Source organism: Hypanus sabinus, chromosome 9, assembly GCF_030144855.1.
Source record: "Hypanus sabinus isolate sHypSab1 chromosome 9, sHypSab1.hap1, whole genome shotgun sequence".
NCBI classification, from domain to species: Eukaryota; Metazoa; Chordata; class Chondrichthyes; order Myliobatiformes; family Dasyatidae; genus Hypanus; species Hypanus sabinus.
Window position 1 is genome coordinate 72541086 of NC_082714.1, and position 72089 is coordinate 72613174.

The 72089-nt window shown below is 41.9% G+C and overlaps 2 long non-coding RNA genes across 2 annotated transcripts; one reads left to right on the forward strand and one right to left on the reverse strand.

The window, feature by feature from the left end:
* Positions 1 to 8842: 8842 nt before the first annotated feature.
* LOC132398852 (uncharacterized) lies at positions 8843 to 36893 on the reverse strand. Its single transcript, XR_009513828.1, has 3 exons — positions 36824 to 36893; positions 36360 to 36545; positions 8843 to 9956 (listed from the first exon to the last, which is right to left on the reverse strand). It is a non-coding gene; the product is annotated as an uncharacterized LOC132398852 (long non-coding RNA).
* Positions 36894 to 42745: 5852 nt separating this feature from the next.
* On the forward strand, positions 42746 to 52210 carry LOC132399483 (uncharacterized). Its single transcript, XR_009514005.1, has 3 exons — positions 42746 to 42808; positions 48088 to 48306; positions 48396 to 52210. It is a non-coding gene; the product is annotated as an uncharacterized LOC132399483 (long non-coding RNA).
* The last annotated feature ends 19879 nt before the right edge of the window (positions 52211 to 72089 follow it).

Consider the following 72089-nt stretch of genomic DNA (forward strand, 5'->3'; position numbering starts at 1 on the left):
AGAGGTTCTTTGGGAGTGTTTGTTGGGAGAACTTGTCCCCACTTCCCCGCTACCTCCCGTCTATGACAACCTTGAGGAACCATAATTTATTTACTTTTTTATTATTTATATGATTTGTCTTTTGCAAATTGGAGGCTTGTTAGTTCTTATTTATGTATACTGTAGTTTTTCACAAATTCTATTGTATCTCTCTATTTTCCTGCAAAATGACTGCAAGGGGAAAAAAAAGAGAATCTCAAAGTAGATTTTGGTGACATTGATGATAAGTTTACTTTGGCTTTGAGGCAAGAAGAGAGAATGCCCAGGATGGTTGGGGGTCTTTAATTATGTTGTCTGCTTTGCGAGGCAATGAGAAAAATAAAGAGTCAATGGGGAAGCTGGTTTCTGTGATGGGCTGAACTATGTCCACAACTCTTCATTTTCTTATGGTCATGTGCAGAAGTCTGTACATGTTGTAGATTTTCTGAATAATTAACAGCAGAACATCAGATATTCCCATTTAATATAATTTTTTTTCAAATAAGTACCTCTCCACATAATTCACCTCTTATCACTCAGGGTGCTGAGGGACTTGTAGCAATATGCACCTACAGAATTAAAGTTTCATTATCTCACATTGTGGGAACTAAGCCTCACCTCTTTGAAATATTTCTAATTTGTTTACTTCTCATTACTACCATTGAGAAGGAGGTACAGGAGTCTGAAGACTCACACTCAATGATTCAGGAGAAACTTCCTCCCTTCCGTCGTCAGATTTCTGAACAGTCCATGAACACTATCTTGTGAATTCTTCTATCCTATTTATTTTTGTATTTTATAGTAATTGAGGCAAATTAGGATAAATAAATCCCCAGGGCCTGACAAGATCTTCCCCGGGACCCTATGGGAGGCAAGTGCAGAAATTGCAGGGGCCCTAGCAGAGAGATTTAAATCATCCTTAGTGACCAGTGAGATGCTGGAGAACAGCTAATCTTTTTCTTCTGTTTAAGAAGTGTTCTAAAAATAAGCCAGGAAACTATAGACTGGTGAGTCTGACGTCTGTAGTGAGAAGATTACTGGATGGCATTCTAAAGGACCAGATATATGAGTATTTGGATAGATAGGGATTGATTAGGGATCGTCAACATGGCTTTATGTGTGGTGGATTATGTCTAACCAATTTTATAGATTTTCAAGGAAGTTACCACAAAGGTTGATGAAGGCAAGGCATTGGATGGTGTCTACCTAGACTTTAGCAAGGCATTTGACAAGATCCCACATGGGAGCTTGGTCAAGAAGGTTCAGTCACTCAATATTTAAGATGAGATGGTAATTTGCATTATACATTGGCTTTGTGGGAGAAGCCAGAGAGTGGCAGTGGAGGGTTGCCTCTTTGACTAGTGGAGTGCCGCAGGGATCAATGCTGGGTCTGTTCCGTACCCCATAACTGGGTTTACAGACCAGCAGAAATAGAAGAATCCATTGGAGTCTGGTGGTACCGAAAACTAAAGGTGTTTATTAGTAAACTAAGCAATACAATATCAAAAATGCAAATATACATATAAAACAGGTTAGCAACAATAAACATAGAAGTGTAGGAATAATAATCAACAATAATAAACAAGCTCTATCAATGTCTAGGGGTAAATGAATTGTCATAAGAGAATATAGAGTTCAGTTCAGTTCATGTGTGCTGAGGTAGTTGCGGTTGTTGTATTGTAATTTGTTGGAGAGAGAGAGAGAGAGAGAGAGAGAGAGAGAGCGAGCAAGAGATTGAGTAGCTGCAGCCGGCAAATCTTCTGTTGTACCGTTGTGGTCATTCAGTTATGACTCCTCCGTTCTCAGCTAGACCGTTCTTCTGCGGTGGACTCATCACTCTGGCATGAGTGGACACACACACAAGTCCCCACCGGCCCTGCGGTCACACTGTGAGCTTTGTTGACCGATCTCCTGATTCGGTCCTCGAAGCCCCCACCTTCCAATGGGTGCACAACACTCATTCAGTGTCCACTGGTGTGCCTGAGAGTTTATCCCCCACACCTGTCTTTTATCCCCACTGACGGGGTATCAGCCATCCATCAACTCAAATGACCATATCCATCAAACTAGGCCACTCCTGCTGTCTCCTCAGGAATGTTAACGAGCAAAGTAACGTCCTTGTAGCGAAAGGTAAGCAATCAGTGAATCATAATACATAAATCAAATGTGTCTCTCTTTCTCTTATCTGTAGCAGATATCCCTGCTTTTGTGCTTCATCTCTCTCTCTCTCTCATTAGCAGCATAGCAATAGCAATAGTTCATAGTTCTCAAAGGGTGGGGGAGGGGAATGGTTAACTCTGCACCCCATTTCCATCAGGTCTGTTCAGCACTCATAACACCCCCATCCATCAAGGAATTTTCACCAGGGTGAAAATTAACAAGTAAAGCACACTACAAAGTCTAATATAATATAAAAGTAGTCATTAACCACAAGAATAATACATATATACCTTCAAATTAACACCTGGATAAACAATCAGCAATTACATTGTCACTCCCCTTTAGATGTTGTATTTTGATATCGAATTCTTGTAACACCAGACTCCAACTTAATAACTATTTATTTTTATTCTTCATGTTAGCCAAAAATACCAAGTGGTTGTGATCAGTGTACACTACCAAGGGTCTCTGTGCCAAACAAATGTAGAACTCCAAATGCTGTAACGCCAGGATAAACGCCAGTAATTCTTTTTCTGCAGTGGAGTAATTTTTAGCTTAGGTGTATATTACAAAGTGTGAACCAATACATGTGTGATTATAATGTAACACATTACAGAAGTTTGTGCAAATACTAATCTCTATTTTACCTTTAAACTTAACATTCAGTCAATCTTTCATGATGTTGTCTTTATTATTCACGTGCTTTGTTACAAAAAAAAAATCAAATTCCCGCAAAACCAGATCCTGTTATTCAAAGTGGTATTTGGTCAACCCTTGCCTCTTTTCCACTTAATTTTTATGTGGTTAGCTTGCTAACCAGCTTGGAATAGTCTTTCACAGACTCCCTGCACAGGAGCTATCTTATCACTAATGTTTTCCAAACTAAGCCCATTTGCTGAACTTCCAAACCACTCATTAATTTTAAACAGGTCATTAATTTTATCTTCGGGATCTTTAATTCTATTAGTTTCCCGTTTAACATCTGCAGGTGATCTCTCTTGGTCAAAACAACACTTCAAGTACAGTCTCCCCAAATCATATACTTGAATAACATCAATGAGATGTTTATCCTTAAATTTCAAAACAAACTGTAATTGATTCACAGGCACCTTGTTAACAAACCACTGTCCCTTCAGCATGGGTACTACTTCTAAACCCAATCCAGACTTTAAATTTACTTTATTCAAAAGTCTAGGAACAATACTTTTCCCTTTCCCTTCAATAATATTCATCTCACCAGCTTTCATCTCATCATTAACTTTTAGAACACCGTCTAACACAAGTGTCTGAGAATTCTCACTTTCCACTGGTGCCAAGGTTAACCCTTTCTTCACTGAACCAAGTCCATCTGACCAAAAGGATTGCATTCCTTTTTAACCAAATCAGACACCTCAAACCCTTTCTGAGTTTCAACACAAGGTTCAGTACCCTGTGACTCCACAGGTACTTCAACAACCTGAACACAGGCCAACGGGACATCTGCCTCTCCTAGGCTTTTAATACCAGTCCCCCTTTCAAATTCCAAGTTCTCCTTATCCTCCCAGTTACTCTCTGGGCAACTCCCATCTGGAGTAAACTCAACCTTTGCGGGTTAAGACAACCTTGTCTGCTAACCCAGCAGACTCCCTCAAGGTAGCAGCATCCTTTTCATCTAGGACTGCCCTTATATCATCAGGAACACACTTAAATTCTTCAACTACAAACAGCTCAGTCAAGCCAGATAGATCATCTGTGTCCAACCCTGGACCTTCTAACTGCCACATCTGTTTCTCCTCTTGGCTCTGTGCCTCCATAACCTTCCTCACTCCAAAATGTCCACCTAGGGGTATCTTATGGGCAAGGTTCAAAACTCCGTTCCTTGACAAAACTAAATCTACTTTGTCTCCCTTATTTCCCTTAGCTCCACTATTCTCTGCTTTACCATCCTCTCCTTTACTCCCCTTAGCTCCACTATTCTTCTTCTCCTCATCCGGTAACCCCTTCTGAAACAGGGTCGGTAAAAACGTCTCTGCTAAGTCAACACTGGACTCATTTAAACTGGTGCCTGTCTCAGCCGCCTTTCTAGACATGCTGCGAGTTATTGCGCAGGTGAGATAAATCTTGGAATCTATGGGCGGGTCCTCAGCATTTACAGGATTGATTGCCAGCTTCACTGCTGAATACACGTCACCACCTGCAAGATCATCACCGAGTAGGACGTCCACACCATTCATCGGTAGTTCAGACCACAACCCTATCTCGACTGGTCCAGATACCAGGTCACATTTCAGAAACATTCTGTGCAAAGGTACGGCCTCAGTTCCTTTTCTGATACCTTTTAACACATTTACCTCCCCAGTCTCAGTCTTAACACCGAAGTCTAACACCTTCCTTAGAATCAATGACTGACCAGCCCAGGTCTCTCCAGATCCGCACTGGAACTGGGGTTTCTCCTTCTTTCACAGATACCATCCCCTCTGAAATAAACCTCTCACACCTCTCTTGGGCTCTATCTAACCTTGCCTTCCTCATCCGTCTGTTGACCGGCTCAATGCAACCTGTTGGAGTTGTTGTCTTTCCCTTTCCTGTCTCCTTCTTCGGAGCAAAGCACTTAGATGCTATGTGGCCAGCTTTCCCACAATTATAACACGTAAAGCTGGGAACCTTCTTGCCAGTCTGCTTTTCCTCATCCTTGCCTTTTCCGGTAGTCCCTGGTTTATTCTCTGCCTTAGCCAGTGGGCTTTCTCTACCATCCCTACTGCCTCTCTGGTGGCTCTTATTTAGGGGAAATTTTGTCTTGTGGGTTACTGGCATACTCGTCTGCTAACTTGGCAGTCGCAGACAGATTCTCTGTCTCCATCTCATCCAAGTACGTCCTCATACCCTCAGGGACACAACCTTTGAACTACTCAATCAGCATTAGCTGTAGCAGTTTGTCATTATCTCCAATGACCTCTTCTGAGGCGCACCAACGCTCACAATACATTTGCATCTCACAGGCAAACTCTAAATACATGTGGTCCCATGGCTTTCTCAAACTCTGGAACTTCTGCTGGTACGCCTCTGGAACAAACTCGTAACTCCTCAGTATAGCCCTTTTTACTTCATCATAATCTTTAGACTCATCCATAGCCAATGTTGAATACGCTTGCTGAGCCTTCCCCCTAAGTACACTCTGTAACAGAACAGCCCACTTCTCCTTAGGCTGGTTCTGATTCAAAGCAACTTTCTCAAAATGGAGGAAATACCTATCGACATCCATCTCCTCGAATGGGGGCACCAACTTAATCTCCTGACCAATCCTGAGCCCCTTGTTTGGGTCTACTGCCTGACCCCCTTCCTGCAATGCCTTAAACTTTTCCAGATCAAACTGCCTCTCTTCCCGTTCATTGTTGGCCTCCAGCCTCCTTACTCGAAGCTCATGCTCCCTTTTCTCCTTCTCCTCAGCCAACCTTAATTTTTCTAACTGTAACTGAAGCTCACTCTTGGTTGGTTTCCTCTCAGGAAACAGCTCTAATACATCCGATGGGAACACATCTCGGGATACATACTATGCAGATATTGCTCTCTGTATCTCCAACTTTCTCATCGCCGGTTTCACTGCCAAGAGATTCAATTGTCTCTCAACACCTAACAATTCCACCTTTCTGGCATCCTCTAATGCCCCTGTAGTTGGTTCATTTAAAAATTTGTCAATCTCCATCTCAGCTGGTTTCCCATCTGGTTATCCACACAACCAGATCAGATAAGGGACTTCTATCCCGATTCACCAGCCCCCCAATTAGGTAATAAAATCCCGGACGAGCCTCAAATTTGTTACGTACTCCGTAACTGCATTTACAGACCAGCAGAAATAGAAGAATCCATTGGAGTCTGGTGGTACCGAAAACTAAAGGTGTTTATTAGTAAACTAAGCAATACAATATCAAAAATGCAAATATACATATAAAACAGGTTAGCAACAATAAACATAGAAGTGTAGGAATAATAATCAACAATAATAAACAAGCTCTATCAATGTCTAGGGGTAAATGAATTGTCATAAGAGAATATAGAGTTCAGTTCAGTTCATGTGTGCTGAGGTAGTTGCGGTTGTTGTATTGTAATTTGTTAGAGAGAGAGAGAGCGAGCAAGAGATTGAGTAGCTGCAGCCGGCAAATATTCTGATTCCATTGTACCATTGTGGTCATTTGGTTATGACCCCTCCGTTCTCAGTTAGACCGTTCTTCTGTGGTGGACTCATTGCTCTGGCATGAGTGGACACACACACAAGTCCCCACCGGCCCTGCCGTCACTCTGTGAGCTTTGTTGACTGATCTCCTGATTCGGTCCTCGAAGCCCCCACCTTCCTGTGGGTGCACAACACTCATTCAGTGTCCACTGGTGTGCCTGAGGATGTCTCCCCACACCTGTCTTTTATCCCCACTGACGGGGTATCAGCCACCCATCAACTCAAAATGACCATATCCATCAAACTAGGCCACTCCTGCTGTCTCCTCAGGAATGTTAATGAGCAAAGTAACATCCTTGTAGCGAAAGGTAAGCAATCAGTGAAGAAGCCATAATACATAAATCAAATGTGACTCTCTCCCTTATCTGTAGCAGATGTCCCTGCCTTTGTGCTTCATCTCTCTCATTAGCAGCATAGCAATAGTTCATAGTTCTCAAAGGGTGGGGGGAATGGTTAACTCTGCACCCCATTTCCATCAGGTCTGTTCAGCATTCATAACAGGTCCATTTTGGTTTGTTATCTGTATCAATGATCTGGATGATAATATGGTTAACTAGATCAGAAAATTTGTTCATGACACCAAGATTGGGAGTGTAGTGGACAGTGAGGAAAATTATCAGAGCTTACAGTGGGATCTGTACCAAATGAAAAAATGGGCTGAAAAATGGCAGATGAAATTTAATGCTGTTTCTGTGTTGTACCTTTCTATGACTCTACAACTCTAATTTTATGATTGGCTCTGTACTACTGCCACAAAACAACAAATTCCAATAAAACTTACTGTGATTCTGTTTCTAGACAGAGCTCATTCTACACCGCAGAGAGCAAATGTCACAAGGGGACATGGAGACTGGACCCAAATGCAGGACGCAGGCACTAAAGTACTAGGGGCAGGACAGGAATAACTAAAGGATAGAACTAGATGGGGAGACCGTGGCATGCAACAGTGATCCTTGCTTCAGAGAGATCATGGCAAAGGCAGGACCCTGGCTAGGCTAAAGGATGGGTCAATGGGACAAGGAAGGCTGGGAGGATAGCCCCCTGGGCAGGCTGTATTACTTCTGGGCAGGGCCACCTCACAGGCAGGAACATGGGGGGCCTGGGCAAGAGCACCTGGACAGGTTGCAGGGCACCACCCATCAGGAGCAAGGGGTAGGAAAGGGCCAGAGTCCTCAGGGCAGGCCACATAGCTTCTGGGCAGGGCCACCTCACAGGCAGGAACATGGGGGGCCTGGGCAAGAGCACCTGGACAGGTTGCAGGGCACCACCCATCAGAAGAGAGGAGTAGGAAATGGTCAGAATCCCCCTACCAGGCAACAGTAGTCCAGCCTACTTACCCAATAGAGACAAGTGAGTGGAATAGAGCTCAGTCCAGGGTGACTACAAGAACAGACTTACAGAACTAGATGATTAACAGTGGGTACTCCAAGCCAGGGTCAAAACAGGATAGCCAAGCAAACAAGGCAACCCAGCCAGAACAACCCCCAACTAGACTCAGTCCCAGAGCCCCTTATATCCACCTGCAAGCCAATACGTCTCAGGTGCACCTCCTTAAGCCAAGATGATCCTATTTGGGCTTAAGGGTGAAAGGAGGGACAGCTACAAGACCTTGAGTCTGGAGTCCGCGGACCAGATCAAGACCCGGAAAGCGGGCTCTGAACTGGACCATAACAGCAAAAGAGAAAAAGATTCTTTTTCACTTAAAGGACCATCTTGCTCTCTATGAGAGAAGCAGGGGACGAGATTGATTACTGAGTAAATCAATCAAGAATCAATCTGCTGGAAATCAAACCCAAAAGGTGTTGATGTTTCTCTCTCTCTCTTTCTCTCTCTCGCTCTTGCTCTCGCTCTCTCTCTCTCTCTCCCCTTCTTTTCAGAAGAATATGAATCATGTCCAGTCATCATGAACTGTCATCTGAAATTGGAAGTGGCAAATTTACTGTTGCTGAGTTACCAAGTTGAAACTGTACAGCTAAGTTCAGCTTCTCCCCCACCCCCACCAAGCAGAGAGCAGCTTGTCTGATTTTAATGACTTCGCCACCCATTGTGCCAAGTGTTGATAGACAGCTGAAAGGACTACCTAACAATATTGGGTAAATGTTAGGATTCAACATCCTGTGGTTGTGTATTTAATATTTCAGAAAAATTTGAGTGCTATTATAAACATATTTTTGATTAAGCATTCTTTGTTGTTTAGATAATATGTTGTGGTTTATCTGTAGAAGTACATAAATGGCATATTATAACACCACAATAGGATACATGCGAGCCTCACCTAAAGAAAAGTTAGACTCCCAGTTTTTCATGTTTTCATAGAGTTACAAAATGTAACAGTGGTGATGAGGAACATTTAAGTGAACATTAATCTCTTTCATGTTGAAGAAAAGTGAGACATTCGAACTAAAAAAACCACAGTGAGAAATGGTCAAGTTAAAAAATAACTGCAACAAGGAATGGTTGAATTTTTAAAAAGTACAAGAAGTTTATTTTTTTTCTTCCCAGCAGTATGTTTACTTTCCAAAAGGAAAGACAATCAAGTAAAACAAAAAGCAAAAGATGGAGGAATTCATGGATTCATAAACAATGAGTACTGGGTGATAATAATCATATAAAAAGCAGAACTGGTGGCTACTTCGGAAAGTTGATGTGTTTGGTTTCAAGCCAGCTGAAATGATGCTTTGCTGATGTTGTGAAAGAAGTGCAGGAACATTTTGAATCAAAACCAGTGTTGATTGTGGAATGCTTTAGATTTTATAAGTGGAATCAAAAGGAAGGGGAATCCATTTTAGTGTACGTGGTTGAATTGAAAAAGTTTTCTCAGTATTGTCAATTCAGGAATGGGCTGAATGATGTACTATGAGAAAGCATTCAAAATAGCTCCAAACTGAAGCACAACTCACATTTAAAAGAGCAGTTGAAATTGTTATATTAATGGAAACTGTAGCCAGAGACACAACTGAATTGCAGTCAAGAATGAAAGAGTGCGTGAACAAAACTGCAATGTGTAAACTGAAGTGTGCTTGGCTAAACAAGTTGTGTTACTGTTGTTGCTGGGGCCCAATGCAGGTTTGAAGGCAACATTTGTGGAACATTGAAAAAAATAGGATACACACAAAGAGTATGTTGGGCAGACAAAAATAAATGGACTGCACAGAGAAGGAGGAAAGATACAAAGTCAATTTGCAGTTTCAGAAAGAGCTCTCATCTACATGCTGTTGATGAAAAATCTGATATTGATAAGAGTGACACAGGACTAGGACTGTGTAGCCTTGATGTGAAAACTGACAATAGACAAGCAATATGAAGTGAACAATAAATGAATTAAAATTGAATTGGACACTGGCTGGGCTGTTTTAGTCATTCCACAAAATGAATTTAAATGTTATTTCAAAGATACAAAACCATAGCTGGTTGATACCCATCTAAGATTTCATACTTGAGGAAAGGTAATTCCTCTGGGAATGACATTTGTAACTGTGAACATGAGAGCCAACATTGTGAGGATGTGATTGGCTGAGCTAAGTTCAACTTGATTGGAGATCCATCCACCATTTGCCTGCCACATCCCCTGTAACAAAGTCAAATGAAAACAAATTAAGAAAGGTACTAGATGTAGCCACAACTGTGTCCATGCCATAGGGACTATATGCTACTCAAAAGAATTGTGGAAGTGATGTAAGTAGTGGTCTGACCACAACAGATTTTGTAGGCAACAAATCTGAGATAGCTCCTGATATATTAATCAGGCAGATATTTGAGAAATACAGCATCCTCTATATATAGTATATATGTGTTAAGATGCTTTGTATTGAGCTGGAGTTCATAACTAAGCAGAGTGTTGTGACTTTAATATTTCAGTAAGATTACAAATATATTTGAATAATTCTTTGTTGTTTAAGTAATGCATTGTGGATTATATGCAGCAGAGATACTGAGGAGCAGATTGGGAGGCAGTTGTTATCATGGGTGACTTTAACTTCCCTAATATTGATTGGTACCTGATTAGTTCCAAGGGCTTAGATGGGGCAGAGTTTGTTAAGTGTGTCCAGGATGGATTCCTGTCACAGTATCTTGACAGGCCAACTAGGGGGAATGCCATACTAGATCTAGTATTAGGTAACGAACCGGGTCAGGTCACAGATCTGTCAGTGGGTGAGCATCTGGGGAACAGTGATCACCACTCCCTGACCTTTAGCATTATCATGGCAAAAGGTAGAATCAGAGAGGACAGGAACATTTTTAATTGGGGAAGGGCAAATAATGAGGCTATAAGGCTAGAACTTGCGGGTGTGAATTGGGATGTTGTTTTGGCAGGGAAATGTACTATGGACATGTGGTCTATGTTTAAGGATCTCTTGCAGGATGTTAGGGATAAATTTGTCCCGGTGAGGAAGATAAAGAATGGTAGGGTGAAGGAACCATGGGTGACAAGTGAGGTGGAAAATCTAGTCAGCTGGAAGAAGGCAGCATACATGAGGTTTAGGAAGCAAGGATCAGATGAGTCTATTGAGGAATATAGAGTAGCAAGAAAGGAGCTTAAGAAGGGGCTGAGAAGAGCAAGAAGGGGGCATGAGAAGGCCTTGGCAAGTAGGGTAAAGGAAAACCCCAAGGCATTCTTCAATTATGTGAAGAACAAAAGGATAACAGGAGTGAAAGTAGGACCGATTAGAGATAAAAGTGGGAAGATGTGCCTGGAGGCTGTGGAAGTGAGCCAAATTAATTGCCAAGAGAAAATATGGTCTGGAGGAACTGTTAATTCTAAAGCTCTGTTCAAATCTATTCTAGTAGATTGTCAAGAAGTATTTATTATTGTAGCCTTTAGGAGAAGTGTTTTTTTGACAGAGCAGCTTCTGTAGCCCAAGAATATTCTGACACCTCCCCTTATCTTTCCACTATTGCCATATGTTGATATCAAAGTCTTGCAGAGCTACAGAAGTACAGAGAATACTCCCACCCCAATGCACCATGCATTAAAGGTTTGGCAAGTTTTAAATGTGTTGGTGACTACCTTCCAAAATCAAAAATAAAACAGATATATTTTCAAAGTACCAACTGTGCTATGTTTTCACTACAGTAGTTTTTGGTTAATTGGCAATCATCGGAACCAGTACGTTTTGGCCCAGTTAGCCGAAGTTTCATGAAAATAGTCAAGAAGGCATAGAAATACAAATTGAGAATCAAATTATGAGACACAGAACAAATTAGAACACTACCAATAATACTACAATATTATAAAAGTGCATTAGTTCCAACTAGTTATCAACAGAGGAATTCATCTAGTGTACACAATGAACAAATTCAGCACAAGCACAAAGTGCAAATAGTGGGCTGCCTTTATACAATGCTATCGATTTTTGCATTTTCCAAATCTTCATTTTCATTGTAACATTCAAGATGATTGTAGTTGCCTTCAAATTCTTTGTAGTTCCTAACTTGTTGAAGTAGTGAAATCAATTTCTTTTCACTCCTGGCCACTTCTGGTAACTGCAAGTCTCAATGCTTGAAACTGCAGTGATAGAGGCAGTTCTGAATTGTTTTGTGTTATTCCTCATCAACTAGTAGTGACAAAATTCAAACACACACAGAACTGACACTATTTAAATACTGTTTGCTCTAGAGCTTTAAACAGCAGCCAATCGGAGAGAAGCTTAAGAAGACATAAGACACTCAGGTTCACTGATTAAGCAGAAAATGCAGTGACTTGTGGCAGTTTTTGGAGCTTTGAGCAGCGACCAATTGGAGAGACAAGAAGCTTGAAAAGATGTAATTCAGTCAGGATCAGTGATCAAGTAGAAAAGGCAGCAACTCACAGAAGTTTTGGAGACTTGAGCAGCGGCCAATCAGCATTTGTGATTGATTAGCGAGAATAAATTAAAGTATGGCATGGGCAAGCTGAGCAACCATTGTCAGAGTGGATAAATCCCTGTGGTCTGGTCAAGTGTCTGACTTGTTCATAAATAATGGGTTGCACCTGAACCCGAGGGGAACCAATATTCTAGCAGACTAGTGATCCCATTGAAGCCTTTCAAATGTTGAAAGACCTAGACTGAGTAGATGTGTGAAAGGATGTTTCCCATGGTCTAGGACAAGAGGGCACAGGATAGAGAAGCGACTATTTAAAACAGAGTTGCAGAGAAATTTCTTTCGGCAAAGTGTGGTAAACTTGTGGAATTTATTACCATAGACAGCTGTGGAGGCCAGGTGTACTTAATGCAGAGCTTGCTAGGTTCTTGACATGGCATTAAAGGTTATGGGGAGTAGGCCGAGAAATGGGGCTGAGGAGGGGAGAAAGGATCAGCCATGATTGAAAGGTGGAGCAGACCTGATGGGCCAAATGGCCTAACTGTGCTCCTATGTCTTATGGTCTATGATGAGATAATAAATTGGATTAGTCAATGGCTTTGTGGGAAAAGCCAGAGAGTGGTAGTAGATGGCTCCCTCTCTGACTGGAGGCCTGTAACTAGTGAAGTGCTGCAGGGATTGACAATGGGTCCATTGTTGTTTGTCATCTATATCAATGATCTGGATGATAATCTGGTTAATTGGTTCAGCTTTTTGTGGATAACACCAAGTTTCTTGGGTGTAGTGGATCGTGGCTTGCATCAGCTGGAAAAATGGGCTGAGAAATGGCAGATGGTGGAGTCAAACTACCATATTTGGTATATAGTTCTTCAAGATGCTGGCACGACGCAGTTTGCAGTGGCCTCTCCAGAGCTGATATCTGTTATTTGTCAAGTGGGGTGCCGTGCACAATCCTAATTTGATGAAAAACAGACGTGGGAGCACGGAGGAACATCCGGAAATCTCCAGGAAGGCCTTCTTCATTGCTGCTGCTGTTGTGAGGTCCGGGTCTCTGCTGGGCAGAACAGTCCCCCAGTCCTCAGGGTCTCATTGCTGGTGGCCTGTGGCTGGAGTGTCGTAGTGCGCTCAGCAGAGGATGGTGCTGAGAGAGGCTGTGCCGGAGGGGATAGTCGGAAGCTCGGAGGTTCGATGGACTCGGAGTCTGCTGCGGTCAGTGCGCTTTCACTGTGTGCTGCGTCTGTGAGGATGAGTCTGGTGGTGCTACGGAAGTCCATAGCGGGGGTATTCCTTTCTGCCGCCTACGTGGGATGACGAGGACTTGTGGAAACTGTGTGGTGGTTTCTTTCAAAATTATAGTCTTTTAACATCTTTGGACTATTTTTTACTGTGCCCATAGTCTATTTTTTTTATCAATTATGGTATTGTTTGCACTGTTGTAACTGTATGTTGTAACCATGTGGTTTTGTGTAGGTCTTGTAGCTTTAGTTTTTGGTTCATTGGGTAGAGTTGGTCTCCTGACTTGATGTGTCTGGGTAGTCTTGTTTTGTCTGGTAGATTTAGAGCTCCTTTCCGGGGAATGTGCTAAGATGGTAGCATGATAGTAATACATGGCTGCCTCTCTGGACTCTGGATTTGGGGATTGCCAAATGTTATGTGGATTTTCTGGTGTAGTCTGTTTTGTCACGTGCTTTTGTGATATCATTCTGGAGGATCATTGTTTCATTTTTTAACTGCATTGCAGTTGTGGTTTCTAAATGACAATAAACCAAAATTCAATTCAATTCAATGATCAGCTGGGTAAGCCTTACACAGTGGTGCCCTAAGGAGTGTGATAGAACAAAGGGATCTGGGAGTACAGGTCCAAAATTTATTGAAAGTAATGTTACAGGTCGATAGAGCCTTAATGAAAGCTTTTGGCAGATTGGCCTACATATTGATTATAGGAGATGGGATGTGATGTTGAAACTGTATAAGACGTTGTTGGGGCTTACTTTGGAGTATTGTGTGCAGTTTTTGTCACCTATCTACAGGAAAAATGTAAACAAGGTTGAAAGAATACAGAGAAAATTTACAAGGGTGTTGCTAGATCTGGAAGCCCGAGTTATACGGGAAGGTTGAATAGGTTAGGACTTTATTCCTTAGAAGGTAGAAGGTTGAGAGGAGATTTGGTAGAGGTATATAAAATTATGGGAGGCATAGATAGGGTAAATGCAAGCAAGCATTTTCCATTGAGGTTTGGTGGGACTGCAACCAGAGGTCATGGGTTAAGTGTGAAAGGTGAAAAGTTTAAGGGGAACATGAGGAGAAACTTCTTCACCCAGAGGGTTCTGCATGTGTGGAACAAGCTTCCAGCACAAGTGGTGCATGTGAGCTCAATTTCAATGGTTAAGAGAAGTTTGGATGGGTGCATGGATGGTAGGGTATGGAGGGCTATGGTTTTGGTGCAAGTTGATGGGAGTAGGCAGTTTAATTTTTTTCAGCATAGACCAGATGGACCAAAGGGCCTGTTTCTTTGCTGTACCTTTCTATGACTCTAAGAACAATGTAGTGCCGAACAGCTATACATATGCACATCTGATCCTAATTAGAACCTGTTTGGCAACAGTCTCCAATTGAGTCCCAATTGAGTGGCATAATGTCCCAAATAAATGAAGGGAGTCCCAGCAATTTTTCTCAATTATTTTTTTCTCCCTTAAAATTTGTCCCAAATAAGCAGCTGTGCTGATTAACCAATGGCCCAAATAACCAGAATCCACTGTCTTTGCATATCTGCTATCTTATTCCACAATCCTGGCCCTGGCTTATCTAGCAGAGTGCTTCTGATAAGAAAAAAATCATCGTAGACGTCAGGAACAGAAAGTTGAGGGGGCACACACCAACCTTCATTGAGGGATCAGCAGTAAGCAGCTTCAAGCTTCTTGGTGTCAATATCTCTGAAGATCGATCCTGAGCCCAACATATTGATACAATGATGAAGAAGGGGGTTATATTTCATTAACAGTTGGAGAGATTTGGTATGTCACCAAAGGCTTTAGAGCATTTTTACAGGTGCAGCATGGATAACAGTCTACCTGGTTGCATCACCATCTGGTATGGAGGGGCCACTGCACAGGATTAGTCATTCCCTGGCCTTATGTTACTTATTTCTAAAGATGTTATTCCATCTTGCTTACCAATAGAGCCACACCACTACCTATGTCTTCCTGCCTGTCCTTTCAATACAAAGTGCATCCTTTGATGTTAAGCTCCCAACTATAGCCTTCTTTTAGCCACGACTCAGCGATGCCCAGAATGTCATACTAACCAATCTCTGATTGCGCCATGAGTTCATCCACCTTCTGAATCCTACTCGCATTTAAATACAGCACCTTCAGTCCTGCATTCTTCACCCTTTTGAATTTTTTCTCTGTGGTATAATTTAACTCTTATTAAGTCTGCAGTTGCATCCAGTCATTGGCTTGTCCTTCCTTACATTTATGTTACATATTACATCATCTGCTTGTCATCAACAGTAGTAATAAAAATCACTTATACGAAGATAAAAAAACTAGCCACTTGATTTTTTAAAATTAGCTGGGGATGACCTTCAAAAGAAATTCTAACAGATTTGTTAACTCTGTTTCTGCATACTAAATTTTGTTCCTTAGGAAATGCACTCAGTGGTCATTTTATTAGGTACCCTCTGTGCCTAACGCAGTGGCCACTGAATGTATATCCATGGCCTTTTGCTGCTGTACCCTCTCCACTTCAAGTTTCCACATGTTGTGCATTTAGAGATGTTCTTCTGCACATCACTGTTGTAATGCATGAGTTACTATCATCTTCTTGTCAGCTTGACCCAGTATGGCCATACTCCTCCGACCTCTCATTCCCCTTAAATATTTCACCTTTCACGCTTAACCCATAACCCAACCTCAGTGAAAAAAACTTGCTTATATTTACCCTAATCATACTCCTCATAACTTTATATACTTCTATCAATCTCCCCTCAATCTTCTACATTCTAGGGAATAAAGTTCTAGCCTATTTAACCTTTCCTTATAACTCAGGTCCCCAGTCCTGGAAACACCCTTGTAAATTTTCTCTGTACTGCTTCGACCTTATTTACATCTTTCCTGTAGCAAGGTGACCAAAAGTGCATATTTCAAATTAGGACTCACCAATGTCTTATACAATTCAACATAATATTCCAACTCCTGTAGTCAATACTTTGATTTATGAAGGCAGAAGTGCCAAAAGCTTTCTTTACAAACCTAGCTACCAGTGCTACCGCTTTTAATTAATTATGAGCCTGTGTTCCCAGATGCCTTTTATCACCGCCCTACTGTTCTACCTTGGATTTGTCCTACTGAAGTGTCCTACTTGGTGCCGCTTTGTCTCGCTTCTATAGACTCTGTGTCAGTCTCCCAACTAAATACAGTTGCAATAAAATCCATTTAAGGTCTCCCCTGTCTATTTTGTCTCCACACATCAAAATGATCATAATTTCATGTCCTGAGATCATCTGCATTTGCTACAATATTTATTACAGGTGCCCCCCCACCCCTTTACAAAGGTAGAGTGTTCCTATGAAACCTTTCTTAAACCAAAATGGCATAAAGTGAAGAACCATTAATTTATATGGGAAAAATTTTGGTGAAAGCAAAAATCCTCTTTGTAATGCGAAAACAGGTTACTAATGTCCTGACGAAGGGTCTCGGCCCGAAACGTCGACAGTGCTTTTCCCTATAGATGCTGCCTGGCCTGCTGTGTTCCACCAACATTTTGTTTGTGTTGTTTGAATTTCCAGCGTCTGCAGATTTCCTCATGTTTACTAATGTAGGTCTTTTGTAAAAGCGAAGTGGCGAAAAGTGAGCATTTGTACAGCAACGGACACCTGTATACTGGAATGCAGGAAATTCCATTATGACATTAGTCACATCATGCTCAACTTTTTGCTTCTTGACTTTGTCTGAGATCTTAACAACATCTGTCTCCACAACCTCTCTGCTATCTGTTCTGGCACTCTGGTTCCCGTCACCTTGCAACTCTAGTGGAAATCATGCAATACTGGCAAAACTCCCCTCTCAGATATTAGTCCCAGATATTATTAATGAACTCTGATCTCTGACTGGCTGTTGTTCAAACCCTGGAGCTCCCACGAAGTGCAGCTTTTTAATGCACAGTCACCAACCTGAGTAAGTCACTCCTTCTCTCACTACCGATCTCTGATCTGCCACTGTTCTTACACTGCTCATACTAACCATGTTTAAGTGAGTGCTATTATTACTGCCTGTGTGATTTCAAGCATTACAATGTAAAATATTGTAGCTTGCCTGAGATAATGGAACAACTCACAGACAATGTTTTCAACAAGGTCTTCAACAGAACAGAGATGATAACAGCCTAGTTGAGAAATGTGTACCCTCCATGAAGAGAATATTACAGTACTATTAAAACAAAACTACACAGATTTCCACTGGAGCAGGAGCTGTGTTATTAGAAATGAAATTATAGAAACAAGTTTAATTAAATATATTGAGTATAGGAGACCAAAGTTTCATGTTGAGAGTGATCTATCTAGGTTTCAGTTTGCCTGGTATACATAAAATTCATGATAACCCAATATTTCAAAAACATTTGTTTTTTTTTAAAGTTTGCAGTTTGACAAAGATTCTGCAGATACTGGAAATCTAGAGCAATACACAAAATGCCAAAGGAACTCAGCAGGTGTGGCAGCATCTACAAAGATTAAACACAGCAGTATACAACGACCATCATGTGTGTCCTCACGGCTTGGCATTTTCTCTACTCCACCTGGATGATGCAGCCAGAGGATCAAACCTGTTTGCATTAAAGTCTGTGAACTATCGACCACTTAGGCTATATCTGAACCCGGTGATATCAGAACCAGATCGAGTTCGAGTTCAGGTTTATTGCTATTCAACATGTATACAGCTAAACAAACAATGTTCCTCCAGACCAAGGTGCACGACACATTATATACAAGTCACACACACCTACGCATAAAGTAACATTACGCAAATAAATTAACAAATATTAAGGTGCATCTAAGACACAAGTTTAAAAGTAAACAGTATAATGTTGCTGGCATTTAATAAATCAGATTATTAAGTCTGTCTTGTATGACTAAAAATTTGTGTTTTGCAGCAGCAGTACCATTGTTGTTCTTTTCCATGCCTTGTGGTGCATCGGGCTGACACCTCACTGTTTCTTTAATGTAACACCTGTGTAGTGTTGGTCTGATCTCATGTAACTGGTCGCCGTACTCTCTATGAGGAAATCTAACACTTCCAAGGTTGACATAGCCGGAGGTGGTAATGAGGATAAGCTCTCACTACCTATAAAGTGCTTCCACATGGCTTGCGTCTCAAATAGCCTCTGTCAACCAAGTCCAGCTCCTGGCCTTCATGTGGTGGAACTGTTCCTACCAATGGGAGAAGGGGCAAAGGCGGGTCTCTGGCGCCTCAAAACCAGATGCTTCGGGCAGGTGGGGCTCATTAGTCCTGGTCAACTGCCCACCTAGGAGAAGGAAAACTCTGATTTTAAAACCTCCGCTGCCTTGCGGCCACACCTAATCATGGGAAAAGCTATGGGAGTAAACCCTAAGAAGAAATCCGGAGCCGGAGTCCCATAGGTCGTCAATAGGGAGGACTTCATCAATCTGTTGTCAGGCAACTCCTGCAGCCGAAGAGGCCACCATGTGTAATGATCTTCATGCCAGTGGGTCCTGACCTCCGAGGCCGAGAGAGCGGGACTGTCTCCGTGCTAAGGCTCTTTCACTATAATATCTTTCACGCACAGGCCCTTGTGTTGTTCATCTTTGTCTTCTTTCTCTCTTCAAAAGTCCTACGGCGATGGGAGAGCAGCGAACCAACAGGAGGAGGTGACCATTGAGTTTCAGTTTCAAAAAAATGAACAGCAACAGCCTTCTGCTTCTCAGCAAATGTGAAGAGTATGACCTCACTATCACGAACACAGTGTTCAGAATGGCCAACAAATTCAAGACAACATGGATGCACCCTAGATCCAAACAATGGCATCTGATCGATTATGTCATTGTCCGTCAATGTGACATCCGAGATGTAGTCATCACATGAGCCATGCGAGGAGCAGAGTGTTGGATGGGCCACAGAGTCCTCTGCACTACCCTCAAGCTACACATCATTCAATCTCACAAAAAGCATCCAAAAAGGCAGTACAGCCATCCTTTAACACCTCCAAACTTCAGCACCCTCCGTGTCTACGCGAATTTCAAAATACTCTTAAACAGAAACTATCAACAAACCAGCCACTCACGGGTAACCCAATCCAGAAATAGAGCCACTTCAAAGATGCTATAACTGAAACAGCAAAATTAACCCTAGGCCGCAGAAAACGCACCCACCAAGATTGGTTCAATGAGAATAGCACCATCATCGATGACCTACTCACCAAGAACAATGCATTCAGAGCATGGCAGGATGACCCAAACTCCACCTGCAAAAGGGACAGATCCAAGTCCTATCAGGCACTCGCTCAAAGGGAAAACTATATAATGTGCGACATATGGTGGAATAAGAAGGCGGATGAGGTTCAGCATTATGCTGACACAAACAACACCAGCAGTTCTTCAATGCCACCAAGTCTGTCTTTGGTCCCTCAAAGTCAAGCATAGCTCCTCTGCTTTCTGCAGACAGATCCTCGCTTATCAAGGACAAAAGGGGCATCAACACCAGATGGAAGGAACACTTCAGTCAGCTTTTGAACTGCCCCTCCACTGTCAACCAGTCAGTACTCGACCAGATTCCCCAGAGCCCAGTCCATGAACACCTCAACATCCCCCCCTCCCTGACCGAGCCAACAACCGCCCCCCCCCCCCCGACTGAGCCAACAACCCTCCCTCTCTGACCGAGGTCAGCACAGCCATCAAATAGATGAGCTGTGTCAAAGCACCAGGCAAGGATGGCATTCCCGTAGAACTGTACAAAGCCCTCAACCAGGAGTCACTCGAAGCATTCCAGGACATCCTGGTCAGTATCTGGGAAGAGGAAGTAATGCCACCCGACTTTCTGGATGCTGCAATAGTCGCCCTATACAAAAACAAAGGCCTGTGCACAGACTGTGGGAACTACTGGGGCATCTCCCTACTTTCCATCGCCGGCAAAATCCTGGCTTGCATCATCCTCAATAGACTTATTTCAACAGTATCCGAAGGAAACCTCCCAGAATCGCAATGCGGCTTTCGGCCTAAACGCAGTACTGTGGATATGATCTTCACTGTTAGACAAATGCAGGAGAAATGCCTGGAGCAGAACATGAAATTGTACTTTGTCTTCATTGATCTGACTGAACTGTTTGATACTGTCAACAGGGAAGCCTTGTGGATCATCCTCGGGAAACTTGGCTGCCCCCCCAAAGTTCATCAACCTCATACGCCTCTTCCATGACAACATGACTGGAGAGATTCTCTCAGCTGACGAACCTAGTGCACAATTTGACATCTCCAACAGCGTTAAACAGGGCTGTGTTCTTGCACCAGTACTTTTCAACCTTTTCTTCACTCAAGTGCTAATGCATACCGTCAAAGACCTAAACCTGGGCATTTATATCAAATACCGCCTGGACGGGTCACTCTTTGACCTACGTCGCCTTGAAGCACACACAAAGACCCTCTGAAAGCTGTTCATAGAAGCGCTCTTTGCAAATGACTGTGCACTCATGGTGCACCAAGAGGACCACCTACAAACAATGGTCACGCAGATTCTCCGCCACATCTAAATTGTTCGGCTTGACAATCAGCCTCAGTAAAACAGAGGTCCTCCTGCAGCCTACACCTAACAGTGCCCCACCACAGGCATGCATCGCCATCGATGACACACAACTATGGAACATTGACAACTTCAAATACCTGGGGAGTACCATCTCCAGCGACGGTGCCCTTGATAAAGAAATCATGTCAAGGATCCAGAAAGCAAGCCAGGCACTCAGAAGGCTCTGGGTCAAAGTTCTGCAGCACAAAGACATTCACCTCTCCACTAAACTGAAGGTTTACAATGCTGTTGTGGTCTCATCACTTCCATATGGCTGTGAAACATGGACACTGTATCGCAGACATGTCAAACAGTTTGAACAATTCCACAATTGCACTCTGCGATCAGTCATGCAAATCTACTGGCAAGACTATCTCCAACCTGACAGTCCTGGACCAAGCCATTTCAACGGCCATGTGATCCGCATGGATAAGTCCAGAATGCCGCATCAGTTGTTCTACGGAGAACTGGAGCAGGGCAACCGTGCCCAAGGTTGCCCAAGGAAGAGGTGCAAGGACAACCTCAAGTCAAACCTTAAGTGGGCCAAACTCCAGCCCCGCGATCTCAAACACACTACTGTTGATCGGTCCAAGTGGTGCAATCTATGCTCCAAGGCAGCAAACAACTTCCAAGCCAACTGGCGCATGCAGCGCCTCAAAGCGAGTCAAGAAAGAAACAGGAAGGCATCCGCTCCTGCTCCAACAGGCTGTGCTTCTTGCCCCATCTGCGACCGTATCTGCGCTTTGGACTTTAGTCTTAGAAGTCATATACGTGCCCACAGACGTTGACTGCGCAACATATTCGTCTTCCTAGGACTTCGAGAGACTACTACTACACTAGGTGCTAGAGGGAGCAGTGAATAGAAAAACAATCACAAACAAGAGAAAATCTGCAGATGTTGGAAATCCAAACAACACACACAAAATGCTGGAGAAACTCAGCAGGCCAGGTAACATCTATGGAAAGAGTACAGTCGACATTTTTGACTGAAACCCGTCAGCAGGATTGGAGAAAAAAGAATGCATTTCCAAATATTTCTCAGTTACAACTCTACTGAACATATTTTATACAAAAATTATACACACAGAACAGTGAAAGTGTCTTAACTCACCAAATCCCTTGATATGATTTAACTGATCTAATGCCCACTTACGCAGTAGAGATCTTGGACACTACTCTCTGCCGCTACCCTCTTGCTATAGCTGGTGCTTGTTATAGCCATAGCTTCAATAAATCTTTTATCAATATTGTCTCTCCTCCTAAGGATTTCCAATAAGTAGGGTAGAGATACTGACTATTAATTCCACTTTTAACAGTTTTTATCTTCAGTTAGTTTCTAATGGTTTGCTGCATGTCAGTTGCTTCCTGCACCTTGTTCTCGCACAGCTTTTATAAAATTTGGTAAACTTCGTTTTGGTCCCTCAACAGGTGGAGCTTTCTAACATTGCATTTTGGGTTTAATTAACATTGGTTATAGTATCTGTCTGTTTCACGAGGCCGAGTTGCTAGCTCGACACTCAACTCAGCATGCAAGGATTCGAACCTGGGACCACTCACCTCAAAGTCCAGTGCAGATGCCACTACACTACCAGCCAGCTAGCAAAGATATAAAAGTACTGTAAATTGCAAAATAAATAAATAGTGCAAAAAAAAAGACAACATCAACATAGTGTTCATGGATTCATGGTCAGAATCTATTGGCAGAGGGGAACAAGCTGTTTTGTACATCTCTTTGAGCTTCGAAACTCTTTCCTTAAGTATTTGCCCTCTTGTATATTACAGATTACTAGAGGTCTTCAAAAAAAAAGGGCAGATGCCTTGTTAGATCGGGCCCACATGGACCTGACATAGAAGAGGAGTTGATGGGTTGGGCATATTAGGATGTCAGGGTAGGCTTGACGAGACACATTACCTATCTTTGCTCCAATTTTCTTGTATTCTGGTGATTAGTTATCAATTTCAAAATTATTAACTGAAGTTAAATTTCACAGCCGCTGTGATGGGACTTGAACCTGTTATTTCAGGTCTCTGAATAAATAGATGAGCAGCTCACTAGCTGCACATTTGATTCCCTACCACCTGCTCCAAGTCTCTTTCTGGAAGCAATATCCTTCAGTTGACACAATTGCTAATTTTGTTAACCAGCAATTCTCAGAGGTGGATGCATACTCTTGCAGCCAACGTATGCTTCGAACAGTCAGGCTACTAGTTAATATGCTGGGCACATGATACTTCCACCTGTCATGAAGTTTGTTGCATTGTGGCAGCAGTACAGAACAACACACTAAAAAGCAATAAATTACAGCAAGTAAAATAAGTTTCAAAGTTAAAATTAAACAAGCAGTGTAAAAAGAAAGCAAAAACTGTGAGGTAGTGTTCATGGATTGGTTCACTGTCCATTCAGAATTCTGATGGAGGAAGGGAAGAAGCTGTTCCTGAAACATTGAATGGGTGCCTTCAGGCTCCTGCACCTCCTCCCTGATGGTAGCAATGAGAAGAAGTGTCCATTAATGATGGATTCAGCCTTTTTGAGGATGATCTTTTGAAGATGTGGCAAATTTTCAGGAAACATTTGCAAGGAGTTCTGCATAGGTATGTTCCATGGAGTCAGGGAAAGGATGGTAGAGTTAAAGAACCATGGTGTACAAAGACTGTAGAAAATCTAGTTAAAGAAGAAAAGAAAAGCTTACGAACGGTTCATGAAACTAGGTACTGTTAGAGCTCTAGACAATTACAAGGTTGCTAGGAAGGATCTTAAGAATGGAATTAAAAGAGCCAGAAGGGGCCATGAGAAGTCCTTGGTGAGCAGGATTAAGGAAAATCCTAAAGCATTCTACAAGTATGAGAAGAGCAAGAGGATGAGCCTTGTGAAAATAGGACCAATCAGGTGCAATAGTGGAAACGTATGCACGGAGTCGGAGGAGGTAGCAGAGGTGCTTAATGAATACTTTGCTTCAGTATTCACCAGAGAAAAAGACCTTGGCAACTGTGGGGATGATTTACAGTGGACTGAAACACATAAGCATATAGACATTTAGAAAGACGATGTGCTAGACCTTTGATAAGCATTAAGTTAGATAAGCCAGATGAGGTATACCCCAGGCTACTGAGGGAAGCAAGGGAGGAGCCTCTTGAGATGATCCTTGCATCATCAATAAAGACAGGAGAAGTACTGGAAGATTGGAGGGTTGAAAATGTTGTTTCCTTGTTCAAGAAAGGGAGTAGAGATAACCAAGGCAATTATAGACCAGTAAGTCTGACTTCAGTGGTGGGCAAGTTGTTGGAGAAGATCCTGAGAGGCAGGACTTATGAACATTTGGAGATTAGGTATGGTCAGGATGGCTTTGTCAAGGGCAGGTCATGCATTGCGAGCCTGATTGAATTCTTTGAGGAAGTAACAAAACACATTAATGATAGTAGAGCAGTGGATGTAGTGTATATGGATTTCAGTGAGGCATTTGATAAGGTTCCCCATACAAGGCTCCTGCAAAACGTAAGGCTTCATGGGATCCAAGGAGACCTTGCTTTTTGGATCCAGAATTGGCTTGCTCACAGAAGGCAAAGGGTGATTGTAGTTGGCTCGTATTCTGCATGGACATTGGTGACCAGTGCTGTTTCCCAGCGCTGAAATGGCTAACATGAGGGGACATAGTTTTAAGGTGCTTGGAAAAAGGTACAGAGGGGATGTCAGAGGTAATTTTTTCCACAAGAGAGTGGTGGGTGTGTGGAATGCACTGGTGGTAGTGATGCTGGAAACGGATACAATAGGGTCTTTTAAGAGACTTAAATAGATACATGGAGCTTAGAAAAATAGAGGGCTATGCACTAGGGAAATTCGAGGTAGTCTCTTGAGTAGGTTACATGGTTGGCACAACAACATGGGCTGAAGGTCCTGTAATACGCTGTAAATTTCTATATTCTATGTTATGTTCTATGTGCTCGATTCTGGGAAGGCGATTGTCCATAATGGAGCTAGCTGAGACCGCAATCCTTAGCAGCTTTTTCTGATATGTCAGAAAACTTTGCATTTCAGATTTTTGGATTTTCTCTCCATTTAGAAAATAGTCTGCTCATTTATTTCTACTACCAAAGTTCATGACCATGCATTTTCCAACACTGTATTGCATTTGCTACTTTCTTGCCCATTCTCCTAATCTGTCTAAGCCCTTCTGCATCCCACCTGTTTCCCCAACACTACCTGCCCCTCCACCAATCTTAGTATCATCTGTAAACTTGGCAACAAAACCATCTATTCCATCATCTAAATCATTGATATACAGCATAAAAATAAGCGGTCCTAACACTGACCCCAACGGAACACCATTAGTCACTGGCAGCAAGCCAGACAGGGATCCTTTTATTCCCACTGCTTCTCTCTACCAATCAGCCAATGCTCTAACTATGTTAGTAACTTTCCTGTAATAAAATGAGCTCTTAACTTGGTAAACAGCTTCATGTGTGGCACCTTGTGAAAAGCTTTCTGAAAGTGCAAATATACAACATCCACTGCATCGCCTTTGTCTATCTTACTTGTAATCTCTTCAAAGAATTCTATCAGGTTTGTCAGGCAAGACTTTCCCTTAAGGAAACCTTTGTCTTATCTTGTCCTGTGTATTCAAGTACTCTATAATCTCATCCTTAGCAACTGACTCCAACATCTTCTCAACCACTGAGGTCAGGCTAACTGGTCTGTAATTTCTTCTCTGCTGCCTTCCTCCTTTCTTAAAGAGTGGAGTGATATTTGCAGTTTTCCAGTCCTATGCCAAGGTACAGTGATTTTTGAAAGATCATGACTAATGCCTCCATAGTTTCTACTGCAACCTCTTTCAGAACCCTAGGTTTCATCTGGTTTGGGTGAATTATGGGTCTTTCAGATTTTTGAGCACCTTCTCACTTGAAGTAGGAACTGCACTCACTTCTTTTCCCTCACACCCTTCAACATCTGGCACACTGCTAGTGTCTTCCACAGTGAAGACAAAACAAAGTACTCATTTAGGTCATCTGCGATCTCCTTGTCCCCTGTTATTATTTCTCTGGTTTAATTTTCTAGTGGTCCTATACCCACTCTCATCTCTCTTTTATTTTTTACATATTTGAAAATGCTTTTACTATCCACTTTGATATTGTTTGCTAGCTTGCCTTCATATTTAATTTTTTCCCTCCTAACGATTAGGAACATAGAAAACCTACAGCACGATACAGGCCCTTTGGCCCACAAAGCCTTGCCAAACATGTCCTTACCTGAGAAATTACCTAGTCCTCTATTTTTCTGAGCTCCATACACCTGTCCATGAGACTCTCAAAAGACCCTATCATATCCCACCTCCACCACAGTTGCAGGCAGCCCATTCCATGCACTCACCGCTCTCTGTATAAAAAACTTACCCCTGAAATCTCCTTTGTACCTACTTCTAATCACCTTAAAACTGTGCCCTCTCATTTCTACCCTGGGAAAAAGCCTCTGACTATCCACATGATCATCTTATACACCTCTATCAGGTCACCTCTCAATCTCCGTTTCTCCAAGGGAAAAAGGCCGAGTTCACTCAACCTATTCTAATAAGGCATACTCCCCAATCCAGGCAACATCCTTGTAAATCTCCTCTGCACCCTTCCTATAGTTTTCACATCCTTCCTATAGTGAGGTGACCAGAACTGAGCGCAGTAATCCAAGTGGGGTCTGACCAGGGTCCTATATAGCTGCAACATTACCTCTTGGCTCCTAAACTCAATCCCAAGATTGATGAAAGCCAATGCACCATATGCCTTCAACCACAGAGTCAACCTGCGCAGTAGCCTTGAGTGTCCTATGGACTCAGACCCCAAGATCCCTCTAATCCTCCACACTGTCATGAGTCCTACCATTAATACTATATTCTGGCATTATATTTGACCTACCAAAATGAACAATTCACACTTATCTGGGTTAAACTCCATCTGCTACTTCTCAGCCCAGTTTTGCATCCTATCGATGTCCCACTGTAATCTCTGATAGCCCTCCACACTATCCACAACACTCCCAACCTTTGTGTCATCAGTAAATATACTAATCCATCCCTCCATTTCCTCATCCAGGTCATTTATTAAATTCTCTCTGTGGGGTTTTAAAAGCTTCCTAATCCTCCGTCTTTCCACAAATACTTGTTGTGTTGCATGCCCTCTCTTTGCTTTTACATTAGCTTTGTTATCCCGGTTATACTATGTTGCCATTTGAGTATTTCTTTGTTTTTTTGAATACACCTTATCTGCACCTTTCTCATTTTTTCCAGAAACTCATGACATTGTTATAATCCCTGCAAGCATCTCCTTCCAATTTACTTTGACCTGCTCCTCTCTCATACTACTGTGATTTCCTTTACCCTACTGGAATACTGCTGTGTCAGACTTAACTTTTTACCTATCAAATTTCAAGTTGAACTCAATCATATTGTGATCATTGCTTCTTAAGAGTTCTTTTACCTTAAGCTCGCTAATCATCTCCATTTCATTACATAACAGCTAATCCAGTACAGCTGGTTCCCTAGTAGGGTCAATAAGAAACTGATCTAAAAAAAGAACTCATAATCATTCAACAAACTCATTCTTTTGAGATCCATTACCAGTCTGATTTTCCCAAATGACCTGCATGTTGAAATCTCTCATGGCTATCATAATATTGCCCTTTTGACACACCTTTTCTATTTCCTGTTGTAATCTGTGGTCCACATCCCTACTACTGTTGGAAGGCCTGTGTATAACTGCCATCAAGGTCCTTTTACCCTTGCAATTTCTTAACTCAACTCTCAAGGATTCGAAGCCTTCCAATCCTATGTCATATCTTTCTACTGATTTGATGCCATTCTTCACCAGCAGAGCCACGCCACCCACTCTGCAGGACTTGCTGTCGCTCTAATACAACATGTACTCCCAACTACAACCATCCTTCTGCAACATTTGGCTAAAACAAAAGAGCATAATTTTACAAAACACAAAATGCTGGCAGAACTCAGCAGGCCAGACAGCATCTATGGGAGGAGGTAATAACGACGTTTCAGGCTGAAACCCTTTATCAGGAGTGAAGTAACATGGGATGGTCGAGGGGGGGTAAGAAGTGTGGGGAGGGATAAAGTAGAGAGCTGGGAAGTGATAGGCTGGAGGGAAATGGGCTAGGGGGAAGGTGGAGAATTATGGGAAATAAAAGAGAAAGAAAGGTAGGGCTGGGGATAGATATTATAGTGGGGGGGGGGGAAGAGAGAGCGAAAGAGAACCAGATTAAAATAATATGTAGGGATGGGGGTAAGGGTGGGGGGCAGGGATATCAATAGAGGTCTGTGAGTTGGATGTTCATGCCGGCAGGTAGGAGGCTACCTAGGCAGGAGATAAGGTATTGCTGCATCGACCTGCGTGTGGCCTCATCTTGACATTGCTCCTCCTTCCTGCTGGCATCCTCCCGCCAAGGTAGCGTCCTTCCTGCCAGCATGAACATCCTCCTCTACTGTCAAGATGAGGCCACATGCAGGTCAATGGAGCAATACCTTATCTCCCACCTAGGTAGCCTCCTTCCTGCCGGCATGAACATCCAACTCACTGACCTCCATTGATACCCCTGCCCCCCACCCTATTATTTTAGGCTGGTTCTCTTCTCTCTCTTTTCCCCCCCTCACTATAATCTCTCCCCCCCCAGCCCTACCTTTCTTTCCCTTTTATTTCCCATAATTCTCCACCTTCCCCCTAGCACATTTCCCTCCAGCCTATCACTTCCCAGCTCTCTACTTTATCCCTCCCCCCACTTCTTATCCCCCTCAACTATCCCATGTTATTTCACTCCTGATGAAGGGTTTCGGCCTGAAACATTGTTATTACCTCCTCCCATAGATGCTGTCTGGCCTGCTGAGTTCTGCCAGCATTTCGTGTTTTCTATTTATTTCCAGCATCTGCAGATTCACTCGTGTTGAGCATAATTTTATGTTGATTGGAGGAAAGTGTGGGGGGATGTCAGAGAGAGGTTTTTTGACACAGAATGTAATGGGTGCATGGAATGCATTGCCAGGGCTGATGGTAGAGGCAAATACATTAAAGACACTTAAGAGACTCTTAGGTAGATACAGTGATGAAAGGTGAACACAAAATCATGGGCGGAAGGGTAATGTTCTATGTTCTATATTCTAAACTCCAATGTTCAAAGTAAATTTATTTGTGGAATACATACCATATTGAGATTCATTTTCTGGTGGGTTTTCATAGTAAGCACAAGACAACACAACACAACAGAATCAATGAAAAGCTACACAACAAAATGGTCAAACACCCAACATGCAAAAGTCAACCAACTGCAAAAAATAGGTGCCACGGAGTATTGCTTTTAGCTGAATGCTACTGCACCTAGGAGCATCAGAGTTCAGAGTTCAATTCCAACATCATCTTCCAGGAGTCTGGATGTCCTCCCCATGGAATGTGGGGGTTTTCTCCAGGTACACCAGTGTCCTCCCACAGATGTGCAGGTTAGTAGGTTAATTGATCATTGAAATTGTATAGAGAAAATATTTTAGGCTATAACAAACAAAACGGCCCATCACATGTATATCAGTCTATAGTGTGCAGGCATTTTTTGGAGTTCTGTTGCTGTGTAATCATTCCAGTTTGCTTCACTTTGTTTACTCATGGTACTGAAATGGTTCAGCGCTGAAGAATTAGTCCAAGCCCCCAAAAACAGTCCATTCAACATCGAAGGAAGGCATCAAACTATCTCCTCCTGCCCTTTCTCCAATGTTGTGTGCTAGCTGGCTATCTGAAAGTTAACTGAACATTCTACATCTTCTTTCACCATTTCACCATCTTCTGCCACCTTGTTTGTTGTCTGTTTTCTCTTCTCCTTCTTCTTCAAAACTCCTTTGATCCTGTGCTACCCTGTTGTCCGCTTTCTTTTCTCTGGGGCATCTTATTGGCCAGAGTATTAACAAGACAAATCCTATTGATTAATTCAACAAGCCTAATTTATTAATCAAATTTTATTTTACACAGCAAAAATAAAATATTCAGTTGTATAATGTATTTTTTATTAGTTTTTTTATGCATTTTTTGCATCACTAAAGACAGAAAAAAAAACCCAAATCAAAATGAAGAAAATTAATACTGTGCAAAAATAAACATACAATAATACTATAATACAAAAAAGATAATTGAGAAAGCACCCAAATTGAAGACATGTAAAGTTAGTATCCTCCCCAAGCCCCACAACAAAAAAAAACTCCAGACCAACCACAACACAATATAGAGAATATAAATCAGGACATTCAAACCCCCAAAACTGTAAATACACTTAAAAACAGAAGATAATAATGCCTACTATGAAAAAAAAAGAGCTGAAAGCAAGGGACCGAAAAAAAAACCTTAGTTAAGAGGAAGGTTATGAAAGTACTCAATAAAAGGTCCCCAGACCTTATGGAACTTTATATCCGAATTAAGAACTGAATAATGAATTTTTTCAAGGTCTAAGCAGGACATAATATCATTAAGCCATTGAGCATGCATGGGTGGGGCAACATCTCTCCATCTAAGGAGGATTAAAAGTCTAGCCAGGACGAAAGCAAAAGATAGTATTTGACACTTAGTCGAACTCAAACGAAAATCTGTCTCACCCAAAAAACCAAACAAAGCAATTGAAGGGTTACGTTCTAAGTGGTGGTTCAGAATATAAGATAAAGTTATGAAGACATCTTTCCAAAATTTCTCCAAGCTAGGACAGAACCAGTACATATGAATAAGAGAGGCCTCACCCCTTTTGCATTTATCACAAAGAGGATTAATATTAGGGTAAAATCGAGATAGTTTAGATTTAGACATATGGGCTCTATGAACAATCTTAAACTATAAAAGGCAATGATGAGCACAAAGAGAGGTTGAATTAACCGATTTGAGAATCGATTCCCAAGTCTCATCAGATAAAGAGATATTTAAATCATGCTCCCAAGCCATTCTAATTTTATCCACAGGGGCATGCCGTAAGAATGCTAATTTATCATGAATAAATGAATTTAAACCTTTACCCAGTGGATTAATAGAAAGAAATAAATCCATAACATTTTTCTCAGGCATTTCAGGGAAGTTAGGAATTAAAGGATTAATAAAGTGTCTAATTTGGAGATATCTAAAAAAATGAGCATTAGGAAGATTGAACAGCAGAGAGCTGTTGAAAAGATGCGAAGCACTTATCAATAAAGATCTTCAAAATGTCTGTATAATGTATTTAGAAGAACTTATTTTTATATATAGATTTGCAGAAAATAAAATCCCCAACAGAATAGCTGTATTAATAAAATAAAACATGGTCTTCAACCAAGGTATTACATGTACTAACAGCTTAAAATCCAGTTTAATGTGGTTGGGGAATCAATAAAGCAGGTTCTTTTCTATATTTCAAAATAAAATTTATTCATAATGAAAAAATATTTACAAGAATAAGCCACCATTCCTTTCATTCTTGCATTCACAGTCAATGTGTCAAGTAGCATTTTATTACATTCTTTAAAACTAATAGGAGTGTTACCACTCATGTAACATCCTGGGGTGGTACACTGCTACAATAATCGAGGGGCTGCCTCACACAACCCAACTACTCCTCTCCAGTAGCGGAAGATCCTTAGACTGTGGCAAGCAGATTTCTGCAAGGGCTTAGCTCCTCACAATCTAGTTGATATGATGAGACCTTTTTATGAGTTTAAACTGACCGTCCTAATGCACATTAGCCTGCTATTGCTTTACAGTAGAAAAGGTCCATTACTTTAGCAATGTATAAAGTATGGGGTGAGGCCAATGCTGGTGTAATTGACCTCTTTATACCTGAGTCCTGAGAAGATGGGAGCATCAGATTTGGCTTTATATCAGAAACCTTGCATGGAGATGTATTATAGATGCTTTGTTAAATCTGAGTCTAAATTCCAGGACTCCCTACTCAAGAGCACTGGGCAATGCCAGCCATGTCTGATGAAATTAAGCAGAAAAACTTGCTTTTGCCTTGCAATCTTTTCTGGTACATAGACAGAATATGGAAAAAAATACAGCACAAGAACAGGCCTTTTGGCTCACCTTCTGTGCTGAACTAATGAAACTGGTAATTAAATGCCTAACTAAACATCACTCTGCCTATATTATGTCCATATCCTTCCATTCTATGCATATTCATATCAAAATCAAAGTAAATTTATGACCAAAGTGTATATATGTTACCATATACTGCCATGAGATTAATGTTCTTGCAGGCATTTATAGGAAAATAAAGAAAATACAACAGAATTTATGGAAAACTAAACATAAACAAAGACTAATGTGCAAAAGAAGACAAATTTTGCAAATAGAATATAAGTTGCAAGGTCCTTGAAGTGAGTTCGAGTAGTGGTGAGTGTATTTATCTACACTGGTTCAGAAGCCTGATGGTTGTAGGATCATAACTGTTCCCAAACATGATGGTTTCTATACCTCCTGCCCAATGGTAGTAGTGGAAGAGAGCAAGCACAGCTTGGTTGGTGGGAGGCCTGTCTAAGAGTATGGTGAATTGTATCTGTCTTGACCACCACCCCTGACAGTGTGTTCTAGACACCCACTACTCTGGAAAAAATTAACCTGAAAATCTTACCATTCGTTAGAACTTGCTCCCTCACTTTAGATGCATATATTCAAGTATTATATATGTTACCCTTTGGAAATAAGATTCCAACTGTCTACTCTATCTATACTCCTCATATCCTATAAACCTATTGGATTGGCCTGTAACAGGGAAACTGTTGAATCAACAACAAAAATATGACAAAACTGCGCTGAAATTCCAGCATGATGTTTGTTGCAGGCACTACCTCATGGCAGGAAGGTACCTTTTGAACCTAATAAAGTGGACACTGACTGTTTATGGTCTTCTGCTGTTGTAGCCCATTCACTTCAGGGTTCATTACATTGTGCATTCAGAGATGCTCATCTGCACACCACAGTTAGATAGGCTCTCAGAGGTTTCAAATACTTTTCTGTCAGTTTGAGCCAGTCTGGCCATTCTCCTCTGACCTCTCTCATTAACAAGGCATTTTTGCTCACAAAACTGCTGCTCACCAGTTTTTTTTGTTTATCATACCATTCTCTGTAAACTCTAAAGGCTTTTGTGCATAAAAATCCCAGGAGATCAGCAGTTTCTGAGATGTTCAAAGCACCCTGTCTGGTCAAAGTCATTTTGATCACATTCTCCATTCTGATGTTTGGTCAGAGAAAGAACTGTTTCGCTTGACCATGTCTATGTGCTTTTGTGTATTCAATTGCTGCCACATGGTTGGCTGATTAGATCTTTGCATTAACAAGCAGGTGCGCTGGTGTACCTAATAAAGTGGCCACTGAGAGTATATTTAAAGCATGATGATCAATCATAACAGAAACCTGCTGTCCTGGTACTCCGGTTGTGTACAGCTCTTAATGGCTTGAAAGAAAGCTTTTTAGTAATTAAAGTGGACATTGATTGGCAGAAAGGTACAGTCATTCATGGGCCAATTAGTGAGCCCTGAAAGTCAAGCTTTGTATTGACTGTTTTAATTGATTTTTTAAATGCTAGAGACAGAGTGTTTCTTATTCTGTATTACTTAACACCTAAAGTGTTCATAGAACAGATGTGACCTAAAAATCCTTGATAAATAAGGTCAGCAGTCCAAATCCAGATGGAGATTTGCTTTATTACCCTCAGCGAATACTGCAGTGTTGTTCAAAGCCCAAATATGTCAAGGTAATGGTAGCATAGTTGTTGATGAATTGGAAAGTCTTGACATCATAATTGTGCTTATTTTAAGTAAATCTGCAGGTTTACTTGCAGATTTGTACACTAATCTGTTAAATGTTGCTTGATATCATGTACACTAAGTCCTCATTACCCATGATGGAGCTTGAAGAAAGCAAACGACCTTGGACACAATACATTCCCAAATAGATGTCAATATTCCCTATAATGCTCTAATGATAAATGGATACGGACATATAAAATCCTTAAAAGGATTTATATCAACTATCAACTTCGATTGAATGTATGGAAACATCATGTATGGAAAATGAAAGGTGCAGGTGACAAAGATTGTCTGCTGTTTGAGCAGCATTCTGCAGTGAGCCACTTGACACAAGTTGGCTGGGAACTAATGACAGACACATTGATTCCTCAGTGTGTATATATATATATATATATATATATATATATACACACACACACATATATATATATCCTTGCTCAGAAATATCTGAGATGGGACAAGAAATGCAACAGTCTACAAAAGGTGGTTGATACAGCCTGGTTCATCATAGGCAAAGCCCTCTCCATCATCGAGCACATTTACAAGGAGTGCTGCCACAAGAAAGCAGCATCCATCATTACCAAGACCATAGTCTCTTCATCAGGCATTAGCTGGCACGTCACTAGATTCAGGAAAAACCATACAACCATCAGACTCCTCAACCAGCATCGATAACTTCACTCAGCTCAACTCTGAACTGACTCCACAACCTATGGACTCTAAGGGACTCCACAACTCACAGTCTCAGTATAATTTATTTATTTATTTACATGATTTGTCTTCTTTTACACATTGGTCACTTTTCAGTCTTTGTTTATAAAAACATAGAAAACCTACAGCACAATACAGGCCCTTCGGCCCACAAAGCTGTGCTGAACGCATCCTGACCTGAGAATTGCCTAGGTTTACCCAAAGCTCTCTATTTTTCTAAGCTCCATGCACCGAGCCAGGTGTCTCTTAAAAGACACTATTGCTTCCGCCTCCACCATTGTCGCTGGCAGCCCATTCCACACACTCTCTGCATAAAAAATATACCCCTGACATCTCCTCTGTACCTGCTCCCAAGCACCTTAAAACTGTGCCCTCTTGTGCTCACCATTTCAGCCCTGGGAAAAAGCCTCTGACTATCCACATGATCAATGTCTCTCATCATCTTATACGCCTTTATCAGGTCACCTCTCATCCTTCGACACTCCAAGAAAAAAAGGCCGAGTTCACTCAACCTATTGTCATAAGACATGTTCCCTAACCCAGGCAAAGTCCTTGTAAATCTCCTCTGCACCCTTCCTATGGCTTCCACATCCTTCCTGTAGTGAGGTGACCAGAACTGAGCACAGTACTCTAAGTGGGGTCTGATCAGGGTCCTATACAGCAGCAATGTTACTCTTTGGCTCCTAAACTCAATCCCATGATTGATGAAGGCCAATGCACCATATGCTTTCTTAACCACAGAGTCAACCTGCGTAGCAGCTTTGATCGTCCTATGGACTTGGACCCCAAGATCCCTCTGATCCTCCACACTGCCAAAAGTCTTACCATTTATATTATATTCTGCCTTCATATTTGACCTACCAAAATGAAACACCTCACACTTATCTACCAATTCTCGCCCTCTTTGGCATCCCATCATTGTCCTGCTGTAAACTTTGACAGCCCTCCACATTACCCACAACATCTCCAACCTTTGTGTCATCAGTAAATTTACTAATCCATCCATCCATGTCATTTATAAAAATCATGAAGAGCAGGTGTCCCATAACAGATTCCTGAGGCACACCAGTGGTGACTGACCTCCACGAGAATATGACCTGTCTACAACCACTCTTTGCTTTCTGTGGGCAAGCTAGTTCTGGATCCACAAAGCAAAGTCCCCTTGGATCCCATGCCTCCTTACTTTCTCAATAAGCCTTGCATGGGGCACCTTGTCAAATGCCTTGCTGAAATCCATATACACTACATCTACTGCTCTACCTTCATCAATGTACACACACAAAATGCTGGTGGAACATAGCAGGCCAGGCAGCATTTTATGTGTTGTTGTTTGAATTTCCAGCATCTGCAGATTTCCTCGTGTTTGCCTCATCAATGTGTTCAGTCCCATCCTCAAAAAATTCAATCAGGCTTATAAGGCATGACCTGCCTTTCACAAAGCCATGCTGACTATTCCTAATCATGTTATGCCTCTCCAAATGTTCTTAAATCCTGCCTCACAGGATCTTCTCCATCAACTTAACAGCCATTGAAGTAAGACTCACTGGTCTATAATTTCCTGAGCTATCTCTACTCACTATCTTGAATAATGGAACAACATCCACAACCCTTCAATCCTCCAGAACTCCCCCTTCCTCATTGATGATGCAAAGATAATCGGCAGAGGCTCAGCAATCTCCCCTCTGCATCCCACAGTAGCCTGGGATACATCTCGTCTGGTCCTGGTGACCTATGGAACCTGATGTTTTTCAAAACCTCCAGCACATCCTCTTTCTTAATATCTACATGCTCAAGCTTTACAGTCCACTGTAAGTTGTCCCTACAATCACCAAGATTCTTTTCAGTAGTGAATACTGAAGCAAAGTACTCATTAAGTACCTCTGTTATCTCCTCTGGTTCCATATACACATTTCCACTGTCACACTTGATTGGTCCTTGTAACGTTCTCCTTCGGGTGTAACGAATGCCGAATTTAACGTCCGGATAAACCACAGCCAATGCAAACCAGATCGCAGTAAGATTAACCATTTACTGTTCACTCTTCACATTAACATATGGTGAAAACTGTTGATAAAACAATACAAGATTGATACAGTATTTGTTCCTTCCTTAATATCACATTTCAAGTGTAAATACTTGCAAAGGTGACTATAACTACATTACACTAAGGTGCAGTATACAGGGAGAGTTTACCTGCTCCATTGACTACTTTAAATACACTTCCATGCAAACTATCCGCGACTCTTTAACTAACGAAAGCATAAACATTATCTACCGTCGTTACTTCTAACGGGATCGGCATTAACATCTTAGTTCAATATATCGATTATCTATTAACTTACAGCGTTGCTCTCACTGTGATTTCTCATGCCTGCAAACAACTTCTGCTCCAGTGAGCCTCGTGGAAAGCCCCCACCCTCGCGCTAATTTCAAACCGGTGTTTTCCCACAAGACGCGGCGAAACCGGATGTGACGTCATCGCATGCCGATATATTTTACATGCAATGAATATACTTTAAACACTTCTAATTCTAACTAGAAAATACTATTGAATGAATTACTAAGCGAAAATATTATAAACTAAATAACTGTCGTAAAGACAGCACACTCCCCGCTTGACCTTCGTAAGGTCACAATGAGCAGAGTACAAAACTTAGTCTCTTAATCAGTCATTGGGTAGAAGTAGAATAACTTCTGTAACTGGCCTTTGGTAAATTTTCACATCGCCTTGGTCGGTAGTCTTCAATTCGATCTTCCTGACATGTCCACCCTCGCTAGGGAATGTAGCAGTGATTCTGGCCATTGGCCAGCTGTTGCGGGTGGTTTGCTTGTCCCTGAGCGGGACTAAGTCTTCAACTTGAAGATTCCTTCGGGGTTCTGTCCACTTTTGTCTCTGTTGCAACAAAGGTAGATATTTTTGTCTCCAGCGAGGCCAGAACTGATTTGCCAGAGCCTGGACTTGTCTCCATTGCTTTGTGTACAAATCCTTGTCTGAGAAGTCTCCTGGTGGAGGAGGTGTTCCTACCTTCTGCGTAAGGAGCGTTGATGGCGAAAGTATAAAGGGGTTTTCTGGGTCAGAAGACACAGGTAGGAATGATTGTGCGTTTATAATGGCTGTGACCTCTGCCATTAGGGTGCACAGTACCTCGTGGGCCAATCGGGTGCGTTGCTGCATCTCAGGTTTCCTTTTCTGGGTTTTCCGTAAGGATGTGAACCGTTTGACTGCCTGCTCTTTGTTATCTGGTGAGCGCTGGCGTGGTTCTCTGATAGGCAATGGGGCAACCCCATTATTTACTTCATCTCTGAAGACCTTGGTGTCTTTGGGTTTTAAAGAAATGGTATCTTGAGCTGATTGTGCAAGTTTGTTTCCGTCCTCGGTTTGAACGAAAACTGACTGACCTAGCGTCTCGTCGGTTACTTTACGCTTGGTAATGTCTTGTTGTGCTTCTTTAGGGTACACCTCAGTGAGGCAGATCTCGGAACAAGAACGGCTTGACTGAGTTTGACCGCAAACTTCTGTACAGTTCGAGCTGACAATTGTTGTCCTGGAGTGAACCTCTCCCTCCCCGCCGTCCTGTTGTGGGGGTGAAGGAGCGTTGTCGATTCTTTCATTCTTGACTTCATCACGGAGCAGTGAGGGTAAATTTCCTTCCTCGTATGGATGTGATGCAATCGTGACTCTCTGAGGTTCCTCGTAGCTGGGGAAGTTATCGAATACGTATGGAGAGGGGAGACGACCCTGCCTGTCTATTTGAGATTGTACATAGTCGCTTGTGCGTTCCAGTCTGGTCCTTTCTAAAGTAGATCTTGCTTCGGTCAGATCACGCGACCCTTCAGCTTCTTTTATGTACTTTGCTTCCGCCATGGCAGCTTCTTCTTCTCTTTCTAGCTGCAGCATTTGCAACTCTGTCGATATTTTTGTCATTTCCAACTGGGTTTCGGCTTCTCTGGCGGCCTCTTCTCTTTGTCTGGCAGCCTCTTCGGCTTCTCTGGCGGCCCTTTCTTTCTGGATTTCGACTTCTCTGGCGGCCCTTTCTTTCTGGATTTCGGCTTCTCTGGCAGCCTCTTCTCTTTGTCTGGCGGCCCTTTCGGCTTCTCTGGCGGCCCTTTCTTTCTGGATTTCGACTTCTCTGGCGGCCTGTTCTCTTTGGATTTCGGCTTCTCTGGCAGCCTCTTCTCTTTGTCTGGCGGCCCTTTCGGCTTCTCTGGCGGCCCTTTCTTTCTGGATTTCGACTTCTCTGGTGGCCTGTTTCATTTTCAAAACTGCTTCTTGTTTGGCGTAATGCAGTCACACCTTGGCGGCTTCTGCCTTGGCTCTTGCCTGTGTGGACTTACTTGATGTCGGTTTACTGCCCTTGTCGCTGGGCGCCATCGACTTGATCCCGGATCGAGCTGACATTGCAGCACTTGGAACACCTGATAACGCCCGGGTGGGCTTACTTGATGTCGGTTTACCGCCCTTGTCGCTGGGCGGCGTCGACTTAATGCTGGATTGAGCTTACATTGAAGCACTTGAAACACCTGATAATGCCGCTTTTTCACTGTAACGTTCTCCTTCGGGTGTAACGAACGCCGAATTTAACGTCCGGATAAACCACAGCCAATGCAAACCAGATCGCAGTAAGATTAACCATTTACTGTTCACTCTTCACATTAACATATGGTGAAAACTGTTGATAAAACAATACAAGATTGATACAGTATTTGTTCCTTCCTTAATATCACATTTCAAGTGTAAATACTTGCAAAGGTGACTATAACTACATTACACTAAGGTGCAGTATACAGGGAGAGTTTACCTGCTCCATTGACTACTTTAAATACACTTCCATGCAAACTATCCGCGACTCTTTAACTAACGAAAGCATAAACATTATCTACCGTCGTTACTTCTAACGGGATCGGCATTAACATCTTAGTTCAATATATCGATTATCTATTAACTTACAGCGTTGCTCTCACTGTGATTTCTCATGCCTGCAAACAACTTCTGCTCTGGTGAGCCTCGTGGAAAGCCCCCACCCTCGCGCTAATTTCAAACCGGTGTTTTCCCACAAGACGCGGCGAAACCGGATGTGACGTCATCGCATGCCGATATATTTTACATGCAATGAATATACTTTAAACACTTCTAATTCTAACTAGAAAATACTATTGAATGAATTACTAAGCGAAAATATTATAAACTAAATAACTGTCGTAAAGACAGCACAGTCCTATTCTCTCACGTCTTATCCTCTTGCTCTTCACACACTTGTAGAATGCCTTAGGATTTTCCTTAATCCTGCTAGCCAAGGCCTTCTCATGGCCCTTCCGGTACTCCTAATTTCATTCTGAAGCTCTTTCCTGTTAGCCTTATAATCTTCTAGATCTCTATCATTACCTAGTTTTTTTAACCTTTCATAAGCTTTTCTTTTCTTCTTGACTAGATTTACAACAGCCTTTGTACACCACGGTTCCTGTATGCTACCATCCTTTCCCTGCCTCATTGGAACATACCTGTTTATGTTTAGCTTTTTCATAAATTCTATTGTATTTCTTTATTTCCCTGTAAATGCCAGGAAGAAAGTAAACAGTGTTTATATATACATACTTTGATAATAAATTTACTTTGAAACTTTGCAACTTTGAGGAACTAACCTTTGATCCATGGATAGCAAATCAGTGGAGAATGAGGACTTCGTATGTCATGTCTGATTTGTTCTGCCAGGGGTGCTGAACTGCTGTACTTTGTAGTATGATTTTATGAAAAAGGACAGAGCATATATTTTGTTCTTGTTTTACTGTGTAGCAAATGGTACTTCAGCCGTACAGGAAACTACAGATATCTGCATCTCACTCAGTCAGATGGGAGGGTAAAACAGTTTCTCCTTAGTCAAGTTATGAAGATGTATCAGGCAGAGAATACATGTTTAGTCATTAACTAGCTTGCAAGGCCAAATACTGAGAGGACACCTTCCAAATCTGAACCGGTCATGATCTGATCTTTGTCGACTCAAGCAATCATATCCAGTAAAGTATTGCACTGGGATTTAGGCATTTGAAATGAAACATTGCAACAAACATAATTTAACTGATCTACTGGGATCATTCATTCAAAGTGTATGTGAAGTTTAAATTTACAGGTTTGTGGGGAAAATTTCTCAAAAATAAATTGCACAGATGTCAAGAGCTACACAACATTTTTGAACAGGTCATAGCACAAATATAAAAAGCTGCTTATAGCAGATCATTATGCTCACATCACTGATATGATAGGCTAATTCTAGTGGGGTAAAGAGTGGAAACCGGCATTTTGGCCCAACACATCCATACTGACTGTGTTGTTCATCGAGCTAGTCCCATTTGCCCACATTTGGCAGACAGATGGTCAAGGTAAGTACCTGGATCTCTATTCATGTACTTGTCTTGATGTCTTTTAAATATTAGAAACGTGCCTGCCTCACCAATATTTCTAGCACCTCATTCCAAGTGTGCTCCACATTTGTGTGAGGGAGTTGCCCTGATGTGCTTTTTAAGTTTCTTAGCGTTGTTCTTAAATCTATGCCCTCGTGCTTTTAACAACCCCTCCCCGGGAAAAAGACCAGGGTTCTTTCATATTGTCTATGCTCATCATGGTCTTATACCTATTAGGTCATCCCTCCACTGAATCAAGCTTCTGCAGTCTCTCATATTTACCAAACTGTACAATGTTTGAGGAATCACCTTTGTACACCATACAGTGCCTTCCTTCATGTAATGTTCCTTGCCTATTCCAATGGTACACTCCCTGTCTGAATGCCAGTTGATCCTCAGAGAGGGTCAGATGACAGATGGCTGTGGAGTTAACTGAGTAATTTTGGATGATGTCCCAAGGCTGCATGCATGTCCCAGGATGGCAGTGGTCTGAAGTTTTGTGAGACACTGGTGGGAATGTTAAAGCTGAGAACATGAGAGCTGTCACCCTTCGAGTGGCTTGACAGCTTCACTCTCTGTGGGCTGTCCACCATAGCTGTAATTTGCAGGAAGGGGAGATGATTCCTGCATTCATGGTTACAGCCCAACAGCACCAGCAATAGATCCAGAGATCCAGAGACAAGGAGTCCACAATCAGAGTGACCATTGTTACGGCAGCATTTGCTGTATGAAGCACATGAGAGGAAGGTCTGACTGCAAGTGGGGTGAAGTACTGATGAGGATCAGAGTTACATGTGCGGAATGAATAGGATGGGGGTGTTTTGTAATGCAACACACTGTTGGGCTTACATTATGTGTGTGTGCGTGTGCGTGCGTGTGCATATGTGTGTGTGTGTATAAATATTCACACACTCCAAACTGATAAATGTGTGAGCATGATAGTAGTTGACATTCACTGACCTTGACCACATGCAATATCAGACTGTAACTTTTGCCTCGTGCATGCCACTGAGATCATAGTGACAATCCCCAAAGTACCAGATGCATCCTTAAAAGTTACACACAAACGGCAGTGAGACAAACTGTGCATCACATTTGCCAATGTGTGTTTATCTAATGGGGCAATGGACCAAAATCCAAACTATGACCATGGAGAAATTATAACCCTTTGTGTACATTCAGGTATAACATGCTGCCTAACAGACTAACTCTGAAGTATTATACAGAATATAGAAGTATTATTTCATTGAATAAACTAAGTAGGTACATGTTGATGTTATAATTGGGTACATCTTGGCTTATTTTTTCTGTCTGGGTGGGTATAGAGGGTTCCCTTCCCATTTTAAGAGGTAAAGAGATGGTTGGATATTCAAACACATTTCAAAATATCCAGGTTTCATTACCAGCATAGCAGGGTTATTGAGCCAACACCATCTTCAACTCTTTTATGCTCCATATTAAGAGTTACTGCTTCATTTTAGAGTAAATTCAAACCTGGCACCAAAAGCATTTTGCACTGGTGCACAGTGAAAACCATTTAATAACTTTGCCAATACACACTCAGTGCCAACTATATTAGAGATTTCCTGTATCTAATGAAGTGGCCACTGAGTGTATGTTTATGGTCTTCTGCCATCCACTTCAAGGTTTGGTACGTTGTGCATTCAGAGATGCTCTTCTGCACACCACTGTTGTAACAGGTAGTTATTTAAGATGCTGTCACTTTCCTGTCATCTTGAACCAGTCTGACCAATCCTCTCTGACCTCACTCATTAGTAAAACATTAACTGCTGCTCACTGAACGCTCCCTGTTTATTGCATTATTTTCTGTAAACTCTAGAGACTCTTGTGCCTTTCATCAGCAGTAAGGTGCAGTAAGTGTCAGAGCCCTACCGAAGGTTGGGAGACAGGGGGAGAAGGAGCAGCTTCAGGTAAGGCTGGTCTTTTTCAACATCAGAGCCCTAAACTCAATAGGAGATTAAAAGATTAAAATAGTGTCAAGTGAAGTGGCATTGTTGGAGTATGCCAGTGAAAGACTGAGAAGGCTTTGGCTTAACAGGCTTCAGTGAGAACAGGCAGAGACACAGGTAAAAAGAGGTAGGCCTGTTTTTTAGTGCAGAATAGTCTGGATAGAATGCACCTCCTGTCAGATGCAGGAATTCAGGATACCTGATGACTTCATCTGAGGGAAGTGCACCCAACTTCAGCTCCTGACTGACTGGGTCAGGGAGTTGGAATTGGAGTTGGAGTACTCAGGATCATCCAGGAGACTGAAGACTTTATAGATGAGACTTCTGAAAAGATGATCTCACTTAGGTTACAGGCTTCAGACAGTAGGTGGGTGACCACCAGGAGAGGTATGGGGATTAACAAGTCAGTGTAGGGTTCCCCTGTCACCATTTCTCTCAGCAACAATTATACCTCTTTGGATACTGCTGGGGTGATGACCCAACAGAGCACAGTACGGCAGCTAGGCCAGTGGCATTGAGGCTGGCTCTGAGTATCAGCAGGGAAGGGTAAAGTTAGGCAGTGCAGTAGTGCAGCTGCAGCTCAATGACCTTCAGCTTGTTAGGGAAAGTGAGACAGTGATAGACAGGGGCTACAGGGAGGTAGTCCCACATTTTGAGTACTGTTGGGGGGGATGACCTACCTGGGGAAGCAACAGTGGCTGTGCCTCTGGCACTGAATCTGGCTCTGTGGCTCAGAAGGGAGGTAACTCAAGAGGATGGCAGCAGTTACAGGGGACAGACAGGCAATTCTGTGGATGGAAAGAGGAAATACAGATGGTAGTCTGCCTCCCAGGTGTCAGGGACCGAGATGTTTCTGGACATGTCCACAATATCCTGAAAAGGAAGGGTGAGTAGCCAGAATTGTGGTACTTATTGGTAACAATGACATAGGAAGAAAAGGGAGGAGGTCCTGAAAACAGAATACAGGGAGTTAGGAAGGAAGCTGAGAATCAGGATCTCAAGGGTAGTAAGCTCAGGATTGCTGCCTGTGCCACACAACAGTGAGGATAGGAATAGAATGAGGAGGCAGATAAATGCATGGATAAAGAATTGGAGCAGGGGGCAGAGATACAGATTTCCAGATAATTGGGACCTCTTCTGGAACAGGTAGGATCTGTACAAAAGGAACGGGTTGCACTTGAATTCAAGGGAGACCAATATTCTTGCAGGCAGATTTACTGGAGCTGTTGGGAGAGGTTTAAACTAATATGACAGGGGGATAGGAACCAGTATGATAGAGCTGAGGATGAGCCAGCAGGTTTACAAGTAGATGATGGGTGTGACATGAATGTAAAGAAGAACAAGCCAATGACTGGGTACAAATGCATGAGGATTTTCAGACAGCAGTATCTGTCCTTCCAAATGAGTGTTTCACCATGTTTTTCACTCATGTTTGTCGCCCCTCTCTATTCTTTCATCTCTCTTCTTCTTCCTCCAGCTCTCTCCAGAAAATGGCTGCCCCCATTTGGCATCTTATTGGCCAAATGTTAACAATACAAATCCTATTGGCTAATTCAACAAGCCTAACTTATCAATCAACTGAATTAATTAAATGTAATTAAAGGAACACCTTGCATTTTGAGAAAATATGCAGAAAATAAAATATCTGCCAGTACAACTATACCAATAAAATAAAGGATGATCTTAAGCCAGGGTATATTACTTCCATAAAATGCTGGTTAGGCTACATTTAGAGTATTGCCCCACTATAGGAAGGATGATGAGGCTTTGGAGAGGGTGCAGAAGAGGTTTACTCGGATGCTGCCTGGTTTGGAGGGCATGTGTTATCATGAGAGGCTAGACAAACTTGTTTTCTTTTTCTTTGGAGCAATGGAGGCTGAGAGGAGGTCTGGCAGAAGTTTATAAGATTATGAGAAGCATTGATAGAGTGGTTCAGGGAGCATACTTTTTCCTAGCGTTGAAATGTCTATTACCAGAGAACATGCATTGGAGGTGAGAAGAGGTAAGTTCAAAGGAGATGTGAGGGCTATGTTTTTTACTCAGAGTGTCATGGATGCCTGGAATGTGCTGCCTAGTATGGTGGTAGTGGCAAATACATTAGAGGCTTTAAGAGACGTTTGGCTAGGCACATGAACATGAGGAAGAGGGAGGGTTATGGACACTGTGTAGTTCGGAGGGATTAGTTTGGGGGGGTTAGATTTACATTTTAGCTGGTTCAGCACAACATTCCTGTGCTGTACTATTTTGTGTCTATGTCTAAAATTCCAGGAGATCAGCAGGTTCTGAGATACACAACTCACCAACAATCATTCCATGGTCAAAGTCACTTAGATCATATTTCTTCTCCATTCTAATGTTTGGTTTGAACAACGACTGAACCTCTTGACCATGTCTGCATTTTTTATGTATTGGGTTACTGCCACATGATTGGCTGATTAGATATTTGCATTAATGAGCAGGTGTGGCCACTGAGTGTAATTTCGCCTTGCTGTTTATAGTCATTCAGGTGATTGCAAACCCCTTCTAAGAAGGATTGCAGGAACTCAGATTTAAGCCAGAATTCAGCCCCATGCATTCTCTAAGTTTCAGATATCTTTAGTTATTCAAGTATGTTAAATAAATTTCAACCATCATGCTGATGAAATAATTAGAGACAAAGTGTATCAGCTGTGACTGTAATGCGCCCAAATTTTGATTACAGTTCTGAGTTTATGAGTGACATTGTAAAATCATCAGCGTTTTTACTGACACCATGGGATTTGGATGTTGTTTAACACCTGTCAGCTCCTTTCTTCCTCCGATCCTGAATGCTAATTTTAGCCTAGTTTCAGTTAATGTGGCTGCAATCAGTCCAGTCACATTTTCCTGGCAGTTAGGCATCTGTCAACTTCCAAAAGTAATCTCTCCCAAATAACAGTGTTGTAAAAATTGAAATTGGAAACTGAAATGATTAGTGCTATTTTTTCACTGAGGAATTTATGCAGAGAATGAGGAATAGAAACAAAGCAAAGTTTAGAAGAATAAGGGGGGATCTCATTGAACCCTATTGAATATTGAAAAAATTGGGCGGAGAGGACATGGAGAGGATGTTCCCGACAGTGGGTGAGTTTAGAACCAGAGGGCACAGCCTCAGAATAGAAGAACATCCCTTTAGAACAGAGATAAGGAGGATTTCTTTAGCCAGAGGATGGTGAACCTGAGGAATTTATTGCCATGGACATTTATGAAGGTAAAGGTATTGGGTACAGTTAAAGTGAAGGTTGTTATGTTCTTGTTTGGTCAGGGTATCAGAGGTTACAGGGAGAAGCAGGAAAATTGGGCTGTGTGGAATAATAAATCAGCTATAATGGACTGGCAGAGTAGACTCGATGGTCTAATTCTGCTTCTATGTCTTATGGCCTCATGCCCTTATAGTGATCAAAACCAAAAAACATTTGTTTCCAAATAATTTTCCTAATCAATATTGATTACTAGATCTACTTCCTGTGTTGTGACACAGAACACCCAAAATGTACATTCTTGAAAATAAACCATAATACATACTTTATTATGACCACTGTGCATACACTAAGTAAACAATGGGTGCAGTATATATTTAATTGAGCTCAGTGTATAGTGCTTATGGCTAATTTGATTATCTTGTATTTCCTAGACAAAATGGACTCTTTTGGGGAGTAGCATCTCCTTTCAAATCTTGGTAAATGACTAATATTCCCACCACTCTATCAGTCAGGACTTGTCTTTTAGTCTGAAGAACTCAATATTGTATTCTCCAACTTCACGTAGCTCACTCTTTCTTGCTGTCTCTATCAGTATTGATCATTTCTGTCTGTTGCCATCTCAGTTCAGTTTGCTTCATTTTTGTGTAGCTCAGCCAACCTGGCACGTCTCAGTGCCTTACCAATAGCAGCATGCAATCAGTCATAATTGTAACTGAACAGCCACATCAGGTCATCTAATTTCACACCATTAGAAGAATTCCCTTTGTTCTGTCTGATTCTCCCCTCCTTCTGTGCTACCTGATTTTCTCTCTTCTCTAGTTCTGATAAAGAGTCTCAGACCAGAAACGTTATTCCTGCTTCTCCCTCCACAATTATTGCCTCAGCCGATGAGTGCTTTCAGTTTTTATTTTCCTCAAATAATGATGAAAGAGATAGACAGCCTAGTGACTTGCTGTCATGACAACAACCATTCCTTCAATCTCAACAAAACAGAGCTGATTGTTGACTTTGAAGGGGGTTGGGGCACATGCTCCTGTTTACACCAATGGTGCTGAGGTCAAGAGATCTGAGTTCCTATCAGTGAACATCACTAGTAGTCTGTCCTGGTCCTACTGCAAAGAAACTGTGGCCACTGAAGTCTCCAGTGCCTCTACTTCTTTAGAAAGCCAAAGAAATTTTGCATGTCCACTTTGACTCTCAACAATTTTTATTGATACACAATGAAAGCATCTGATCTGGATGTACCGTAGCTCAGCATGGCAACTGCTCTGTCTGTGACTGCAAGATGCTGCAGAGAGCTGTAGATACAGCTGTGTACATCCCAGAAACCAGCCTCCCCTACCCTTCTCACTGACCTGTAAATTAATCAGTGTATTCAAAGACCCCACCTGTCCTGGACATTCTCCTTTCTTCACACTCCCATTGGGCAGCAGATACATAAATCTGGAAGCACGTACTACCAGGCTCAAAAATATCTTCTACCCCACTGTTATAAGACTACTGAATGGTCCCTTAGTATGATAATCTAGTATGATCACTTCATAATCTAACTCATTATTGTACTGTGCATTCAGAGATGCTCTTCTGCACACCACTGTTGTAACACCTGGCTGCTTGAATTTGTTGCCTTCCTGCCAGTTTGAACCAACCTGGCCATTCTCCTCTGACCTCTCTTATATTTGCCAACAAAAGTGCTATTCTTTGGATGCTTTTTCATGCTTTTTGTGCTATTCTTTGTCAATCTACTAGTGTTTCTTGATTGTATTTCATATTTCCAGCATCTGCTTTTTCCTGCTCAAATTTTAATGATGTGCTGTCATTTCCCTTTCAAAACCTCATTATAAAAGTTATGTAACAAATTCCACAAACCCTCTCCCCCAATCCTGCAGAAATTAACCTTAAGTAATACTTCACGTAAACCAGCATTTAATGCCTTTCTGCACGTCCGTGGGTAATTGAAATGTGCTATGACAAGGTTCAGATAACTGTAGATTATAAATGAGTTTCACTGTGTTACAGAAGGCTGCTCCTCATCACACTGAGTGACAGTATGCAACTAATAGGATATTGAATGCCTGTGGTGTAGGTGGAGAATGCTGTGAAGCATGATGGACCAAGCCCGAAAACCTAACCCAGCTTTTCTATCAAAATCAATACAACAGGAGTGAATATTTCTTTAACCGTCACTGGCCATTCTTCAGTTTGATTTCACAGTGGTTAAAGGTGCATGGTCACAATGTAAGAGAAAAGTTCAAAATTCAAAGCAAATTTATTAACTAAGTACTAAAATGTCACTGTATACTACTCTGAGATTCATTTTCTTGCAGACATTCACATTGGAACAAAGAACTACAACAGAATCAATCTGCAAAAGAAGACTTTGATGGTTGTGGGGTAACAACAGTTCCTGAACCTGGTGGCGTGGGATCTAAGGCTCCTATACCTCCTTCCATGATGAGAGCATGGCCTGGATGCTTGGAGTCCTTGATGGCTGGTGCTCCTTTCTTGTGGTAGTGCTCCTTGTAAATGTGCTCAGTGGCGGGGAGTGCTCTTCTTGTGAGGGTTTGTAAATGTTACAACACATAAATCTAATCATAAAATGATCAGTGAATGATGATTTTGATGATAAAACATCGAGTTTGGGGAACAGAAAATGTTCAAAAATGTTCAAAAGGGCAGGCAGTATTCAGGAATTCTTTCTTCACAGATACCACCTGACCACCTGGGGATTCCTTCTTCTTCAGCCCTTTCTCACTTGTCCCCACACAGTCCATTTTACATCAGATGGTCACAGTGACCACGTCCTTGTGACCACAGGAATCTCTCCACTTGATTTTGTTAGATCAAGTGATCCTTCCATTAGTACACATGCTTGTGGATTTTAGGGAATTATGTGCATACAATAAATACATACATTAAAATGAGAACCAGTCTTCAGGAGGTGAAAGCTGTTTCCAAACTAACTTCAACTGATACATTAAACTAATCATTGACAATGGGGCACTCTGATTCTGTCCCTGTGAAGCTACACAGGGGAGCAACCAATCGGCAAGCGGCAGTGCATAAAAAGAGATACCTTTCAGTCAAGTCTGTGTTCACGATTTAAAAACAGAGCTTGGAGCCAATTTTCTCTGAGGTGGACAGTTCACGGCAGGGCTGTGCAAAAAGAGCTACTTTTAATCAAGGGTTCAATCAAGATTTCAAAGGCAGAGTTCTCCAAGTTGAAGAGTGAGAGGGATTCATTAGAAAGGGCCAGTAAGAATAACTCAAGAGCAAGCAAAGCAGCCAGTCTATTGAGTGTGCCACTGTTTAGAGTGGCTTTGGTCTATCTAGTTTGAGTGAACTACATTGTCTTGTAGTATACTCTCTCTCTCTCTCTCTCTCTCTCCCTCCCTCCCTCCCTCCCTCCCTCTCTCTCTCCTTATTTGTTCATTTCTCAAATGTTGGGACATAGAAGATTAGTGAGAATGGCTCCAGGGCCAGTATTTTGTACTCTCTGTGTGATGTGGAAAATCTAGGGGACCTCCAGTCTCCCACATAGACACAGCTGCACCAGGTGCACTGAGTTGCAGCTTCTGAGAGAACGTATTAAGAAATTGGAGCTGCAACTCGATGTCCTTCAACTCATATGGGAGAATGAAGAGTGATAGACAGGACCTCCAGGTTAGTAATCTCTGGATTGATGCCTGTGCCATATGCATCAATCATGTGGTTGAGGAACTGGTGCAGGAGGCAGCGGTTCAGATTTATGGATCTTTGGGATCTCTTTTGAGGAAGGTATGATCCATATAAAGGGATTGGGTTACATCCTGGAGGGAAAGAAAAAATGGAGGGTTATGGGGTAGTGTGGGTTTAGTACTTTTTTTTTAGGATTATATGGGTTGGCACAACATGGAGGGCTGAAGTGCCATAGTGTTCTATGGTTCTATGGTTCCATCCTTGTGGACAGATTGGATAGAGTTGTTCACGTGGGTTTAAACTAATTTGGCATGAAGATGGGACTGCCAAAGAAGAAGTAATTGGTTTACAAATATATGCAACCTGTAGTGAGCTCCTATCAAGGAGAGGCTGTTAAGAGGGCAAAATTGCAGTCAATAGGATGAGTTGCAACATAAAATGTGGACAAAATTGAAAAGGGTGAATACAGGACTGAAGGTGTTATATTTTAATGCATGCTGTATACAGAATAAGGGAGATGAACTTGTAGCCCAATTACGGATTGGCATGTATGAAGTTATAGGCATCACTGAATCATGGCTGAAAGAAGATTATAGCCTGGAGCTTAACGTCCAAGGATATACATTCTACCGAAAGGACAGGAGGGAAGGCAGAGGGGGGTGTTCATTGCTCTGTTGGTAAAAAATGAAATCAAATCATTAGAAAGAGGTGACATGGGGTTGGAAAGTGTTGAATCACTGTGAATAGAGCTAATGAACTGCAAAGGTAAAAAGACCCTGATGAGAGTTATATACCGACCCCCAAACAAAAGTAAGAATGTGGTCTACAAATTACACTGGGAGATAGAAAATGCATGCCAAAAGGGCAATGTTACAATATTCATGGGGGATTTCAATATGCAGGTAGATTGAGAAAGTTAGGTTGGTGCTGGATTCCAAGAGGGGATTTTCTAAAATGTCTATGAGATGGCTTTTTAGAGCAGCTCAGAGTTGAGCCTTTGAGGAGATCGGCTACTCTGGAATGGGCATTGTGCAATGAACCAGAATTGATTAGAGAGCTTAAAGTAAAAGAACCCCTTAGGGGGAAGTGATCATAATATGATTGAAATCACCCTGAATTTTGAGTAGGCAAAGCTGAAGTCAGATGTATCAGTTATGTCAGATATTACAGAGGCATGAGAGCAAAGTTGACCAGAATTGATTGGAAAAGAACACAGGCAGGGATGATGACAGAGCAGCAATGCTGGAAGTTCTGGAAGCAATTCAGAAGGCACAGGATACATATATCCAAAGAATGTTCCAAATGATGACATAAACATGGCAAACAAGAGAAGTCAAAGCCAACATAAAAGTCAAAGGAGGGCATCTAATAGAGCAAACATTAGTAGGAAGTAGAGGATTGGGAATCTTTCAAGTACCAACAGAAGGCAACTAAAACATCATTATGAAAGTAAAGATGGAATATAATAGTAAGCTAGCCAATACTATTAAAGAGGATACCAAAAGCTCCTTCAGATACATAGAGCATAAAAGAGAGGTGAGAGTGGATATCAGAATGCTAGAAACAATGCTGGAGAGGTAGTAATGGGGGACAACAAAATGGCAGACGAATTGAATAAATATTTTGCATCTGTCGTCACTGTGGAAGAAACTTGTGAAGAAATTTCCACCACAATTTCTTCATGGTGGAAATTCCAGGTGCCAGAGGTCATGAAGTGTATGAAGTTACCATAGCTAGACTGAAGGCTCTGGGAGACTGAAAGATCTGAAGGTAGATAAGTCACTTGGACCATATGGTGTGCACCCCAGAGTTCTGAAAGAAGGGTAGCTGAAGATATTGTGGAAGCTTTAGTAAAGAATGGTTCTGGAAGACTGCAAAATTATAAATGTCACTCCACTCATTGAGAAGGGAGAGAGGCAGAAGAAAAGAAACTATATTGACACACAGTTAATCTGACAGTAGCGGTTGGGAAGATACTGGAATTGATTATTAAGGGTAAGGTCTCAGGCTACTTGGAGGCACATGATAAAATAGACAGAAGTCAGCATGGTTTTCTTAAGGGAAAGTCTTGTCTGACAAATATTTTGGAATTCTTTGAAGAAATAATAAGCAGGACAGACAAAGGAGAATTAGTTGATGTTGTGTACTTAGATTTTCGGGCCTTTGACAAGGTGCCACACATGAGACTGCTTAACGAGCTTCGAGCCCATGGTATTCCAAGAAAGGTCATAGCATGGATAAAGCAGTAGCTGATCAGCAGGAGGCAAAGTGTTGGAATAAAGGGAGACTTTTCTGGTTGGCTGCCGAGGCCAAGTGGTGTTCCACAGGGGTCTTTTTTTGGGACACTTCCTTTTACATTATATGTAAATGAATTGGATGATGGAATCCAAATATGAGGAAATCTGCAGATGCTGGAAATTCAAGCAACTCACTCAAAATGCTGGTGGAACACAGCAGGCCAGGCAGAATCACTAGGGAGAAGCACTGTCGATGTTTCGGGCCGAGACCCTTTGTCAGGACTAACTGAAAGGAGAGATAGTAAGAGATTTGAAAGTAGGAGGGGGAGGGGAAATGCAAAATGATGGGAGAAGATCGGAGAAGGTGGGGTGAAGGTGAGAGCCAGAAAGGTGATTGGCAAAAGGGATACAGAGCTGGAGAAGGGAAGGATCCTAGGGAGGCCTAGGGAGAAAGAAAGAGGGAAGGGAGCACCAGAAGAAGATGGGGAACAGACAGAGTGATGGGCAGAAAGAGAGAAAAAAACTAAATATATCAGGGATGGGGTAAGAAGTTACTCAGAGAGTGGTAGCTGTGTGGAATGAGCTTCCAGTAGAAGTGGTAGAGGCAGGTTCGGTATTGTCATTTAAAGTAAAATTGGATAGCTATATGGGCAGGAAAGGAATGGAGAGTTATGGGCTGAGTGTGGGCCAGTGGGACAAGGTGAAAGTAAGCGTTCGGCATGGATTAGAAGGGCCGAGATGGCCTGTTTCCGTGCTGTAATTGTTAGATGGTTATATGGTTATAAGAAGGGGAGGAGGGGCATTAACAGAAGTTAGAGAAGTCAATGTTCATGCCATCATGTTTCAGGCTAACAAGCTGGTGTATAAAGTGTTGTTCCTCCAACCTGAGTGTGGCTTCATCTTGACAGTAGAGGAGGCCATGGATAGACATATCAGAATGGGAATGGGACATGGAATTAAAATGTGTGGCCGCTGGGAGATCCTGTTTTCTCTGGCGGACAGAGCGTAGGTGTTCAGTGAAATGATCTCCCAGTCTGCGTCGGATCTCACCAATATATAAAAGGCCACACCAGGAGCACCAGACGTATACCACACCAGCCGACTCACAGGTGAAGTGTCATCTCACCTGGAAGGACTGTCTGGGGCCCTGAATGGTGGTGACGGAGGAAGCGTAAGGGCAGGTGTAGCACTTGTTCCGCTTACAAGGATACTTTTCCTGGCACTTATCCTTGTAAGCGGAACACCTACGCTCTGTCTGCCAGAGAAAGCAGGATCTCCCAGTGGCCACACATTTTAATTCCACGTCCCATTCCCATTCTGATATGTCTATCCATATGCCTCCTCTACTGTCAAGAAGAAGCTACACTCAGGTTGGAGGAACAACACCTTATATACTGGCTGGGTAGCCTCCAACCTGATGGCATGAACATTGACTTCTTCAAATTCCGTTAATGCTCCTCCTCCCCTTCTTACCCCATCCCTGATATATTTAGTTTTTTTCCCCCCTCCTTTTTTTTCTCTCTTTCTGCCCATCACTCTCCCTGTTCTCCATCTCCCACAGGTGTTCTCCTCCCTCTTTCTTTCTCCCTAGGCCTCCCGTCCCATGATCCTTTCCCTTCTCCAGTTCTGTATCCCTTTTGCCAATCACCTTTCAGGCTCTCAACTTCACCCCACCCCCTTCGGTCTTCTCCTATCATTTCGCATTTTCCCCTCCCCCTCCTACTTTTAAATCTCTTACTATCTTTCCTTTCAGTTAGTCCTGATGAAGGGTCTCGGCCCGAAACGTCGACAGTGCTTCTCCCTATAGATGCTGCCTGGCCTGCTGCGTTCCACCAGCATTTTGTGTGTGTTGGATGATGGAATTGATGGCTTTGTTGTAAAATTTGCAGATGACATGAAGATAGGTGGAGAGGCAGGTAGTTTGAGGAAGCAGAGAGGCTACAGATGGACAGACAGATTAGGAGAAAGGGAAAATAAATGACAGATGGTATACAGTCTTGGGAAGATTATGGTCATGCACTTTGGAAGAAGTATTGAAAATGTTGACTGTTTTCTAAATGGAGAGAAAATACAACAAAAAACTGTAGCACGAAGGGTAAAATAATTCCCTAAAGGTTAAGTTGCAGGTTAAGTGTGTGGTGAGGAAGACAAATGCAATATTAGCATTTATTTTAAGAGGACTAGAATATAAAAGCAAGAATATCAAAACACTAGTGAGGCCTTACTTGGAGTACTGTGAGTGGTTTTGGGTGCCTTAGAAAGATTTTGCTGAAACTGGAGAAAGTTCAAAAGGGGTTCACAAAAATGATTCATTGGCTTGTCATATGAGAGATTTTGATGGCTCTGGGCTTGTACTCACTCAAACAGAAGAATGAAGGGTGGCTACATTGATGAAAGGCCTTGATAGAGTGGATGTTGAGAGGGTGTTTCTGATGGTAGGAGGGTCTGAGACCAGAGGACACAGCCTCAGAATAGAGCGGCATCCTTTTAGAATGGAAATGAGGAGGAATTTCTTCAGCCAAAGAGTGATGAATCTGTGGAATTCTTTGTGACGGGCAGCTGTGGAGGCCAAATCTGTATGTATATTTAAAGCAGAGATCGATAGATCCTTGATTGGTCAGAGCATAAAGAGATATGGGGAGAAGGCAGGAGATTGGGTCTGAGAGGGAAGTTAGATGAAATGGCAGAGCAAACTTCATGGGCCAGATAGCCTAATTCTGTTCATATATCTTATGGTCTAAAACGGGAGATGAATTTTATTTTAATTGGTGGGCATACAGGACACATTGCCTCAAGAAGGAAACATTGATCTTCAATTATCCCTGCCATCTGGGCCTTCCAATAGGCAGGATGTATAGAAGCTGAAGTCCCACACCACCAGATTCACAAACAGCTTCTTCACTTCAGGCATTCAGTTTTGAACCCACTCGCACAACCCTAATCACTTCAGTTTACAAACACCCTGGCTACTGTGATCACTTTGCACTAACATGGGTTTGGTTCTTTTTGTTCTAATTGTGTTCTTTCTTGTAAAAGAATGTGGTTAATTTTTGTTTAATTTGTTTTTCTTGTGAATGCCACTTATCTGATACTCTGTGCCCAAGATGCTGCAGCAAGTAAGTTGTTATTGTGTCTGTACATACCACATGGCAATAAATTCAAATTTGACTGTGTTCAGAGTACAATTCCTGAAGGAGCTACAGATCGCTATGCATGAAAATATTTCTGCTGTCCAAAATGACTGACCATCATGGTAATTCATGAATCAATTGGAGGCTGGAGTCTGGAGATGGCTCTCTCTGGAGACAGAGGATTGAGTATGTGGATGTGTGGCTGGGTGAATTGGACAGTGGAATGGACTTGCTGTCAATTTGTGTCTTGGGTTTTGTTTTGATGTGTAATGTGTTTTTCTGCCAAGCATTGTGGGCACTGAGTATGTGGCAACATTTGCGGGCTGCTGACAGCACATCCTTATGTTGTGTTAGTTGTTCAGGCCAAGAATGCATTTCACTGTACACTCAGTGCCACTTTAGTAAAGCATCTTCTGTACCTAATAAAGTGGCCACTGAGTGTAGTTTTGTGGTCTTTTGCTGTTGTAGCCCTTCCAATTCAAGTTTTGACATCTTCTGCATTCAGAGATGCTCTTATGCACACCATTATTGTTACATGTGATTATTTGATTTACTGCCATCTTCCTGTCAGCTTGAATACTCTGGCCATTCTTCTCTGACCTCTCTCATTAACAAGGCATTTACATCCATAGAACTGATGCTCGTACCATTCTCTGAAGTCTAGAGATTGTTGTGCATGAAAATCTCAGGAGATCAGCAGTTTCTGAATACTCTACAATCAAAATCATTTATATCACATTTCTTCCCCATTCTGATGTTTAGCCTGACCAACAACTGAGCCTCTTGATGCTTGTATGCATTGAGTTTCTACCACATAATCTGCTGATCAGACATTGTCCCACTTCCGTCTGGAAGAAGGTTCAGGAGCATGAAGATATGTATGGCCAGATTTGGGAACAGCTTCTTTCCAACTGTGTTAAGACTGCTGAACAGATCCTGACCTGGATCTGTGCCGTACCTTCCAAATATCTGGACCTGATTTGCACTACCGTACTTTCCCTTTTCTATTTTCTAATTATGATTTATAATTTAAATCTTTATTATACTTACTTCAATTTGTACTTCAGGGAGCGCGAAGCACAGAATCAAATATCACTGTGATGATTGTACGCTCTAGTATCAATTGTTTGGTGACAATAAAGTATTTGTAATGTATTTGTATTTGCATTAATGAGCAGGTGTATGGTTGTTAGAGTGCCATTGAGTGTAAGTTTCAATGTATATGTGATAAATATATCTGAATCTGAATCCTCTGCCTACTGAAACTGCTATGATGTAAGTGAAGTAAAGATTTAACACATTAGTTTTATTTGTCACATGTTCATAGAAACACACAGTGAAATCTGAGGATTGTGCTGGGGACAGCCCACAGGTATCAGCATGACTCTGGCACCAACATAGTATGCCCTTGCTGGTAGGAATCAGGATCATCGTGACAAAACCCATGCTGTCACAGGGAGAATGTACAAACTCCTTACAGACAGTGGTGGGAACTGAACCCTGATTTCTGGTGTTGTAATAACCTTATACTAACCTTGCCCCCAACCCCCCCTCCCCAACCAGGAGGACATCAGACAACTACATTTATACTGTAGAAAAACATTTGGCAAAGAAAAGGAAGTAAATCAACCAACCACGGCGACAGAAATATTGAGGCTTTATTTGCTAAATACATGTTGCTATTGAGTTTATTAATATTACAAATTACAAACTCTGCTAATGTTGTCCCATGTTTGAGCGACATACATTCCAGTGCAGACATTTTGAATAGCTTTCGAAATGACAAAGCTATTCACTTCCTTCAGCCTGAGTCGTCACCAGGTGGTGCACTAGGCTTGGCATTTGAAATTGAACACGCATCAAAAAACGTCTTCAATAAATCATCCTTTTTAGCATAAATTGACAGGATTGCAGATTATTGACAAACTGTTACAACTGTCCTTTTGGTTAACCGTGCAAAGAAATTAAATGTTTGAGACGACCTCTCTGATAAAGGAAAGGCTTTATTAGACAAAACAATTGTATAGAAGCTGCCAATCTTCCTGGATCTGTGTGTTTGTGATAATTTTAATATTTGTTTCTTGGCTATAAAAAGATTCAGTTGCCTATCTGACAGTCCTTCTAATTAGGAACTGTGACTGACAACTTTTAAATTTCTTTCTTGTGTTCCTGATTACTTTAGAAGTGCGATTCCCATCAGCTAAATATTCCAATTATACATGAAACCCAGATGTAGATTGTTATGTTGAAGTGCTGGAAGATGTCACACATCATAAAATACACAATTTATAATGAATGTATTTGTACCATTATCAGAATCAGATTTATTACTTCTGACATATGACACAAAAATTGTTGATTTGTAGCAGCTGTACTGTACTGTGCAAAGAAAAAATCTATAAATTACAAAAGTAAATCGGTAGTGCAAAATAAAGAAATAATGAGGCAGTGTTCATGGGTTTGTGGACAGTTCTGAAATCTGTTGGCGATGGGGAAGAAGCTGTTCCTCACAGAGTGTGGTTCTTCAGGCTCCTACATCTCCTCCCTGATGTTAGTATGTCCGATATGGTGAGAATCCTTAGTGATGGATGCTGCCTTCTTGAGGAGCTGCCTCTTGAGAATGTCCTTGAGAGTGGGGAGATTTAGACATGTAGAAAAACCTACAGCACAATACATGATTGAGCCAGATGAGTCTACAACCCTCTGAAGCTTCTTGCAATTCATCGTTTTGGAGCCTTTCTATCAGAATGTCACACAGCCAGTCAGAATTCTCTCCACGATTCATATAGAGTCTGACGATTTACTGAATCTCCTCAAACTCCAGCTGGTCTACCTTATCTTACTCCTGTGTGTCTCCTCATTGCCAACTGAGATTCTGCCAATGACAGTGGTGACATGGATGTACTTATGGTGATCAGTTGTGAATTTCCCCTTTGAAGCTATATTCAGGACAATATTGCATTTAAGTAAGTTTAACTTCATTCAGCCATGAAGTTGCATCTAACTTTGTTTTCACATGAGGCTTTGGTGTAGAAATTAAGTATGTAAAAACATTTTCAGGAAGCAAAATGCTTGAATTCTTCTTCTTCAGAATCAAAGGCGACTGCTTCCTCTCCAGTTTTCTAACCTAATCTGGGAATGGTGAACTGTTACACAGAGAGTAGAGGAGTTGGCTGATCAGCAGATAGTGGGCTGTTGAGCAGACAGTGTGTTCTCTTTACCTTCCATGCATGACCTTCAGGTTCCCACCAACATCCTGAAGAGGTCCAGAGGCTTCCATCAGTTAATGATGTTGTTGCACATCTTCAAAGGAGGTTCAAGCACATCCTTGAACCTTTTTCACTGTCTACTTGGTAATCTCCTTCCAGTCTAGGTGTTCGCTATGTGACTGGTATGGCTTACTGTGAGCCATGGAAGCTCCATACTGGCAATCATTTGTATAGCTCCACAGACCATTAGATGGTAGGGACATAGAAACACAAAGCAGTACAGCACAGTACATGATGCTATTGCAACCTTCGGCCCATGATGCTGTACCGACCTTCAGCCCATGATGCTGTACTGACCTTTTAACCTTTTAACCCTTCTATCTCACATAGTCCTCCTTTATTCCTTCATCCATACATCTACCCAAGAGTCTCATAAGTATCCCGTATATATCTGGCCATGATTTTCACACACTCATCACTCTAAGTATAGAAAGCCTACCTCTGGCATCCCCATGCTTCTCTCCAAATATCTTAAAATTATGCCCCCTTGTATTGGCCATCTCTGCCCTGGGATAGGGACAGAATTTGGCCATTTGGTCCACCAAGTCTGCTCAGCTATTCAATCATGGCTATTTTTTATGTCCTTTAGAGCACAGAATCTGGTCCAAGCTGACCAAAATGACCAATGCAACACTAATCCCATTTGCAGGTGTTTGGACTATAAAGTCATAAACCTTTCCCAATCCAAATACCTTTTAGAAGTGCTATCAGCCACACCTCTATACAAGTTTGTCAAAGTTATAGATAACATGCTGAATCTTCACAAGTTTCATGCTTTCGTGCTGCCATGCTTCCTTCGTAGTTACACCTACATTCTGTACACAGGATAGATCCTCTGAAATGATAACACCAAGGAATATAAAGTTGCTGACCCTCTCTATTTCTGATCCCCTAACAGGGACTGGTCAATTGGACCTCTGCTTTCCTCCTCCTGGAGTCAATAAATCAGCTCCTTGGTCTAGCTGACATTGATTGACCATTCAGCCAGAATTTTAATCTCCCTCCTATTTCTGATTTGACACCATCTTTGATTCAGCCAACAACAGTGGTGTCATCAATAAACTTAAATATGGCACTGGAGTTGTGCTTAGCCTCACAGTCATAAGTGTAAAGTGAGCAGAGCAGGGGCTAAGGGTGCAGCCCTGTGATGCTGATGGAGCTTGTGGAAGAGATTTTGTTGCTAACCCAAAACACCTGGAGTCTGCAGGGATCTGAGGAAATCAAGAATCAAATTGCACGAGGATGGATTGAGGCCAAGATCCTGAAGCTTATCGATTAGTTTTGAGGGGAGGTTAGTATTGAATATCAAATTGTAACCAATAAAGAGCATCCTGATGTGGGCATCTTTGCTGACCATATGTTCCAGAGTTGAGTAAAGAGCTGAACAAATAGCATCTGCTGTGGACCTGTCAGGCAAATAACAGCAGACCCAAGTCATTTGTCAAGCAGGAATTGAAATGTTTCATTATCAATCTCTCAAAGTAATTATCACAGTGGATGAATTTGAATTGACTTTATTTCTTACATCCTTCACACACATGAGTAAAAATCTTTACGTTACATATTCATCTAAATGTGCAATGTGCTAATATATTATAAGAATTTATAAGAAATAGAACAGTCAATGTAATAAAGAGTACTGGACGATAGTCATTGAGGCAAGTCACCACACTCTTCTTAGGCCTGTTTGAAGCTTGTTTGAAGCAGGTGAGTATCACAGACTGCTGAAGCAAGAGGTTAAAGGTCTCAGTGAACACCCACACCACTTGACCAGCACAGGTCTTCAGTACTTGATCAGGTACCTGGTTGGGCCAAATGGTTTTTGTGGGTTCAACTTCCTGAAGAATGCTCTCACGCCAGCATCAGAGACTGAAATCACAGGGTCACCATGAGCTGTGGGAGTTTGTGAAGGTTCCTCCATGTTTTAACAGACAAAGTGAACATTGAAGGCATTGAGGTCATGTGGGGGCAAAAACTTGTTTTCACCTATGTCATCTGGTTTTACGTGGTAAGAGGTATTAGCATTCAAGCCCTGCAACAACTGTCCTTCAGTGATTCAAGTTTGGTCTGGCTTTGCCACTTTGTACCTGAACCACACCTGGTTGCCACACCTGAATGTCTCTAATCTGGCCGTCAGTAGATTACGGATCTCATGGTACATTCAGGTCTTCTAGTTAGGGAAGACTCTGAATGATTTTGTGGGGGCACACTCACTAGTTTACAACCTGTTTCATAAAGACTGTGACAACCGCAGAATATTTATTCAGATCCCCTGATGAGCCCTTGAACATGGCCTAGTTCAGCAGCTTGAAGCAATCTCATAGCTGCTCCTTGGCTTCTCATAACCAGCTCTTTGTTGTCATAATCTCTGGAGCCTTACTTTTAGCCTTTGTCTGTATGCAGGTAGGAGAAGGACAGCCAAGTGTGTAGATTTCTGAAAATGCAGTCTAGGCATGAAATGATAGGCATTCCTTATCATAGTATAACAGTGGTCGAATGTGTTGGTGCCCTTGGTTGCTGTAGGATATATGCTGATAAGATTTCTTCAAACAAGCCTGATTGAATCCCTGACTATGAAATGCATTGGGGTGGGCTGTTTTATGTTTGGTGATGGCAGCATTCAATATCTTGAGTGTCTAATTAATGCTGACTTTGGGCAGTATGTGAACTGCAGTCAGGATCATGGAGGGAGAACTCTCCTGGTAAGTAGAATGGTTAGCACTTAATCATCAGACATTCCAGGTCAGGGGAACAACAGTGTGACAAGGCCACTACATCCGAGTACCACAAAGAATAAAGCATGAATCACAGACCATTCACCATTTGCCTTCTCTAAATCAGCATTTGTTGGGTCTATCCTGTGTATTGAGAAGTCTTCAGGTCTTACCAACTCTTCCAATGTAACTGGAGTGAGCCATGTCTCCATGAAACATAGAATTCAACATTTCCTCATTTCCATCTGATGTAGCAGTCAGAGGAAAATGAGGACATTAGGTTCTCAATCTTGTTATCTAGTGACTGTGCTTTACTGACAGGACACTGGCTAAAGCGAGTTTCATTCCTTTGTGCTTCAGTCTGGCTTGGAGTTCCTCCCCACCTCCCTCTATTTTATCTTATACACCTCTAAAAGATCACCTCTCAGTCTCCTACACTCCAAGGAATAAAATCCTTATCAGTCCATCCTTTCCTTGTAACTCAGTCTCTCAGCATCCTTATAAATCTTTTCTGAACTCTTCCAGTTTACTATCATCTTTCTTCTAGCAGGCTGACCAAAACTGAATAGTGCTGTGACTTAATTAAACCTGAGCCACACAGAAGCTGCAACTGGGAAATATAAAAGTCTTTATTCACATAGTGAACTTTAAGAGAGAGAGCTCAAGAAAATCCAAGAAAATTTCACTCGTCCAACCGAATACTCGATACACTCAGTGACACCACATTTACCTTCCTCACCACAGACTCAAACTATAATTTAACCTTTTAGGAATCCTCCAGAAGGACTCCCAAATCACTTTGCACCTGCAATTTTTTGAATTTTTTCTCAATTACAAAATAGTCTACCCTTATATTTCTTCTACCCAAGTGCATGACTGTATTCCATCTTTTCACTTCTTTGCTCATTCTCCTAATTTGTCTAAGTCCTCCTGGAGCCTCTCTACTTCTTCAAAACTACCTGCCCCTCCACCTATTTTATATCATTCCCAAATTTTACAAACAAAAGGCATAACTAGAAGCAACACACACAAAATGCTGGTGGAACGCAGCAGGACAGGCAGCATCTATAGGGAGAAGCGCTGTAGATGTTTCGGGCCGAGACCCTGAAATGCATTCCACCAGCATTTTGTGTGTGTTGCTTGAATTTCCAGCATCTGCAGATTTCCTCGTGTTTGCGGCATAACTAGAATCTCTCCTGTAATACCATGGGTTCATAGCTCGTTAAGCAGCCTCATGTTTGACGCCTTGTCAAAGGCCTTCTGAAAATCCAAGTACACAACATCAACAGATTCCCTTTTGACTATCCTGCTTGTTATTTCTGCAAAGAATTTCAACAGATTTGTCGGGCAAGACTTTCCCTTGTTGAAACCATGCTGACTATGGCCTATTTTATCATGTGCCTCCAAGTACCCCAAAACTCCTTAACAATCAATTTCAGTGTCTTCCTGACCACTGATGTCAGACTAACTGACCTATAACTTCCTCTCTCCCTTCTTAAAGAGTGGAGAGACATTTGCAATTTTCCAGTCTTCCGGAACCATTCCAGAATTTAGTGATTCTTGAAAGATCATTAGTAATGCGCCCACAAACTCTTCAGCCATCTCTTGCAGAAGCTTGGGGTGTACATCATCTGGTCCAGGTGACTTATCTACCTTCTGAACTTCCAGTTTACCAAGAACTTTTGCCATGGCAACAGCAACTTCACACACTTCTGACCCCTGACACTCTGGAACTTCCACCATACTTTGAGTGTCTTCCACACTGCAGACTGTTGCAAAATTCTTATTCAGTTCATCCGACATTTTATTGCCCCCCCCCCCCATTATGACCTCTCTAGCTTCATTTTCCACTGGCCTAATATTCACTCTTGCCTCTCTTTTACACTTTATGTATCTGAAGAAACTTTTGCAACCTTCTTTAATATTATTAGCCAGCTTTCTTTGGTATTCCATCTTTTCCTTCTTAATGACTTTTTTGGTTGCCTTCTGTTTGTTTTTAAAAGCTTGCTAATCTTCTAACTGCCCTCTAATCTTTGCTGTATTGTTTACCCTTTCATTGGCTTTTATGTTGTGTTTGTCCTATGCCACTGTAGAGTCATCTTGTCTTCAGTATACTTCTTCCTATTTGGGATGTATATATCCTGAGCCTTCCGAATTGCTTCCAGAAAATCCAACCATTGCTGCTTTGCCATCATCCTTGCCAGTGTTCTTTTCCAATCAATTCTGGCCAACTCCTCTCTCTTGCCTCTGTAATTTCCTTTACTTCACTGTAATACTGATACATCTGACTTTAGCTTCTTCTTCTTCTCAAATATCGTGGTGAATTTGATCATATTACAATAACTTGCCCTGCAGAACTCTTTTCAGCTAAATTTCTCTAATCAATTCCTGTTCATTGCAAGACTCCCAATTCATAATAGCTGGTCCCATAGTGGGCTGAACAATGAAAAAGCTGTCTTGCAGGCATTCTTGAAATGACTCCTGTTGGGATCCAGCACCAACCTGATTTTCCCGGTCTACCTGCATATTGAAATCTGTCATGACTATTGTACATTGCCCTTTTAGCATGCATTTTCATTTCATTTCATATTAAAATATTTTTTATTATTAATTATTATTGAAGATCAGCAAAAAAGATATGTTAAATCAATATGTCATTATGTACAATAAAGAATTAAATTAGCAAATAACTGATTAACAAATCTAAGCAATACATCAATGATAATAAGAAAAAAAAGTGTTAAGGATATTTTTTTGAAAGAAAAAGAAGGAAAAAAAAAGAACCCCTACTAACTAACTAAAAAAACCCCTACTGACTGAAAAAAAACCCATTGGGAGCACATCCCCGGAGCTATACATCGAAAAACTTAGTTAAACAAAAGGGATATTTTGAAATACATACAAAAATTTGGGTAAAATTGTCATTTTAACTGCATGAATTCGGCTGGCTAACAAAAGTGTAAGTGGATTCCATCTACAAAATAATTGCTGCATAAAACCCACTAAAAGAACCAAATTAGCTTTATAAAGGTCTTTATGATTTTTAGTGATAATAATACCTAAATATTTAAATGAGTCTGTAACTCTAAAAGGAATGTCATCATATATAGAAGCAGAATCATTTAGGGGAAATAATTCACTTTTATGAAGGTTTAGTTTGTATCTGGAAAACTTTCCAAAATCGTTTAATAGTTTCAATAAACTAGGAATGGATTCTTCAGGATTCGAAATATAAACTAAGAGATCGTCAGCATAAAGGGAGATGTTATGAACAATCCCATTTATGAAAATTCCATGAATATCTTTAGCTTCACGAAATGCAATAGCCAAGGGTTCCAGCACCAAATTAAATAACAAAGGACTTAACGGACATCCTTGTCTCGTACCCCATGAAAGCTGAAAAAAAGATCTGCAATTATTAGTAATAACAGTAGCAATAGGGCTTTTATATATCATTCTAATCCACTTATTAAAATTAACACCAAAGCCAAATTCCTCTAAAACATTAAATAAGTATTTCCATTCAACTCTGTCAAATGACTTTTCAGCATCAAGAGAGACAACACATTGGGGAGTCTTAGAAAAGGATGAATATATAACATTTAACAGTCTCAGCATGCATTTTCTATCTCCCATTGTAATTTGCAGACCACATACTGTTTGGGAATCTGAATATAACTACAGTCAGTGCAATCTTACCCTTGCAGTTCCTTAGCTCTACCCTCAATGATTCAACACCTTCCAATCCTATGTCACCTCTTTCTGAAGATTTGATTTCATTTTTTGCCAACAGACCCATGCTGCCTACCTGCCTGTACATAAGACCCTAAGACATAGAAGTCGAATTAGGCAGTTCACCACATAGAGTCAGCTGGCCGTCCCAGATGAGCCCGGATACTACTCAACCTCATACACCTGCCTTCTCGCCATATTCTTTGATGCCCTTACCAATCAGGAAATGATCTACCTCCTCTTTAAACATACTCACAGACTTGGTCTCTACTGAAGTCTGTGGCAGAGCATTCCACAGATTCACTACGCTCTGGCTAAAAAAATTCCTCTTTGCCTCTGTCCTAAAGGGTCACCCCTCAATTATGAGGCTGTGCCCTCTAGCTCTGGATACCCCCATCATAGGAAACATCCTCTCCACATCCAACCTATCTAGTCCTTTCAACGTTCGGTAGGTTTCCATGAGAACACCCACGTTCTTCTAAATTCTAGTAAGGACAGGCCCAAACCTGCCAAATGCTCCTCCCCTTCGTTCCCAGAATCATCCTCGTGAACCTCCTCTGGATTCTCTCCAATGACAACACATCCTTTCTGAGATATGGGGCCCAAGACTGTTGACAATACTTCAAATGCGGCCTGTCTAATGTCTTAGTTCCTTCTTGCCTCTGTCCTAAACGGTCACCCCTCAATTATGCAGCATTATCTCCTCGCTTTTATGTTCTTGTACTCACATACAACCCACCAGCCTCCATGTTCAGCAAATAATTTTCTGGAACTTCTGCTATCTCCACACAAGCAGATCTTTCCCTCCCTCTCCCCACTTTCTGCTCTCCACAGAGATTGCTCCATATGCGACTTCCTCATCAATTCATCCCTCCCCACTGATCTCCCTGACTCCCTTGTCCCTTTGTCCCTCCCCACTGTCTCCCTCCTGGCACTTCTCCTTGCAAACAAGTACTACACCTGCCCCTACACCTCCTCTCTCACTACCATTCAGGGCCCTGACACTTCACCTGTGAGTCTGTTGGGGTCATTTACGAGGGGTGATTGATAAGTTCATGGCCTAAGGTAAGAGGAATCAATTTTAGAAAACCTAGCGCATTTATTTTTCAACATAGTCCCCTCCTATATTTACACACTTAATCCAGTGGTCGTGGAGCATACGGATCTTGGACCTCCAGAAAGTGTCCGCAGATGGATGATTGATAAGTTCATGGCCTAAGGTAGAAGGCGATGAGTTATACAGCTCTCATTACATGCACATAACCCATGTAATAACCCATCTCCTTCTACCTTAGGTCACAAGCTTATCAATCACCCCTGATGAGTTATTAACTGATGAGCATGTAATGTGAGATGTATAACACATCCCTTCTACCTTAGACCATGAACTTATCAATAATCCCTGCTGTGGACACTTTCTGGAGGTCCAAGATCCGTATGCTCCATGACCATGGGACTAAGTGTGTAAATGTAGGAGAGGACTATGTTGAAAAATAAATGTGCTAGGTTTTCTAAAATTGACTCCATCTACCTTAGGCCACAAACTTATCAATCAACCCTCATTTTGTGTCTGGTGCTCCCAGTGTGGCCTCCTGTATGTAAGACCATAAGTCTATAAGATATAGGAGCAGAAGCAGGCCATTCAGCCCATTGAGTCTGCTCCACCATTCAATTTGGGCTTATCCAATTCTTCCAGTCATCCCCACTCCCCTGCCTTCACCCCATACCCTTTAATGCCCTTGTTAATCAAGAACCTATCTATCTCTGCCTGAAATGCACCCAATGACTTGGCTCATGGCAACAAATTCCACAGATTTACCATCCTCTGACTAAAGTAATTTCTCAGCATCTCTGTTCTAAATGGACGTCCTTCAATCCTGAATTCATGCCCTCTTGTCCTGGACTCCCCTACCATGAGAAATAACTATGCCGTATCTAATCTGTTCAGGCCTTTTAACGTTCAGAATGTTTCTGTGAGATCCCCCCTCATTCCAGGGAATACAGCCCAAGAGCTGCCAGACTTCCTCATATAGTAACCCTTTCATTTCTGGAATCATTCTTGTGAATCTTCTCTGAACCCTCTCCATATAGGCAGGACCCAACATAGATTGGAAGACCACTTCACCAAGCACCAGAAGAAGTGGGATCTCCTGGTGTTCACCCATTTTGATTTGTCAATCCATGGCCTCCTTTACTATTGTGATGAGGCATACTCAGGTTGCATGAATGATACCTAATATTCTGTCTGGGTAGCCTCCAAGCTGATGGTATGAACATCAATTTCTCAAACTTCTGGTATTGCTCTGCCCCCTTCTCCATTTTCCTTCCTTTATTCCCTCTCTGACCTTATCTCCTTGCCTGTCCATTGCCTCCATCTGGTGCTCCTGCTCTTTTCTTTTTCCCATGGCCGTCTGTCCTCTCTTATTAGATTCCTCCTTCTCCAGCCCAGTATATCTTTCACCAATCAACTTCCTAGCACTTTACTTCACCCCTCTCCCTCACGGTTTTGCCTATCACCTGGTGTTTCTTTCCCCCTCACCCCCCCCAAATTTTAAAACTACCCCTCATCTTTTTTTTTCCAGTCCTGCCAAAAAGTTTCAGCCCAAAATGTCGACTGTATTTTTTTCCATAGATATGCCTGGCCTGCTGAATTCCTCCAGCATCGTGTGTGTGTTGCATCCTATTCTAACCCTCATTGGCACGTGTCACTGGCAGCAATCCAGAGGTTACTACTCTGGAGGTCCTGCTATTCAGCTATTTACCGATCCATAAAATCTTCTTTCAATATGCACCATGTTTTCAAGTTGCTTGCACTCGTCTTTGAGAATATGTTATGAGACATACCTGATCCTGGCAGAAGGAGGCATCATACCATCCGGGTGTCTCTATCATGGAAACTCATCTCTGTCCTCTGTATATGTAAACTCCTATCAACAGCAGGTTTACAAGTAGATGATGGGTGTAACATGAATGTAGGAAGGACAAGCTAATGATTGGGTACAACTGCAGACAGAGCAAAGTCAAGTCAAGTCAAATCAAGTCACTTTTTATTGTCATTTCGACCATAACTGCTGGTACAGTACACAGTAAAAACGAGACAATGTTTTTCAGGACCATGGTGCTACATGAAACAGTACAAAAAACTACACTGAACTATTTAATTGTACCACAGAGGCAAAATTCAAAAGGGTGAAGAATGTGGGACAGAAAGTGCCGTACTTAAATGTGTGTAGTATTTGGAATAAGGTGGACAAACTTGTGGCACAATCAGAAATTGGCCGGTATGACGTTGTGGTCATCACTGAGTCGTGGCTGAAAGACGGCCATAGCTGGGAGCTTAACATTAAAGGATATACTTTGTATTTGAAAGGACAGGCAGGAAGGCATAGGTGATGATGTGGCTCTGTTGGTAGCAGATGGAATTACATCTTTAGAAACAGGTAACATAGGGTCAGAGAAAGTTGAATCATTGTGGGTGGAATTAAGAAACTGCAAGGGTGAAAAAACCATAATGGGAATCATATATAGGCTGTCAAATAGCTGCCAAGATGTGGGGTTAAGATTGCAAAGGGAGCTGAAAAAGGCATGTAATAAAAGTAATGACACAATTATAATGGGGAACATGAATATGCAAGAATATTGGGAAAACCAGGTTAGTGTCAGATTGAAAGAGAGGGAATTCGTTGAATGCCTACGAGATGGCTTTTTAGAGCAGTTTGTGCTTGAGCCTATGAGGGGAAAGGCTATCTTAGATAGGGTGTTGTGTAATAAAGGGTCTCTAAGGAGGCAGTGATCATGATATGATTGAATTCATACTGTAATTTGAGAAGGAGAAGCACAAGTCATATGTATCAGTATTGCAGTGGAATAAAGGGAATTACAGAGCCACGAGAGAGGAGCTTGCCCAGTTGGATTGGAGGAGGATACAGGCAGTTATGATGGCAGAACAGATATGGCTGAGGTTTCTGGGAATAATTCACAAGGCACAGGGTAGGTATGTCCCATAGAAGAAGAAGTTGTCAAATGGCAGTGGTAGGCAACCGTGGCAGACAAGGGATGTTAAGGACAGCATAAAACCCTAGGAAAGGGCATATAAGGCAGCCTCATCATATACAAATGCACCATGTCTGTATGCAGTGTCCATATTGATGATGGCCAGCATGAGTAAAGACTTCTTCACCAACTTGTTGACCTGTGACTCCACTTTTAATGAACCATGCACTGTAGTCCACGGTCCTTCTGTTCTCCACACTCCTCAGGACCCACTTGTTCATTGTAATCGCCAGAGTCCTACCATTCCAATAGAGGACTCCTAGCCCATCTGACTACCAACCTCCCTCAGTGTAGGTGGGGGGGGGGTGATAAACAGGTGGGGTATGAAGAAAATGGAAATCAATATGAGAAGCTGGAAGGTGATAGATGGAAGTGAAAAAGGGCTGAAGCAGATGGAATCAGATAAGAGTTTTGAAAACAAATGGGAAATCATTTGCCAGATATTCTTCTTACCTCTTCAATTCAATGCAAGATAAAATGATTACTATAAAAATTGTTCAGGCTGCTCAGTAATAAACTGCTGGAATTGAGAGGCATTGAACTAATTCTCCTGTTCATTCAGAACCAGAAACAGAATCATCAGTCGTCCGACCTTAGCCAGAGAAAGCAATTGAAATATTGTTGAAGAAGAGTCAAAAGGGGGCCACTGGTTTCTTTGAAAGGCTTATTTAATGAAACTTTCTCAACTATGCCTATTTTTCTGAATGTAAGAAGTCCAACTGCAATTTCATATTCTTTCCTTATTCAAAACAGCTCTGTTTGGTAGATGAACTGCCGAATAAAAGAGGGAGAACCTCATGCATGGCCAAAGTTATACAGAACCATAAAGAACTAAACATATGAACTCAAGTGTTAATTTGTGAGAAAAATGTGGATTAAAATTGTTCAAATAGCAGATGTTTTCAGGTTTTTTTTTGTTAATTAGCCACTGTGAATTGCCCTTAATATGCAGAAGAGTGGTCAGTCTGGGAGTTTTGTTGGTGGGAATGTGGGGAGAATGTGTAGGATCAGTATGATTAATTTTGAATGGTTTCCCATTGTATACAACAATAACAGTTAGATTTGTGCATTTCTTCAATGATATTAACTGCACTAAGAAGCCTGCCGTTCCACTCTCTCGACCTCTAAAGTTTGGCTTCAGTGGTATGAGTAGTCATCACAACTCAGGTCTTCCTTGATTGCAGTGGATGACCGTGACCTGTCCTGTAGCTTGTCGTACCCTTCACTATCCACAAAGTATAGCCACTGGCAATGGGGATGGAGATAGCAAAACAGTAAGCTAAGCATGCATCCTTGAGGTGCACCATGATGATTGTCAGTAAAGAGGTGATGTTATTTCCGATCCTCACTGAGTGTGGTCTCCCAATGATGGAGTCAGGGATCCAGTATCAGAGAGGGGTACGTAGGCCCAGGTTTTGGAGCTTGTTGATAAGTATTGAGGGTGTTTAACACTGAGGTATAATTAATAAACAGCAGTCTGATAGAGGTATTGCTATTGCCCAGGCGATCCAAGGATGAAGGGAGAGCCAGTGAGATTGTATCTACTGTAGACCTATTGTGGGAAGAGGTAAGTTACAGTGGGTTCAGATCCTTGCTTAGGTAGAAGCTGGTTCTGGTCACCACCATCCTCTCAAAGCACTTCATCACAGCAGATGTGAGTGCCGCTGGGTGATAGTCGTGGAGGCTCCTGTTGGCCACTGGTATGTTTGTTGCCCTTTGGAAGCAGGTGGGAACATTTGACTGTAGCAGTGAGAGATGACGATGTCCTTGTACACTGGCTGGTATAGTTTTTCAGTGATCTACCAGGCACATCTGCTTCACCCTCTTGAAATATGTTCTGACATCAGCCTCTGAGACAGGGATCACAGGGTCACTGGATGCTGCAGGGATTTGCACAGATGTAGTTTTATTTTCCCTTTCAAAGCATATATTTCCAAGATGGCGGTGCGACACAGCTTGCAGCGGCCACTCCAGAGCTGATTATCTGTTATTTGTGAAGTGGGGTGCCGTGCGCAATCATAATCGATTGAAAACGGACGTGGGAGCACGGAGGAACATCGGGAAATCTCCAAGAAGACTTTCTTCGTTGCTGCTGCTGCTGGTGCTGCTGTGAGGTCCAGGTCTCTGCTGGGAAGAACAGGCCCCCAGTCCTCGGGGTCGTGTTGCCGATGGCTGTTGGCGGGGCCATCTTAATATGCTTGGTAGAGGATGGTGCTCGGAGAAGCTGTGCCGGAGGGGATGGTTGTCCACTCAGAGGGGATGGTCGTCAGCTCGGAGGTTTGACGGACTCGGAGTCCACTGCGGTCAAGTCGCTTTCGATGTGTGCTGTGTCTGCGAGGCTGGTTTCGATGGAGCTTTCATTGTGTCCTGCGTCTGCAAGGTTGGTTTCAATGGAGCTTTCATTGTGTGCTGCGTCTGCAAGGCTGAGTCGGGCGGTGCCGTGGAAGTCCATAGCGGGGGTATTCCCCTCTGCCTCAGGTGTAGGATGGCGAGTCTGTCAGGACTCTGGGGACTTGTGGAAACTGTGCGGTGATTTCTTTTGAACTTATAGTCCTTTAACATCTTTGGACTATTTTTACTGTGCCATAGTCTGTTTTATTTTTAATCAATTATGCTATTGTTTGCACTGTTATAACTGTATGTTGTAACTATGTGGTTTTTTGCAGGTCTTGTAGCTTTAGTTTTTGGTCTTGTTTTGTCTGGTGGATTTGGAGCTCCTTTCCGGGGAATGCGCTAAGACTTTAGCGCGATATTAATACGCAGCAGTCTCTCCGGACTCTGGATTGGGGATTGCCAAACATTATGTGGATTTTCTGGTGTAGTCTGTTTTGTCATATGCTTTTGTGATATCATTCTGGAGGAACATTGTCTCATTTTTTAACTGCATTGCATTTGTGGTTTCTAAATGACAATAAACTGAATCTGAATCTGAATATGATAGGCATTGACCTCATCTGGGAGTGAAATGTCACAGTTGTTCATAATGTTAAGCTTTGCATCGTAGGAAGTAATGGCCCAAACCCAGTCAGAGCTGATGTGTATCTGATTTTGTCTCTAGCTTAAATTGGAATTATTCTTTTGCTCTTAACTAGCTTCCCAGAGGTCATACTTGGACTTTTTGTGTAGTTTTAGACTTGTAATCCACTCTTGAATGCCACAGATCAGTGAATTATGAATCTCCTGGTTCATCGCTGGATTTTGGTTTGG